A 63,764-nucleotide genomic window follows, 5' to 3' on the forward strand; every position below is an offset into this window, starting at 1 on the left:
GGGTTTGGAAACACGGCTCTAAGGGTATCCAAGGTTTCTTTGGTCCTTCTTGGCCGCGAAGATGAAGATCGAAGCGGCAGGGGATGTAGACGGGTGGATGTAAACTTGCGCAAGGGCCTTGCCAGCATACTCTATGGCCGTCTGTTCTGGGATGGAGAGCGGATATATCCTCTGGGCAATGGCGCACCCGACAGAAGGTCGATGGCACAATCCTATGGTCAGTGAGGGCATAATTGAGAGGCTATTTTGGGGCAGAAAACATGCAGGTATTGATGGTAGCAAGACAGGATTCCCATGGGGCTCTCTCTGGCTGGGCTGTCAATAGAAATTGAACCGATGATAATATGATGATCATTGGACTGAGACTGTTTCTCCACAGATTTGCAGCGTAGAACTGGACAAAGACCGTTTTGAAAGCAACCCTTACTCCACTTTAAAACTTCACCAGACTTCCATGAGATGATGTTCACACAGCCAGGGATGCCCCTGGATAATATCAGCTGTCGAAACCCTCCAGAACCATTAATGGAATATCCTTATAAATAGGTATAAATAACAGCAATGAGATTGAGTGGTTAGTTACAGTACTGATATGCACTTTCTCTTATAAATTGATAACATTCTTAAACCTAATCTAATTGATGTTTATTAAAAAACAAACAATTATATTGATGCATATTATGCCAACAACCCAGCCTTATTAAGGAGAAAAGAACGAGAGAGTGAAAAACAAGACGGGCCCGAGACAGAACCCTGATGAACGCCCTTGTATGCGACCATGATGTTGAAACGAAACGTACCTCAGGGGCGAGTGAGTGACGCCTCTGTATGGAGCTCATTGTTCGTACTCCAGTCATGAGAGCCGCCGAATCACATGGAGCAGCGGGATTCTCTCACAGATACCAGCACTACACCACTAAACAGTGTTTCCAGACACTGTGGAACACTGCCGTTGCAGAAATATACTTATTAGCCAAATGCAGATGACCCATATGAACATACGTACATTAAAAGAGCTTTTCAGGGTACAATCTCAAACCATTATCATATCACATCCATATGTGTTTTAAAATCTGATTTAAAATAATATACCGGTATTAAAATTATACCAATATTGAGCAAGTTACACACAAATTTAGCTTGCTAAGTTATTAATTACTCTAAAGAAAAAATCGCTATGTGGCTACTTATGCAACAAGCTAAATGGCAAAAGTATGCTACATTTAAGGTAGATGCAAATAACATGGTACTTCGACAATTTTAAATTAGTACCATATTAAAGTATGGTAATTTTATGGGTAAAAATCATGTTTCATGGTCATGTTTTTAAATATTCCCCTTTATCCAGCACTCTTTACGCATCCTGTGTTGTAAAGTATACTGTTATTGTAACGATCACCAGCTGGAGTGCCCTTGAGAGCCACCAGAGGGCACTCCACATAAGACTCTCCTATTCACTCACAAACTACAATTCCCATAACTCACTGCCTGGACTCATCATCACTTATCACTGATCACATTCACCTGTACCTCATTCACTGATTGTATTCACCTGTCTCATCCTGTTAGTCTGTCTATTTATACCATGTTCATTCATTCACTCACTGCGAAGTCTTGTTGTACTGTCAGTCTGCATTTCCGAGCGTTTATTCCGTGTTTGTTTTCTGTTTTGACCCTGGACTGTTGATTGGACTCTGTTTATTGCCGCCTGCCTTGACCACTGCCTGTTTACTGGTTTACGAATTTGGATTACCCTTATTTAATAAAGCTGCATTTGGATCGATCTTCTTGTCTCTGAGCATTCATGACAGAAGACTTCGCCACACCCAGATCCAGCAGCTATGACCTCCAGGAATCCAGCAGTACAGATCTCGCCTGATCTTCCCAGCATGAGCCGGGAGTTCGCTGGACAGATCGCAGCTTTGGCCCTGGATAGCCTCGATCTGTTCCAGTACACCTGGGGGTTTGTTCCTCTCGCTGCCTCTTGCTCTCTGGGTGACGAGGCAATTAAGTTGTGTTACAGGCTGGGGGCTAAGGAGGTTGACCCGAGGGAGCTCCCCGATCTCTCCGGTCTGGATTGGAGAGAGGCACTCTCCAGATGTCTGGAGAGCTTCCTTCCGTGGCACACCATGTCACCGTCTGCACTTCACGCCAGTCCAGCCGAGCCTGCACTTCACGCCAGTCCAGCCGAGCCCGCAACTCACGCCAAATCTGCCGAAGCCAAGGCAGTATGCGTCATGCCCGCCGCCCCTGAGACTGAGAGCGTCATGTCCGCCGCGCCTGAGACAGCAAGCGACATGCCCGCCAAGCTAGAGCCTTCACCGCTGGTCCCGTCCAGCACAGAGCTCTCTTCACCGCTGGTCCCGTCCAGCACAGAGCCCTCTTCACCGCTGGTCCCGTCCAGCACAGAGCCCTCTTCACCGCTGGTCCCGTCCAGCACAGAGCCCTCTTCACCGCTGGTCTCGTCCAGCCCAGAGCCCTCTTCGCCGTTGGTCCTGTCCAGTTCAGAGTCCTCTTCGCCGCTGGTCCTACCCAGCTCAAAGCCCTCGCTGACGCTGGTCGCGTCAAGCTCAGAGCGCGCTGATCCTGATCCAGAGACTGAGCTTCACGTCGCTTCTGCCGATCCAGAGACTGAGCTTCACGTCGCTTCTGCCGATCCAGAGACTGAGCTTCACGTCACGTCCGCCCGTCAAGAGTCTCGTCCCGCCGAGACTGAAACTGTTCCTGAGCCTGAATCTGTTCCTTTTTCTACACCTGTGTCTTCGGACAAGATGGCCGAATCCACGCCTGTGTCTTCGGACAAGATGGCCGAATCCACGCCTGTGTCTTCGGACAAGATGGCCGAATCCACGCCTGTGTCTTCGGACAAGATGGCCGACTCCACGCCTGTGTCTTTGGACAAGATGGCCGACTCCACGCCTGTGTCTTCGGACAAGATGGCCGACTCCACGCCTGTGTCTTCGGACAAGATGGCCGACTCCACGCCTGTGTCTTCGGACAAGATGGCCACCGCCGAGCCAGTGTCTCAGGACAAGATGGTCTCCGCCGAACCAGTGTCTCGGGACAAGATGGTCTCCGCCGAGCCAGTGTCCTCAGCAGAGTTACCCTCAGCAGAGATGGCTGCCGACATGCCTTTCCCTGAGCCGGTGTCTGTTCCAGATCCAGAGCCGGAGCCAGTGTCTGTGTCTGTTCCAGTTCCTGAGCCGGAGCCAGTGTCTGTGTCTGTGTCTGTTCCTGTTCCTGAGCCAGTGGTGCCAGTTCCAGTGCCAGTTCCGGTGGTACCAGTTCCAGTGCCAGTTCCGGTGGTGCCAGTTCCAGTTCCTGAGCCGTTGGTGTCTGTTCCTGAGCCAGTGGTGCCAGTGGTGCCAGTTCCAGTGCCAGTTCCGGTGGTACCAGTTCCAGTGCCAGTTCCGGTGGTGCCAGTTCCAGTTCCCGAGCCGTTGGTGTCTGTTCCAGTTCCTCCGCCGTGGCCGCCCGAGGGGTCTTCACCGCCGTGGCCGCCCGAGGGGTCTTCACCGCCGTGGCCGCCCGAGGGGTCTTCACCGCCGTGGCCGCCCGAGGGAAAGTCTCCGCCCAGGCCGCCTGAATGGTCGTCTCCTCCCTGGCCGCCTGAAGGGTTGTCTCCGCCCTGGTCGCCTGCACAGCCTGCTCCGCCCTGGTCGCCTGCCCAGCCTGCGCCGCCCTGGTCGCCTGCACACCCTGCTCCACCCTGGTCACCTGCACACCCTGCTCCACCCTGGTCACCTGCACAGCCTGATCCGCCCTGGCCTCCCATCCTGCTGCAGTATCCAGGTCCTCTGCCGCTCCACGGGCCTGGCCCTCCATCCCGCCCCCGGGTCCGCCTCCGCTCCACCTCCCTCCTGGACAGTTTAGGAGCGTCTGGAATCCGCTCCTTAAAGGGGGGGCTATGTAACGATCACCAGCTGGAGTGCCCTTGAGAGCCACCAGAGGGCACTCCACATAAGACTCTCCTATTCACTCACAAACTACAATTCCCATAACTCACTGCCTGGACTCATCATCACTTATCACTGATCACATTCACCTGTACCTCATTCACTGATTGTATTCACCTGTCTCATCCTGTTAGTCTGTCTATTTATACCATGTTCATTCATTCACTCACTGCGAAGTCTTGTTGTACTGTCAGTCTGCATTTCCGAGCGTTTATTCCGTGTTTGTTTTCTGTTTTGACCCTGGACTGTTGATTGGACTCTGTTTATTGCCGCCTGCCTTGACCACTGCCTGTTTACTGGTTTACGAATTTGGATTACCCTTATTTAATAAAGCTGCATTTGGATCGATCTTCTTGTCTCTGAGCATTCATGACAGTTATTATTGTACAGAGAATATGCTCCAAACATTTTAGAGAATAAGCAATGTAATAATTCACACTGTGTGAAGATAATGCTTCAAGACAGCTAAGAGAACATGTTGAAAACAACTTGAATGCTTTTAATATTATCAGGAAAACTCAACCTGCTTGACATGTGGACATATATAATTTGTCCCTATGACTTAGCTAACAAATTATTAAGTCATGGGAACAAATTCTTAATTCTTGGCCACAATATATATTTTTCCTCCACATGCCATGTGAAGGGTTCTGTACTTTTCCCCAAACCAAATGGCATTCATTATTAGGTATGTGGCAATACAATTATTTATTGTGATTTTTTTTCCTCACGATATTGCACCAAATTGATGTACATTAAAGTACATTATGCAAACTAGTGATGATGTGGTATTACCAGAGAAAAATCTGCCTGCACTGCACCTTCTCACATCCGGCTCAGCGCAGGTCACTAGAAAGACTCTGTCTCTTTTCCTTCATCCTCCCCCACTGCCAGATGTGACCTATCACATGCCCCATCTGCTCAGAAAATCTGCATCATCGCTGCCATCTCTACAGCACAATCCAGAATACTGCTCTCTGAAGACTTACACTTCACAGACTACAGACACACATGCTCACCAAAGTGGAGATGTTTAGAGGTATTCTGATCTGCATATGTTTATGATGCCTCTTTGGATTAAAATGTATCTAATAAATGATTTTGAGTCATCCATTAATCAATAATAGGATATTCCACATGGTACCCAATGCTATATCCTGCAAATATATACAAATATGCTTTACATTGCACACACATTTATAAAAATATATATAAATCCTATAATAATATATAAGTGATTTAAAATGGAAGTTTAAATAAGAACAAATTCATTTCTGCAGAAATTCACCCATTTTCATAATGATCAATTGTATCTTTCCTGTAATGATAAAGGACTACTCTTTATTTTTCAGTAATGCATTTAAAGTTACTGCTCACATAAAATATTTTTTTATGAAATCGACGATAGAGATTTAATAATTAAATGTAACTGGCAACTCCCCGTGCGGAGACGGAGAGACGACGGAACCCCACAACATTAAAGGTTGCCGAAGGACTAAGACGGATCCGGTGGGACTGAGGTCCAAGGCGGAGCCCGTTGCCGGAGGACTAAGACGGATCCGGTGGGACTGAGGACCAAGGCGGAGCCCGTTGCCGGAGGACTAAGACGGATCCGGTGGGACTGAGGTCCAAGGCGGAGCCCGTTGCCGGAGGACTAAGACGGATCCGGTGGGACTGAGGTCCAAGGCGGAGCCCGTTGCCGGAGGACTAAGACGGATCCGGTGGGACTGAGGTCCAAGGCGGAGCCCGTTGCCGAAGGACTAAGACGGATCCGGTGGGACTGAGGACCAAGGCGGAGCCCGTTGCCGGAGGACTAAGACGGATCCGGTGGGACTGAGGTCCAAGGCGGAGCCCGTTGCCGGAGGACTAAGACGGATCCGGTGAGACTGAGGACCAAGGCGGAGCCCGACGGAGCCGTAGGGGTGGAGGGTCGAGGCACAGCTGGAGATCCGGAAGTCCATGGTGTAGGAGAGCGACGTCTGACCAAGGTGGAGCCGGACGGACGAGAGAGCCCGTTGTGGACGTAGGGACGATGGTCCCATGTGGAGCCGAGGGATGGAGGAGGCACGGTGAAGCCGACTGGTCGGCGAGCCAAGGTGGAGTGATGGGCTCTGTGACTGGAGCCAGGGGATCGGGTTTCAGGAAATAGTCTTTAATTATTAAATCCAACAGGAAAACTCAGGGGAAAGATTATACAACCACGAACAACTCAAATATAAACAATACCGGACAAAGGAACAAAGGAAACTGAGGGCTTAAATATAAGGGAGAGGAATCAACGGAAACAGAAACAGGTGTAGAGCTAATTAATAACCAAGGAAACTAACTAGGGAACAGAACTCAAGCAAAGCAGAAACAGAACAGGGAACAGAATGAAAACACAATGAAACCAAACAGACATCTACACGTTACACAAATATTGATTTGATCAAAAATACTTGCTCCCTTTCTGTTGCACTCTGTTAGTTTGAAGTGCAAGTGTAAAGTCAATGAAGAATTTGAAGTATTGAAGTAGGTGTTTCAAACTGTCAAGCTAAACATTTTGGGAACTGAACCCATGTTGTTAGCTTCAGGCTTTGCCATTTGATCTACAGGGGACTTGCAGCCGACAAAACATTAAAAATACATTTCCCACATTTTCCATTAGAGAAATACTCTTTATTTTCAATATTTGTTGGGTGAATGATCTATATCCTGATATTCATCATATCAAATGGACAGTTCTTCTGTTCCTCGCACCTCATTTTATTTTGCATTAAATTAAAAAAAGGCATCTACTAAAGTCTAGTCTAGAAGATATAACCGCTCTAACCTTAGCTCTAGTTTAAAATGGACTGTCACATAAGAAGCGTATTGATGTTTTGTCTTTCTGCTTACATCTCAGCTACCCCCTGAAGTCTGTATGCTGCTGCCATGCCACGTTTCTGTTGCCATGGCAAGCAAATGGGGACGACACTCGAACACACTCCCAGTGATCTGACCTTGTGGAGCGAGCAACCAGCTGTGGAACAATGTTTCTGAATGTGACGCCATTGGATGATGAATCACATGGAGGTCATCGCCATAAACACACACCATGTTGTCATTGTAATTATTGCTTTAGTAGTAACCTTAAGCACATCTAATGCATTATTGATGAATCAGAATAAAGGAAGAACAGCTAATGGGTCAATGATGTATAAGAGTGTCCTGTCCAGGATAAAAACGTTTTTTCACGAATTTCATAATGAGGCTTATTTATTCATTAGTTGTGTTGATAAAACTAAGGTACTGACCTTTTCCAGGGATAAAAAAGTAGTCATATTTTGATGGTCAGCTGATCCTGCCTATAAAAATAAAACTGCTATCCTCCTGTTAGGGTAATGTTCCTACAATCTTGACATATTACCCCAGCAGGGATGGTTGCCAGAGACAAAACTGGCCTGTTGTTGAGGACGACGGCAATCTTTTGAGTGCTGTTTTCAAACTGGGTTTGGGGAGTGTTGAATGTGATAAGTTTCTGAATTTTATAGTTCTTTTTTTATCAGGAGAAGTGTTTCAGGGTCTATTGGGATCTACAACTTTGAAACATAGCCTTCAGGAAAGAGGTGCTTTGTATTTCTAAGATGTGAAGAGTTCTCAGGGTTTCTAGGACAGAATTGGGGACAGGGCTTTAAGGATGATTACTTTTGCAGGAAGTGGCTATAGGGCCTTAACACTGTTCCTGTTGGATGGCTATTTAGGGCAGGCCCCCATGGTGCATCTTGGGTGATGACTTTCTCCTGGTGTGGTGCAAGCAGTCACATTTCTTGTCTGAGACACCAGTGATTTCAGAAATATTGACTGTAATAGAGTGCCGGAGCAATTTTCCACAAGTATAGAATAATGTACCGTTATCAACCTGAAAAACACCACAGCAGTAGTAAGTGAAAAAAAAAAAAAATGCTATTCCAGTAAACACTCCATCTCTAATGTACTAGCATTGGGCTTAGGTTTAGCATTCTATGCTAGCACCACACACACACAGTGGCTGCATCCAAAATCACATACTCTTTAGTAGTAAGTACTTAGTTGAAATATACATTTATGTATTTGGCATACGCTTTTATCCAAAGCGATTTACATTGCATTTCAGGGTATACATTCTTATCAGTTCTTGCTTTCCCTGGGAATCGAACCCATGACCTTGGCGTTGCAAGCGCCAACGCTCTACTGTTTAAGCTACGTACTACGCAACCATGTCTGTGTCCAAAAACCTAAAAATGTTCCCTTCGGAGGAAGGTAGGAAGGCATCAAGGCACGTCTAAATCCAATTTTAGCTTCACTTCATATCTCCTGATGTCCCTTCATCTGATCCATTTTTGAAGGCAGCATTGATATATCTTTCACTGCCTTTGATATCCCACAATCCTGTGCTTTCCATTTTGTGACAGTTGAGCCAAAAAATAAAGATGGCGTCTGAAAGTTGCGGCTGATGGTCAACGTTTTCCACTTCTCTAGCGAGAAATTATATTGTATAAATTAAATATTCGCTTAGTTATCACCAAAGCTCACTCTGTTCTACTGTACATACTACTTCCGCCATGTCACGTGACCTACCAGTGTCAGTTGCGTTGCTTTACTACCATTCACAAATCCACTCCCTTATCCTTGGCCTTATCCATGCTGGGAGATGAGCCAAGTCCAGGAAACCATCTTAGGCTGGTTTAAGCAGGTTTTTCAGCATGCATTTGAAATGGCTCGATTATACTTAATGAGTGGAAACAATATTTTGATGCTGGCTAGCTGGTCTTTGATGGTTTTAGATGGATTTTGGGAACATTTCAGCTGGTCAAGCTGGGAAAACATATGGCTGGCAGACCAGCAAACAACCTTAGGTTGTTTTATGCTGTTTTGTTTTTCAGCAGGGAAGATACTCCTCATAAAATCTGAAGTATATAGCATAACACTCCTCTTTCCTACTAACTGCCTACACAATTACATTGGCACTGTGATTCGTCGACTCTTTAGAAACTTTTTCATGACCTGATCTAGCACTTGCACCGTTTTGGTACTGTTTGCCATTGTGTTCTTCTTCATTGTGTATTTTTAGCTATCTGTTCTGGTAATTGCCACTTATGCAATATGTGCAAAGCCACTTTGGTTAAAAAGCATCTGCTAAGAGCGTAAATGATTTCTGCAGGTCTTTGAGCCAAATATTTTAGAGAAAATAACACACTTAACAGAAGATTTATTTGACTATATTTAGAGCTTTTTTCATGAAGTGAACTGGATTTGGATATCAGCACTAATTCGAGACACTAGTACAGAGAGAACACAACACTTTTTTCTTTTTGTGTGGATGTGGCATTGAGCAGCATTAGCCATGTTAGCATAACATATGACAACAATGTGGAGGACTTTTTTGACTGTAGCTGGACTGGCCGTGTGCCGGTTGCCGTTGCTTTGAGCACAGGAGCTGAACTAATTACCCTCTGTCAGGAATTTGATTACGGTGCATTTGCCGGGCATCCGTTTGACGTGATAAGAGCCGTACTTTGGAAAAAACCAGTAACCCTTGGTAACGCAAGCCTTTTGTCATAGAAATGGATCCCTGAAGCTCACGTTTCTCCTCATCCATTTTTCCTCTGTGCAATGTCAATGAGCATAGTTTTATAAAAGGTCACAAGATAGATTATGTTTAAAATAACATTTCATGTTCCTGAAAATGATTCAGATCTGCACTTCCTGCCTTTTGTAACTGCGTGTTAATCAGATGTTTGGTGATTCATAATGATTATATTCACAGAATGCAACTGGGTCAATCTTGTATGCAGTAACTTTAAAACCTAATATGTTTGTTGTAATTTAAAGAAGCACATGAATACCAGAATTTCAGAAATATGCTCAAGCACTTACTAAATAAAAAGGCTAATGTTAGCCATTGCTCAATGTGATTGAAAGTTAGCTTACATGAGGGTGTCAACATGCAATTTATTTAATATATTTTTAACAGTCGTTTGAAATGTGTGATATCACACTGATTGCTGTCTTTCTATCAAACAAAATGGAATGATTTAGAGTCAGACAAACCAACTGATATCACAAAACATCACACACTTAATAAATCCCATTGCTAATAGTCATGATATATTGGATTTTATATTTTAGCATTTTATATTTTAAGCTATATAGAGACATATGATGGGAAATGAATGCAGTTATACTGCATGTGATTTAGATTTTATCTAACAGAATGGAAAATGAGCGACACAAACAAACACATTCATTACAGATTTTATGAATCCCATGGGAGCAATGTCACTTCCTGGAGGATGGTGTTAAAAAAAAACTAATAGTCTAAATGAATCGGAAGCTGCAATATAGTCTTTTCTTCCCTATATTGTGACGTATATCTGAGTAAAACAGCTTCTCAAACAGGAAAAAAATGTAGGGCGGTATTTGATTTTGTCTATGGCGAATTGATTGGTTGTGGTTTGCAATTGGTCGATCTCATGTGAGTGACAGGTTGCCCCGCCCTCACGCCAGTAAACACATCATCGGGGAAGTGAAAGATTATGAGGGAACATGAATACAAAAAACGGTGGTGATTTTAAGGAACCAGTAGCAACAATCCTAAGTTAAGTTAAGAAAACCCATAGTGATAATTGATTGTAACTAGTGTTTTCATAGCTTAGGGGGTTTATTGCATCTGGGCCCTGGCTTTTGTTAATGGTACGGTATATTACCGCATTACGTACTGAAAATGTAGGAATGACATGATGATTGTGTTTAAATCTGAAGGTGCAGTGTGGAAATAAATACAATACAAAACATGGCAATAAGAAAAGGGTAAAAAAAATACAATACAATGTGTATGAGACAGCACTTTTCTACAACAGGGCAACGGTTACATATAATGCTGGGTCACCCAGTCCCGAAAATGTTTTATGTAAGAATAACGTTAGTAGGCTAGCAATTGTACCTGCAAACTTTTGCGTGGTGTTTTTCGCTGTCAGTTTGCACTACTGTATTTAGATTTACAGTAACTGATAATTTCCCAGAATGCACTGAAAATCTACATACTGTCAACTGTGTGCACAGTACATAACTGTTGAGAATACAATATAATACTGTGAAAACAACAAAATCTACAGTAACATACTGTACATAGGTTATACAGCAAGAAACTGTTGAGAAAAACAGTATAATACTGTGAAAACAACAAAATCTACAGTAACATACTGTACATAGGTTATAAAGCAAGAAACTGTTGAGAAAAACAGTATAATACTGTGAAAACAACAAAATCTACAGTAACATACTGTACATAGGTTATACAGCAAGAAACTGTTGAAAACAGTATAATACTGTGAAAACATCAAAATCTACAGTAACATACTGTACATGGGTTATAAAGCAAGAAACTGTTGAGAAAAACAGTATAATACTGTGCAAACAACAAAATCTACAGTAACATACTGTACATAGGTTATACAGCAAGAAACTGTTGAGAAAAACAGTATAATACTGTGAAAACAACAAAATCTACAGTAACATACTGTACATAGGTTATACAGCAAGAAACTGTTGAGAAAAACAGTATAATACTGTGAAAACAACAAAATCTACAGTAACATACTGTACATAGGTTATAAAGCAAGAAACTGTTGAGAAAAACAGTATAATACTGTGAAAACAACAAAATCTACAGTAACATACTGTACATAGGTTATACAGCAAGAAAATGTTGAAAACAGTATAATACTGTGAAAACATCAAAATCTACAGTAACATACTGTACATGGGTTATAAAGCAAGAAACTGTTGAGAAAAACAGTATAATACTGTGCAAACAACAAAATCTACAGTAACATACTGTACATAGGTTATACAGCAAGAAACTGTTGAGAAAAACAGTATAATACTGTGAAAACAACAAAATCTACAGTAACATACTGTACATGGGTTATAAAGCAAGAAACTGTTGAGAAAAACAGTATAATACTGTGCAAACAACAAAATCTACAGTAACATACTGTACATAGGTTATACAGCAAGAAACTGTTGAGAAAAACAGTATAATACTGTGAAAACAACATAAATCATTTACAGTGTAGCTATAGCATAATTATCTAGATTCTGTCGAGTCACTCATCCACAAGCAGTCGGACTGGCCTTATTTCAGATCAGCGTCGTGTGTGTCTGCAGAAGGCCCAGGGGACGAGGCCGTGTGTTCACGCTGCGGCTCTGGGCTGTGTGTGTGAACGGCGAACGACACACACACGGACCGCGGACCTCGCTGCATCCCACGCCTCACTCCCACTGGAGACAGCATGCTTAACCAACACGGGCATTTATCACTATAGTCGTTCCCTTATTCTGAATGGAATGCATTCGCATATTAATAAAACGATTCAGAAAAGACGACATTTTAAGCATACTAATGAATGGATTACAATGTATGACCATTGTAATGTGGAAATGTCACTGCATTAGTATGCGGTTGGAAATTATGCAGTCTGATAATTAATGCTTTAAAATTTAGGCAGGGTGTAGATATGGTTTTACTATCTTGAAAAGAAAGTGATGGACCTTTATATATTGGCTGATATTTGACCATTTTGAGATTATTGGCATCAGCTAATTGATTGTTGCTCTTAGAAAAAACTAAAACTATTAAAAATCATTTTTTGTCATTAAAATAAAGCAAAAAAAAAAAAAAACTTAAACATTAAAAAGACTACTAAAACTACAAAAATTACAAAAAATTATTTTTTTTTATGCTTTTGAAAAGGCTGCATTTATTTAATCAAAAATACAGTAAAAACAGTTATAATGTAAACTATTATTACAATTTAAAAGAACCATTTTCTATTTGAATATATTTTAAGGCGTAGTTTATTCCTGTGATCAAAGCTGACTTTTCAGCATCTTTACTCCAGTCTTCAGTGTCACATGATCCTTCAGAAATCATTCTAATATGATGGTTTGATGAAGAAACATTTATTATTATTATTATTATTATCAATGGTGAAAAAATTCTTGCCTTGTTGATGAATAGAGCATGTTTTATTTGCAGACATTTTTTGTGAATTTTATATTAATATTGTTTAAATCAAATAAATATAAAAACGTGGTTGTGTACAAGAGGTAAAACCGATATAAATACTGTTTGTTTTCTCACACAAACCGCTCGTTTCGTGTCTTAGGCCATCAATGTGTACTTACGATGGGGAATTGTTTAATTTGGACTTCTCTGTGCATGCTCTTTGAGGTGGTGACCATAGACCTGCATTATATGACTGACAGACAAGAACGGTTTGACCTAAAAATATCAAAATTGAAACTACTGCGGAAACAAAGACACCTGCATCTTGGATGCCCTTGAGGTAAGCTAAAACATACCAACATTATATTTCAAAGTGAACTATCCCTTTAAGGAGTCAATTAAAGATTTTAGGAAATGACACCAAGAGAAGCTCAGTCGTTTCTCTTAGCATCACAAATATCTTGACAAGCGCAAATTCGACTGTAGATCATATAGACCGGCTGATCCATACAATCTATCTATTGACTCATGACTATATCCGTTAATTTGATTGGACCACGTGTTGTCGGATTGCTAGACGGCCTCTGAATGACCCATTCAGGACAGATCCCACATGGGGGAGTCTTGAAACACTGCACCACTGAGCTTCCCGGGAGCTTTTTCAGGAGCTGAGGCTGGGGGAGGGGAGAATCCACTGAAATCCAGAGGACTGGGATAAACAGTGCACTTTACTAGGATAAATGTGAGTAAATGTCCCCATAAAGATGGCAATATCCGAAATCCTAGTCGGGATGCTTTTGGTCCCCATGAGGAAACCGGCTTATAAATCATATGTTTTGAAAATGTAAAAATGCAGAAAGTTATACAGTTTGTACAGTATAAAAACCATTATGTCTATGGAAAGTGCCCATAAAACATGAAACCCCAACGCATGTGTGTGTGTGTGTTCTGCTAAGGGAGGTGAAGATGTGTAAATGTTTGATGGGAGTGCAGATTGCTTCTCTGATATATGGCGTCACACCATCTGTCTGTTGCCGAGGCCTACAATTTATAGAGAGAAAAATGGTGTGTAAGGTGGAATGAGAATAGCATTGAACACAACACTTATTTTACTGTGTGGACATGTATTAAAGCACAGAATATTTTAGTAGTCATTTTCTTTTCTTTCAGTGTTGCACTAATGCCTGTTCTCCCAAACCTTTTTAAATAATTGTGCCTCTATAATAAACTGAATACATTTACATTTAGAAACGGAAAAAGAAAGCATATCAATAAATATGTACCTAAAAGCACCATTAAGTTTTGGACATATGCAATGGTAATACCATGGTTCCATTGTATTATTTTACATACCTCTGAACACCATGTAAATACAAGAATATGATAATCTGACCATCACTATTAAACAGCCACAGTTCTTTCTTGTAAGGGCATATTTTGAGATGATTAACTACTAGTGAGTTATGGTTAGATCCCTGCAAAAAGCAGAACATAAAATCATTTTTAAAAACAATAGATTGGTTTAAAGTGTTTAGGAGAGATAAAGCTCTTCATTCTTTCTGTAAACAAACACACAAGAATGGCCAACAAGGTAGCATTGCAAAAATCCATTTTCATGGCAAAGCCTCCAAATGTGAGTCTTGTTGAGTTCCTCTAGCATGCTAGTCTCTCAGATATATTATGGCGCTGAATGCACTACTAAAGCTGATTCATGACCCGTGTCCCATATCTGAGCCAGTCCAGCTAACCATCATGTCCTCATCGTGAACCCTGTGAACTGAGGCCTATTTGAACATAGCCGGGTGGAAAATCAATCTCGTAACCCAAGCCCTGATGACAATGAAAAGGTCACACTCGATGATCAATAAATTGGAATGGGGATATGAAAAATACATTATATAGGATTAATACATTTATCAAAATCAATGACATTTATCAAAAGTGAAAGCACAAAGATTTACATTGTAACAAAGAAATATCTTTTTCTTTTTGGCATCGATGGTTTCATGAAGAACCTTTAACACCGATGGAACGTTTCCAGTCCACAAAGGGTTCTTTATAGTGGAAAAAGGTTCCTTAGAGTTTTAAAATGTTCTTCACGCTAAGAATAAAAGGTTATTTTAAGAACTGATCACTGAAACGTTCTTTAGGGAGTCAAAAATGGTTCTTCAAAAAAAAAAAAAAAACTTTTATTTTTATAGTGCATGGAATGTTTCCAGTCCACAAAAGGTTTTTATAGTGAAAAAAATTGTATTTTAGAGTTTTAAAATGTTCTTTACACTAAGAATAAAAGGTTATTTTAAGAACTGATCGCTGAAAGGTACTTTAGAAGCAAAGAACCATGGCATCGCCGTGAAAACCCCCTCTTGAAACCTTCATTTTTAAAGGGTTAGTTCACCCAAAAATTGTTAATTCTGTCATTCATTTCTCAGCCTCATGCCGTTCCAAACCTGTAAGACTTCCTTTCACCTTCGGACCACAAATGAAGATCTTTTTGATGAAATCTGAGAGATTTCTGTCCCTCCGTTGACAGCTACGCAACTACCACTTTGACGCTTTAAAAAAAAAAAGAGATCGTAAAACTAATCCAAATGAATTGAACGATTCAGTCCAAATTTTCTAAAGAGACTTGATCGCCGCCATTACAATAAAATACATTAAAAAATAAACAATTTAACAGTAAATTGCAATCAGGTATGGTAGTTATTGTAGATGAACATCTCACCATCTCGACGGTATTTAATGCTATTTACTGCATTCAAAGCAGACACAGTCAGGAACACCCATGTTTAAGTAGGGCAGCAACAAACTTGTGAAGGAAATTAGGCTGTATTAAGCCCGGGGAAACCACCTTGTTTTGCAGCTTTTATACGACAACGTCGAGGTGGGAACATCTGGAGCAACACTAACTTACATGATAGGAGTTTATTGATATTACGTGGCTGAATAACAGTTTTAATTATTCCAATCCCAAAATGGCCAACAGCGCACATCAGCCGTCTGTTGAAGCCCACATGCGTTATTTCACCTTCGCTGACACCCGGCTGATACTGAAGCTACTGCAGTGTGTGGTGAGCTTCACGACCTGAGCTCCGGCTGAGCGAACGGTTCATTATTGATGAGCATCTCTGCTGTGGAGGAGGATGGTGCAGGCCAGGCTGACTCAGCATTTTACAGCCGTCACTCAGATGATCAGCCGTGTCAGCGTTTCACGGGGTTGGGAGCGCTTTAGAGGGAGGGAAAGAATGAGTTATCTCAGTTCGGAGGCCAGCCCCTGTAATTGCTATTGTGTTTTTTTGACATGCAGACACATGCACGTTTGTGTGTTGAACGTGCATTTTAATGGATTAGATCACTCAGAAATGACATTTCTTCCAGTATTATTTGGTCAACGTCACATCATGCTTTTGTGAAACACAAAAGTAAACATTTTGAAGATTTTACAGGTCGCTCTTTTCCATATGATTGAAGAATGAGGCTTTTTGAGCACAGAAAAGGACTCCAAAGCACCATAAAAGTAGCATAAGTTGTCTGTATGACTATGACTTATTGCAATATTTCAAGTCTTCTTGACAGGGTTATTACCGTTAACTAAAACTAAAACTAAAGCATTCATTAAAAAATTCATTACTTGAAAATAAAATAATGCATAAAAAAAAATAAAGATTTTATTTCAGCTAGTTGCCAAGGCCTGATTTTTGTTTAGTTCAAGTTGAAGTACTAACATTTGACTTATTGTCAAGTGTTTCCTATTTTGACCCATTTCTCATACAAAGCTATCGTATGATTTCAGAAGACTTGGAAAATAGCGCACAAGTTGTGTGGAGAACTTTTGTGACTCTTTTATTGCGCTTTTTGATCCTTTTTGAATCATAAAATCCTCAATCCCATTCACTGTAACTGCACTGAAAACAGTGACCAGCTTTAGGGGCCGTTCACACGACACCGTATATTACCAAAAACTGAGAACTTTTCATGAGTTTTAGCAATTATTTTTACAAAAAAAAAAAAAAAACGGGTTTCAAAGTGCACGTTTTTGAAAACAATACCGCTATCGCCTCTGTGCAAACTACAAAAACGTTAACTTGTGAAAACGGTGACGGCATGCGCATCCACAATATGTGTTTAGTCTACAGCCACGTCGTTTTTCTTTACAAAGTGACATCGCCAACTACTGGTCCTGCAGCAGAATACAGCGTTTTTAGTCATTTTCAAGGATCCGTGTGAACGGGGATCGGTTTGACAATGTTGTCGTCTGTATGCGTGAAGGGTTTTGTATATCGTTCACATAAACGTACCCTTCGAATTTCTTCTTTGGTGTTCCATTAAGAAATAAAGTCATACAGGTTTGGATGATATCTGGGATGTCTGAGGTGAGTTTACATCATAATCACATGACAATGCATAAATGCAAATCTGTCAGTCAATGCACACTTTTTTTTTGTCTCCCTCTCGTACATATGCACACACTCATATATGCTGAGCTTCTCGTCTATAATTTATTCCTCTCAGGACCCAGAGGAGTAATGAAATGGCAAATGCTTTTCTGACGTGAACGCCCACCTAGCCGCATTCCTTCCCACAAGCAGGGCTGATGTGCTACTGACTGCTTCAGCCTCTTCAGCTTAATTAGGATTTTATCCCTCAGGGATCCCAGCAAGAACAAATAGATGGCGAGCAATATGCACAAGCTCTTTTTTTGCACAAGCTCTCTGTCTGTTTTAATACAGTTGGATCATTCCTGTTAAAATCTGTATAGTTCTGTAGCAGACATTCAGAAACATGCCCTAGTCAAGCTCAGGCACTTAAACTATAAATGATAACTTGATTATCTGATGAATACATACACAATTTTAACTTACACAAGGCAGTTCATTTGTATACTAAATTTACAAATTTTTATGCATACATTTAATACATTTTCTTTTTATATAACAGGTATGGTTATATAAAATAACAGATATATAACATGTATCTCTGTGTGGACTCTTATGTTGTTTTTCCTTTGGTTCCCTTGTTTTCTTCCTGTGTTTATTTCCAATTCCATTTGATCCTGTTGCTAGTTGGTTTCTATGGTTACTCATTGATTATGTTCACCTGAGTCTGTTTTGATCCCTCATTTAGCCATGTATTTAAGCATTTTGGTTCTTCTCTTTGTCCTATTATTATCTTTACATAAGTGAAGTGGTTGCGCTGATTCTTTTTTGGACACAGCCAATGACTGTGTTCGCTCTATATTCTGTTTTCGTACATTGCTGTCATGTAGAATCTCCCGCTCCTCTTCCCTTGCCTGCACTTTGACAACAATATTTTAATATGAGATAGACAAACTTATATGACAAAACATTAGGGGTGTAACGCTACATGTATTCATCCCGAACCGTCATGGTATGGACGTCACAGTTCAGTGCATACAGTCAAACGACGAATACAGTAAGTTACAGGCGATCCACACTCGAATCCAGAAGGGGACGCGCTTGGTAATGCAACGCTGTTTGCTAACCGCCACTATAGGAAAAAGAGTAGAAGAAGAAGAGACGATCTATGCACTATCCCAAAACAAGAATGGCGACTCGTCATTGGCGAGATGGCACACAACAGCTTGCTAGTCGCCTATACGCTGAGTTTCGATAAATTTTTGTGACGCACTACACTAATTCACGGAAAGGAAACCGGGACTGCAGAAAGCGGCATCCTGTTTGTTTTCTTTATTTTACAATAGCACAATGCTTTGTTTTTATTGTGAGTGTACAGTATACACTATATACAATACACTGTATGCAATATTGTTTCTCTTATCTGTATGACCATAAATAATATAAGTATTGTAAGTTGTTTCCGCTGTTATAATGAGACAAAATCATTTGGCATTGTGCCGATTTGTGTCATGGAAGTCTCACTACTGTCCAGTGATGAAATATGAAATGTTCTCCTTCTCGCTACATCTTTCAGTGATTTCTTGAAAAAGCTTAATAATGAACTTTGTGCATTTTGTACTTTTATAACACAAGAGATTCTTTTCAGTTTTGTAGCGGATTGTAACCAAATAGTCTACCTTTTGTTTTTTATCAGCCTACAAAAAAATGTGATGCAAGAGTGCATTTTTTACTGCTTAGTGCTTAATACTCTATAGGAGGCTGTACTGTACCAACTACCTCAGGGGGACTAAATACCTCGAGGTGGAACAACTTGTACTTTCCACTACTGTCTGTTCAAAATAAATAAAAAGAAACCTAGCATTGGGGATTCGTTGATTTTTCCTTTTGTACCGAAATTCCCATCGAATCCTGACCCCAAAACCGAGGTACGTCCAGAACCGTGACTTCTGTGCACCGTTACACCCCTACAAAACATCATCAAATTCTTCAAATCTCTGGCTAATACTTTCCCACAAAAATAAGTCACTTCCTAGAGGACGATGCCATTCAGGAACTCGCAAGTGATATTGCGAACATGGAAAGAAACTACAAATTGATTACAAATTTATCCGATTTCCCGATATTGTAATAAAAGAAAACTAAATGATATGAGTTCCATCTTGTGAGTTCATCCATATTTTATAATAGTATATATATATATATATATATATATATATAATTTATTATATACATATTTATTTTTAATACATGATGATATATACTGCATAACCAGGATGATCCAGTCGCTTGCTGCTCCGACTGAGAATACGATCCCAGTTGCGTGTTCAGCTTACAACGCTTTGTTTAGGCATGTGTACACTAGCTAAATATTTCATGGCACACAAAATAAGCAGTATTACACAATACAATGCATCTTCGTTACAACTTCATTCTCCTCTCCTGAAGAACGTATTGTGCCAATTATGCCTTAGGTAGGGGTGATAAATTTTTTAATGGATTCAATGTTTTATTCATAGTCGAGCTGGCTCTTTGGCGAATGAAACCGGAGACCGAACCAGGGTCGCGTTTGCAGTGGCTGAATCTTAACAGCGAGACGCAAGAGCACATCTGCTTGTTCAAATGCACCAACCTCATTCAAATTGCCTTTATACACGTAAATTCGCTTGACTGCCTGCATCATTTTGCATGGAGGTCATTTGAGCTGTGCTGCAAAGGTGTGTTTCCATTAAAGCCAGTCTGACTGGTTTTGTCTCTGCCTTCTAATCTGTCTACCAACATGCTGGCATCTCCATTCCACATTAAGAGAGAAGTGTCATCACACTGAACTACTGAACATCTGAGACTGTGTTGGCAGACACTGTAATGGAGAGGAAATCGGAGATTTAGGGATTAGGTGTACAGCAACGATTTGGCAAATGAACAATTTCACTGGGGTTACTATTAAACTTTCGGAATTAATGTTAGATGAGTGAGTAAAGGTGCTGTAAGTTATTTTTTAATCTGTACTAAAGCACAAAAATACCATATAGCAGAGATTTAAGAAACATGCTAAGTTCACATACTTGTTTCTCTGAAAAACAATGCCACAGCCAGTTATTCTACTTTGAAATGTGTGATCCGGGTCGTAATGTCTGTTTTTGTTTTGGTCTGTGTGACTCTGCCAGTTCACCCAATAGTATTTTGACCTCAGGATCGCCACTTGGCGGAAAACAGCGAATCGTAGCCACGGAAGCTAACAATAAACTAGGTCAGAGATTGCAGATTCAACCCGACTATCCTTCTAAAAAGCTCTATGTCCAGAGGCATATTAAAGCAGCATTATGCAACTTTGCCGATTTCTTCGCTGTTTTCTCGCTTTTTGCTTGCGGGTTTCTCTATAGAGCTCCCCCTGCAGCTTCGGAATAGATATTTGACAACACTGTTGTCAAAACTCGTTGGCGACTCGCCCCCCTCCCATCTTCTCCCGCTGGTCATGTGCATTTGTTTTCAAAGAAGCCGGCGAACGCACAGAGCCATGTCCACTGAGGTGTGTATGATACACAGAAGGCTAGCATATAAATGTTTAGATAGTGTATGTGTGCAGTGCCGTAAAGCAATTTGTTACATCGCGAGCCGAGACCTGATATCACGCGATACTTCCTGGCGACCCGCCGGCCCAAAGTTGCAAGGGTGGTTTTTCGTCTCACAGGCGCTCGAGGGGTGCGAGACGACCACCATTGAACCCAAAAACAGTCATATAACCATTCCAATGACTCCGAAGCTGTTCGGTTAAGATAAAAAAGTTACTTAGTTCACCCTTTAAAACAAGCATAAATCAACTCATCAACTTACAGTGTAAGGCTCGTCGCCTTCAATTGTCAGTTGCGCTCGCTCCTGTTGCGTGTCCTCAATCTGGAAACCCGCGTGAGCGTCGAGTCTGAGGAGGAGGGGGAGGGGGAAACAACTCGCTCCGATATTTTGAATTTGGACTGCAGTACCCATTTCAACCGCTAGTTGTCAATATTACATACTCCACCTTTAATGAATTAGTTTAATTAGATGCCCTAATCACCTGCGCTATATAGAGTGCACACACTCCCTCAGTCATTGGCTGTGTCCAAAAGCTTAAAGGCCCCCTGAAATAAAAATGTACGTTTTTTAAGCTGGTGTGTTACAAAACAATTATTCACATTTAGTAGATATAAGCATTCAAAAGTTACAGTCTCTCACTTCTGCTAAAATGGATCACAGATTTTTATGACCTCACCGCAGACTTCAGCTTCTCATCCAATCAAATGCTCTCTAGAATTTAAAGCTCCGCCCCCTATGCTATAAATACCACCTGGCCAAAGCGACCGTTGACACGTCACGAAACAATATGGGTTGGAGACATGTGTTCAGTTGCTCAAACGCTCCAGTTTTATTCCCTTTTCCAACTGTACATTGGTTAAGAATGAAATGGCTAGAATGTATTCCGAGCTCTACTATTTAATCCATTGTATCATCAGCGCTCGGATTCGCTTCCACGGTGCTGTCAAGTACGACTAGCAGTCTGTGAGGTAAACTAAATGCTATTGGCTTGTTGATAAGGGGGAGGGGCCATTCAATATGTCCCGCCTCAGTTGATGTAAGTGGAAATTACATCAACGCATCATACAAAGCTGCGTGTACAAAGGCACTTCAGAACGCTGCCTTCAGAGGACGCATTCAAAGGTATGAAAGCATCAAGGCACGTCCGAATCCAATGTTAGCTTCACTTCCCGTCTTCTGAGATTCCTTAATCTGATCGATTTTTGAAGGCAGCATAGATGTATCCTTCACTGCCTTTGATGTCCCACAATCCTGCGCTTTCCATTCTGTGACAGTTGAGCTGAAAAATAAAGATGCCGTCTGAAAGTTGCGGTTGATGGTCCGTCTTTTGACCAACGTTTTCCACTTATGATGTAATTTCTAGTGATAAATTACTATTATAGTAATTATTAAATATTCACTTAGTTTTCACCAAAGCTCGCTCTATTTTGCTGTAGATCATTAAACCGTTACGCTGCCTCAGAAGTCTGAAATCGGTGTTGTGAGGTGCCATCGAGCGCAAACTAAGTTTATGTTCCTGACTACCTTGCTAGCTACTGCGGTTTACCTCAACCAAGTCGATCACCAGTCATTCAAGTCGTCTTCCAGTCATCCCTCATCTCAGTGTGGATTCTCGTGTGTGTGTGTGTGTGTGTGTGTTCTCCAACGATTCTGTAAGACAAAGAAGTCCATCTTATCTGCTAGCGGTGTCAAGTACAGTATCGTCACTTACCTGTTTGTGCACTGTGTTCCTGCCATACAGTATCTGTAAATAAACCTGTTTAAGCTTTACCCTAATTCTGGTTCAAGCCTGAGTGTGACAGTAGAAATAGAAGAAACAATCAGAAGTTTTGTGCCTTTCGTTCATAATATCAGAGGACTGCTAGCTAAGGCAAAGACTATAAATAGTTATAGAGCACTGCAATGATGACGTATTTTTGTAGGTCAACCCGGAAGTTTGCATCACCCTGGTTCCCTCGACAAAAACCCAATAGGATTTTCCATTGGCTTTTGGATTACTGCAGAAAATAAGCTCTGCGACCGACAAAAGTTTATGATTCTTATGTGTTTTGTTCATCATGATCATCTTGAAGCTTACACTCAATCATCAGAAGTAAAAAGCTAAATGTACGATTGATTAATGAGCTACACCACGGTTGAATAACTTCACCACAACTAAGCTTCCAACAACTCTTTCTTTAAAAACAAAAACTTTTTTAAACCCAGTGAGGCTGTAAAAGCAAAGTAGTGTATAGATATATGAGTTTACCTGTTCGGCATGATGACGCTCAAAGTCCCATTTAGCAACTTATTAGCAACAACAGCTTTGGTCAAGACAAGGAAAATCTTTAAAAAACAAAAAAACAGAAGGGGCATTACTGATGTATTTTATGTCCGAATAAAATGTGAAATTATCTTCAGCTTGTATTCACCACAGACCTTATTTCAGGCGTTTAACCAAAAAACAATAAAAAAAAAAACTATTGACTTCAGGACGATGGAACCGGACATGCTAAAATGCTAACTCGTTTCCAGGTTTTGGCCGACTAAAAGCAGAACGATTTTGGCCAATTGGATTTTAGTGTGGGCGGAGCTTCCCAATGTGGCTCCATAGAAAAAAAACACTAGGCTTGTTCGACTTGAACCGGCGCTGCACAGACCGATCGCTGAATGACATCAAAGTACCGCGAGAGCCATTAGAGAGCAGACGGCTCTCATGCTTTTGAATCACTCTCGCGGTACTTTGATGTCATAAACACCAAAGCCGTTTGAAATGGCTGCCGTTTCTGACGTCACAAACCTTGTTACCAATCAGATCAACGTGTGATCGTCAACGAGTGGATCTCTGAGCTGCTGTGAGTGAGTGGAGGCGGGGCTCATTTGCATATTCATAGAACTGCATATACTAAATGAGGCAAGGGTGTAGAGTTACATTCAAGCTATTTTAAGGCATGACAGTTTTTTTCAAGAAAAAAAAGTTTAAATGTAATTTTGGTGATTAAAGATGAGTTTTAAGGGATACAATTATTGACTACAGGGGGACTTTAAAATAGGCCTGATATTTCTTGTCGATCCCTTCACTGTCTCCTTCTTCTAACATGATAAAATAATTTCAGTTAATCAATCAATATTTCATGTCTATTTGTTGTAGTTGTAAGCAGAATAATTGTACAGCTAGTCGGTCGTTATTGCAAGATTAGTAATGCAACCTCCTGATTATTCTGTCTAGGTTTAGAAAAATCTGGTTTACTATGTGTGTGGCGACTTTCTACAGACGTAATGGTTTTTATACAGTACAAACTGTATACTCTCTTCCCTTACACTAACCCTAACCCCTAAACCTACCCATCACACAAAACTTTCTGCATTTTTTTATAAAAAACAAAACAAAAAACTCTGAATGATTTATAAACTTGTTTCCTCATGAGGACCTTAATTTAGTCTCATAATGAGTCGGTGTGCATTCAGGTTGAAGAATCCACCGGGATGTACACACACACACTGTGTTGTCTCGTACCTAAGATCTCATTGTTCTGCATTGTTGGTCCAAATGTGAAAGTGAAAACAGCAGCAGATCTTAATGAGACCTCTGTCTAAGGGCACAGATGACATATTCAGACCCTCTCTCTCCTCCCTGCTCTCTGACCCATCCGTTTGCCGGAACACGGGTAATGAGATTGATCCGGGTCACTTAAAACAGGGAAGAAGGGTGCAAGCAGGTGTCATCGCAGCAGAGAAAAGCTCACCCCTGCTGATTCAATTCCTACCAGTGACTTAAGAAAGGGGACACACACATTTGCACAAGCTACAGTATTCTGACACCAGGGGGACAGGAGAAATCATGAGGATACTTGCATTTAAACATATTGCAGATGGTGATGCAAATACATACAAATACACAAAATAATCCCTAATAGGCTTATTGACCTTATAGGGCGGAGATTTCGAGGCATAGGCTATGACCTTAAAGGGAAGACACATATTTATGAATCGCATTCAAATGAGGAAAAAGTGGGCGGGAATAACTTGCGTTCTGACCAATTAAATTCCTTGTTCTCAACCGGCGTGGGCGGAACAGACGGCTTGTGAGGTTCCCGTGGGCGTGGTCTGACGCAATGGAGGCGGGGCTTTAGCCGGAAGTGTGTGTGGACTGGGTCTCCTTGTCATTTGGCTTCAGTAGATTGGAGAGGAAAAGGACAGCAGCGGCAGCACAGCGAAGGGAATAGAAGTGCGCTGGTGGAAAAAAAAAAAAATTACAAAAAATAATACAGAGAAACAAAAATCCAACAATGAAAAGGACGCATGAACGCTTTGTAGTTCACCAGTAACTAAACTAGTCTTTGTATATTGAAGTCAATGACGTAGAATCGTCTACGCAAGTGATTTAAAGGTTAGCAGCTGGCTAAAGCGAGACAGGGATGTGTCATTGAGAAGGCAGGACACGTCAAGACGAGGAAGGGAGAAAACACATAGACACTCTTGACGGATTATAAATATCATAATATCAGGTCACCGGTGTATTCGAGCTTCTGCGTTAAGTTTGCGTTGTGATATCTGGAACGAGTCCTCAGTCATCGCTCGGATCAGCCACCAAGGTGAAAAATGAATTTATTTATTGTCTTTGTGAACGTATTTATGATCAATCCCTAATATTACATGTGTGTTGTGGCTTTATATGTGTTAAATCGTGCAGTATTGTGCGTATTGTAGCTCGCGAGCAGAAGACGTCATCATTTTTCTGATCGAGCGTTCGTTCGTTAAAAAGGGAAGAACCTTTTTTTCCCTCAGATGATATTTAATTTATAATAACAGATGAGGTGATTTGTCGTGTAAGCTACCTGACTGTGTTATTTTTGCGTCAGAAAAACACGGTCGAGTCGGCCTTTCGCTTGATATGAAGCCTTTTAGCAGTTCCTGTTGAATAAGCCGGTAGCCTGTTAGCTGTTAGCTGAAGATGAGACGTCACGAATCTATAATTAGAGCCCGAGAGACCTTTATAACTTGTGTTATAGCCAGTATGGCATACACCGTCAACATCGTCGAGGAATTAATGATATGACACGATCATCAAATATACCTTTACTGTCAGTACTTGTGGCAGAGTGCCACATAGTCTCTCACCAAAGGGTGTCCTCAGTGTTTCCACACTATTATAAATAAAGACCCTTTAACATCCATGCAACGTTTCCATCCATTCCACAAAAAGGTTCTTTATAGTGGACAAAGGTTCTTAAGATTATATAAAGTGTTCTTCACACTAAGAAAATGATGGTTAATAACTGTTCTCTGAATGGTTCTTTTGGGAACCAAATATGGTTCTTCAATGGCATCACTGTGAAAACCCCCTTTGGAGACTTTGGGTGTGTTCACACTTCTTGGCATGTTTGTTTCGGTTAAAACACGAACCCTGATGCAATAGTGCGGTTCATTTGAATCAGTGTGCCATCCGAACCCCGGTGCGCACCAAACAAGTGGACCGAGACCCCTGAAAAGATGGGTCTCCCAAACGAACTCTGGTGCGGTTCGAATGATATATGAATGCAACATGGACCAAAGACATGTAAACGAACCAATAAGGGACGTGATGCCACAAGATGCGACCCTAAACCGGTGTGTTCTCATCATATTCATGATGTTGCCCATCACAGTTGGGTTCAGGCATCAGAACCCCGTCTCCTCGCAGCAGATCTTCGTTTGGGTGTGACGGAGGGATTCCTCCCACTATTTTGACTACTTTACACATTTTATAAGCTGTTCACGAGTTAACCGAGCTGGTTAAAATACCACCATATGTAGGCTACACATACTACACTTACAACGAGTGCACACAAAACATTGTTTTGGACGTTCGGTAAGTTCAGTCGCGAAATATAGGCTATGTCATAAAAGCCGGCCAATTAGGTTGTAAACGTATCCATATGCCTTTAGGCTCAGTATCTTTAGCTTCGGTGTTAAAAATGCCGCCAAAAATGAACGCTAAGCGGACCAGAACTACATTTTTTTTTTTGGTCCGGACCAAACGTACCAAGTGAAGTGTGAACACACCCTTTATTTTTGCCAATAAACACACCCTTTATTAGTGTGTCATGAATTATGTTGTACAACTTGCGTCATGGAGTATTTTAACCATGGATATGCATTTTTTTTTTTAGGGCATAGGAAGCAAGAATAACTGTTGGAGCCAGGTTGAACTGGAGAACATAAATGGGGGATTACGGGTTTGGAGTCTTAGTGCAGAACAACACTGGCAACAAGTCTGCTTTCCCAGTACGAATCCACCCTCACCTGCAACCCCCACACCACCACCAAAATGCGACCGCCAGCCCTGCCGCTTTCATAAACAGCACCCCGGCTGGGAACGGCACCAACACCGGTTCGACATGGCTATTCCCGGCAGCCGGCGCTCACAGCAACATGCAAGATGAAATCCTGGGCTCGGAAAAGCCCAAAGTCCAGCAGCAGGAGCTGCAAGAGACCCAAGAGAAACAACAACAGCTCTCGCCCGGACACCAGGAGAGTGGCATCATCTCCGAGCTGGAAAAGGCTCGCGCTGAAGAGATTAAGGTGGAGAGTGGGTCATCCGACGGGACCAACGGCAAGGAGAAGCTTCGTTTGGATTCCCCCGTGTTGACGCCCTTTGACTATCAGGAGCCTTCGGGACTGGGAACGGCTGCCCAATCCAGCACCTCCTCCTCCCTGACCAGTTTCAACAACTGGTCAGCTGCTATCCCCCCCACTCCTTCCACCATCATCAATGAGGACATCAGCTTCTTCAACCCGGCGGCCTCCGCCAACAACGGCCCGCTGCTGTTCCAGAATTTCTCCCACCATGTTAGCCCGGGCTTCGGAGGCAACTTCTCCCCTCAGATCGGTCCAATCTCCCAGCACCACCCCCCCCACCCCCACTTCCAGCACCCCCACAGCCAGCACCAGCAGCATCGGCGTTCCCCGGCCAGTCCTCACCAGCCCCCGTTCCCGCACCGCAACGCCCCCTTCGGCCAGCTGCCGCATCTCTCCAACAGCCTGAGCAAGCCTCCCTCCCCGTGGGGCAGCTACCAGAGCCCCTCGCCCTCTCCCTCCTCCACCTCCTGGAGCCCGGGTGGGGGTTACGGCGGGTGGGGGGGGTCCCAGGGACGCGAGTATCGCAGAGGCCTGAATGGAGGCATGACGCCTCTCAACTCCATCTCCCCGCTGAAGAAGACCTTCCCCAACAACCACATGCCCCAGCAGAAGTACTCCCGCACCAGTCCTGGATTCAACCCTAAGTCCTGGATGGATGACAGCAGGAGCGAGAACATCTTCCCTTTCCAGGTGTGTGTAATATTGACATGATAATGATGATGATGATGATGATGATATGCCTCAAAAATAGGTATATAACCGATATATTGGCCTGGCTGATAAAGGCCCCGTTCAGCAGTCAACATTTGAAGTGGATCAAAAAAGGTCATCAAAGTTGTCCTAAGACAAGAAGTCATGTATAACTTTGAAAGATTTTGATCCACTTCAAATGTTGACCGCTGTATAACAATACATTATTCTTCATTCAGTTCTGTGCATTAGACTCGTTATATTTTGACTAGTTATCAATGGCCGATCGTTTTCGGCGGCCGATATTTCGGTGCTTCCCTATCAAAAAGGTAGGGAAACTCCAACATGATGAACTGTACTCGATCTGTCTATCTGTGAGCTGGATACAAGAACGTGCAAGTACAACCTGTAGTTTTCAGGAAAGCCCTAGAGCTGACAAAATACCACCTTTTCTGACAAACTCAAGATGTCTTGGTTCAGGTAACGTAAAGACAGAGTACACATTGTTCATTTACATGCACTACTGACATTGCAACAATACAAAGCTGGTTGTACATCGGAAATTTCAGCAAAATTTTACATGCGAAAATAGGTCATTTGTCAATAGCATCACGGCACTTTCAAACCGAGCAGCTGTTTGTTGGTCAAAGCGGCGAATTTGCATGACCAGCTTGAACATGAGCGAAACGTCACGTTCACGTGGATTCTGGCTGTATTTTGCATTGTATCGAGCAACATTAAATGTGACCAGGGAAATCCACACCACAACTATACCGATAATAACGACAAAGAGGAACGACGTAGTTCAGATCGCTTTCAGAAGGATTTTTTTTTTTTTCAATAAAAACACTGACAGCCAATCAGAATCCACACGACTTTAAAGAGCTCGAACATTTAAAGTGGCAGACCGCACACATTTAAATTAAGCAGTGTTATCATCCGTTGGGTGTGGACACTAATAAAGTTATCGTTCTTGGTGTGAACAGGCCTTAACTGTGCCATAATACTTAATTACAGCTATATAATGCGGATAACTCGTGTATATATAAGATGTTTATATCAAGCTTTACTCTCTATATGAAAGGTGTTGTATGTCTCTGCACTCCCGTTTTGCACACAACGTGTCGCAACTGCTCATTTGCACAAGCTCAGCTCAACTCTCTCACGTTGCCAACAGTCTCTGTTGCTCTTGTTGTCAGAAATCGGCAGTTTACATTGAAAATGAATGATGCCTGGTGGCTTCAAAGCTGCGGTGTCTGTCAGCGCGAACCCCACAAACACATGGATCGTTTTGTGCATTTGCACAGCTCTAATTTGCCTGTTTCTGCTCTCTCATGGCACATTGTGACAAATTCTGCTTGAGTTGGGCCCAAAGCAATATGTGCCAGAGGCTTGGATGACTAACTTTGCTCTGCCTGTTTTGTTTTCCAAACAGCTCTGTGAGATTTTAGTTGCTGACAACAGCTCGAAAATGAAGCGCTGCCTACCGTGACACTGTCTGGGTTAGATTATCATCTTACAAAACGAATAATTGTAATGTACACATTGTCTTTTTGACCCGTTTGATTACATTTGCATAAGCCATTACGTTAATCATAGCACTACGGATTTTAAAATGTCGGCCGACCTGTTTTATTCCTGGTAGTATATTTTTGGCCTTGTGTCATACTTAACTGGAGCTAGATACACGGATGCTATCTCAACAGATCTTAAGATGGGTCAAGGTGGCATACAATACATTAAATATAAAGTTCAATTAATTTATGCTGCAGCAGCTGTAGTACGACGTACTCGTAAGTGTCTATAAGCTGTACTAGAACCACTCCTGTTTATTTAGTGTGTGTGTGTGAAAAGATCCTGGATTTCTATAATTATTTTTTTGTTTCAAACAGAGATTCTCCCACAGTTCTCAACAGACAACTAAACGAAATAACATGTAATTTACTAGAGCTTCTGACAAAATATTAATTGCTGCAGTCTGTTTAAAATGTTTAATTAATCAGAATTAATTATTTTATTTGAGTCAATGAATGACTTGCTCGTTAATACTTCACTTGTTTCAGTACTGGATGAATCAGCGTTTTTGATCAAATCTCTTGAGCGATTCAATGACAAATACATCTAAGAGTCACTTGTCGCCACCTACTGGCGTAACGATGCAATCGCTACAATCGTTATTCGAAGCACTAAGTTACTCTCAAAAGGTGATTTTGATCTACTTTGATCACTTCCATTGACGTGTTTATATCTGAACTATAAACTTTTATTCTAGTACTTCTGTGATTATGAATATTTGTAACAGAGAAATAAGACATAGATAATAGACGGAGAATGAGGGGAATGAGATTGTGTGGGTGTTTGAATCAAGATTGCAATCTTTTAACGATTAATCATGCAGCTCTAATACTTTGGCATAGAGCTGGCTTATATGGTTAACTATATTTGAAACCATTTTTTAGTTTACCTAGGTGTTAACAATAAGATTTTGTGGTTTGTACAATCAATTAACACTGTTTTTTGTCATTTTTTACAAGATGGACAAAATTTGTCACCAAAAAAGTCATTGGGTTTAACCACTGGTTTGAAAGTTAAAAACTGATTTGACATTAATGTTGAGATAGTATATAGTGTGTACCACAGAAGAAATATTAAATACAATTATCACTGATCTCATAAATGTAATCATTTATTGGACTACTCCAACATATTCAAGTAAAACATTGCACAGGGAAAGGAGAAAAAGAGCCTTATCTGCTTTATATTTGTATTATTGTAGTTCCTTTTAGTTATTAAAAACAATATTATTCCATTTAAATATTTACTATATCGGTTTTACCGAATGACCTTTTGACACTTCAAAATCTTTAAAATACCTTTATATGTAGTAAAATATAATTAAAACCTTTTGGATTCAGTAAAAGAGATCAAGTTGTACTATCTTACATACTTTGGATGTTATATATTTGTTTTTTTTATTATTATTAAGGCCTTTGGACAAAAAAAATGTCACGTCACGTCATTGACCCATATATATGTATGTGTACATACATACATACATACATACATACATATAAATAAACATACATACATGCATACATATAAACATACATGCATATAAATATAGTCATTGCTAAAGGGTGTTGTTAGGCATTGCCTTTATTAAAAGGTAAATTCTCAATTGTCTGAAAGTATACATATCTTTTTTTTTCCTTTTCTTTTTTTAAAGCATAATTATATCAAGCAAATTAATAGTGTCATCCTTCCCCTAAAAGATATAGTCCCTGTGGATTGAGTCCTGAGCCTGTTCCCCTCTCTGCTGTCTTGTCACTTTCTGTCTCTATTGAACAAAAATAAATGAATAATAAAAAATTAAAAAGATATAACAAATTTGCTATGCAAAAAAATATAAGCAAAACTTGTTAATTGGTTTAAAATGGCAAGTTCCCTTACTATATCCGGTGACAAACTGTAATGGATCTAATGGGACATTAAGTCATTTTACAGTAGAATACTGTTAAACGCACAGACTTTGGAAGTAAAAATGAAGTCATCTTCTAATTTACAGTGAAAAAATGTAAACTGATTTTCCCAAAGATTTCTTAAGTGAGACTTTCCATATGATGCCATTTTGTTAAAACAAATATGTTTCTTGTTATTTTTTGTTTATCATTTATTTACATTATCTTATGTTGTTTAATTAATGTGCATTGCATTATTTTAGTGAATAACTACAGAGCGGTTATTAATGTAGCCTATTATACAGAATACTAGTGTGTAATGATGTTACAATATCAGTGAATGAAACATTTTTTTTTTTTACCGTGAAAGTGAGTTAAAACCTAAAATGTTGTAGTGGTGAAAATGATTGAAGATATCAGAATTCTGTTAAATTTGAGCATGTTGTTGTAATTTTCACGTGACCTGGGCTAGTCCTTGTATCTTCTGCTGCATTCACGTCCTCCTGGGAAGCTCTTAATTATGAGAGGGGAAGCTGTAATTACGACATTGTGCGTTCAAATCACTTTGGTCTGAACTATGCACCTTTTCTACAATAAATACAGCAAGATTTTTAACTCTACTTTCTAACAAAATGATTTCTAAAGAATGCACATCAAGAGTGTCTGCATTTAATTTATGAATCCATTTACTTTGTGGTGGCATTCATGTGCATTCAACTCGTAAATTCGATCTTTCTTGAGCGCATCAGTGCCTCTTGAGTTTCATTTCATATTTAGTGTTATAGTAAGCAGTAGCTATGTTTCCATAAACCTATTTTTATGTGCATTTTGGGATATTGCATAAAAACCTCTGGATGAAAACACCAAGATGCGCATAAATAAATAAAAAAACTCTCGAAAAACTGCTGGGTTGTTTCAACCCATGTTTGGGTCACATATGGACAACCAACCATTTATTTAATTTTAAGTAAATTTTTAAACCCAATGCTTGGCAATTATATATATATATTTTTTTACATTTTTAAATCCAACGGTTGGTTTATTTATTTATTTATTTATTTAATTTTTTAAACCCAATGGTTTGTTTAATTTAGCAAAATTTTAAAACCCAATGGTTGGGTTTGTCCATATGTGACCCAAACATATGTGGTTGAAACAACCCAGCATTTTTCTATAGTGCATACGTTAAATTGAGTCTGATAATTATTTTTATTTTTTTCTATTTGTCCAATAAGAAAACATGCTCATAAACTATGATGGAAACACATGCCAGAACTGTCTTACATGACGGCGTTCCCAAACAGCAGGCATTCGAATGCAAGATAACATGATCGTGTTTCGTGTCATTTATTATACGAAAATGAATATATTAGGGCCGTCACTTTACATTCAAAAATCGATTGCACAATCAACCAACACAAGTTTCGAAAACGAAAATAGGGAATCGATTTTAACGGCTTCTCTCGGAGCGCGTCCAGCTCGTCACGATACGCCCACAGCGAACGCGCGTCACACAGCGACTGCAGGCTCTGACAAACACACACTCGAGAATGTTGCACTCCTGTTTGTCATTGTGCACGAAACTTCACGCCAATAAATCATCAGAAATATTGCTGACTTGTGCGCGTCTCAAGCGCCGTCTTCACGTTCGTCCTAATGCCTGTTAGTTGTCCGTGGATTTGCCTATATTTGGCATTTAAAATGGAAACGTCTTTAGACATGGAAAATCAATTTACAATCGATTCAATGAACACTTATGTCTCAAAAATCGAACAGGATTTTTTCACAAAAGTGACGGCCCTAGAATATATACAATGGCTTCTCCTACTGCAACTTCCATTTTTCGAATTGATATGCAACAAATTATCAGGAAGTGACGATTTTGTTCTCTTCGGCTCGCTGGATGGTGCTTTATTCGCAAATGTTTTATGCGATATTCCCATTTTGCGCGTTAATTGATGATGTTGCGAGTTAAAGGAGCCGTATGTAAGATTGTGGCCAAAACTGGTAATGCAATCACTTTCAAATGACTATAGAGCGGTGTATCAACCCCCCCCCTGACTCGAGGTTGCCAGATAGGCTGCAGGATCCAGCAGGAACGTAGGCTGCTACGTAGCTGTGGTAACTAGAGCAGAGCTGGCAACCCCGATGCCGAAACACTACTGACTTCGTGATTGGTAGATAGGTGGAGGGTGGGACTTCAGGCCAAAACACAAGATATCAACATCAGTTGAGGGCTGCAACTTCACTTTTTAAATGACAATATCCTGGCCGGACTACCGTTGTCAGTGATGTAAGTATTTGAAATGAACATGATTTCTTAATGTCTAGTGACATATCAGGGCCATTTTATGATTAATTGAAATACATTTCTTACATACAGCTCCTTTAAATTCGCAAATTTGGATGGAAACATGGCCACTGTCAATTCTCTGGGCCATCAGTCCTCATTTGTGTCAGTGCATCCTCATTTTCGCTTGATTCCCGGGAACAGGTGCCTTCCAGATCCTCTTATCGAGGTGTTTGTGCGCAGAGCTCATCCTCTGGTGTAGAGACTCGGGTCAGGCTGCAGTTTGGTGATCTAGATGTGTTCTGTTCTTTGTAAAACCAACAAACTAAAGGTATTCGATAGCACTTGGAACCTGTGGCTTCCACCGCTGAGAACAGGCAGCTCTTATTCGCAGCTATTTGCTCCAGCTGGTTGAGGACGTGATGTGATTCCCAGCACTGCATAATGTCGCTGGAAGTTTCCACAGGCACTGTGTACTCTCAGCCAAGAATATCTGATGTTTGGTGTGAAAGCAAAGGCTGTCTCCGGAGGGGGGTCAGGACACACACACACACACACACACACACACACTGACAGACTCACACATGAACAGGCGCTGCCGAGATGTGTAATTAAGCAGTTACTCTGAGAGAAAATGAGAAATGGGACATGCAATGCATGATGGTGGAGATGGATATTGTGACAAGGTTAGATGATTGAAGACACTGTAAAGAAAACAGAAAAACAAATATGGCTGTTCGTTGGAAAGTGTGTCTTTTTTTTTTTAATCCAATTGGGCTGTTATATTCCCAAGGCTCAATTAGCGATCAAGCTGACATGGAGACATTCTAAAGCTGTTTGTTTTATTTGCAAGGCCAGCTTCTGATTGGCTATTGTCATGGGGCGCAGGTGCCCACGGCAAATACTCATCTGTCGCTCGGCTAGGGTTAGTCAAGGATTTGACTGTGCGGTCGCCTAATGTGACACACTTTACATTTTACACTCCATGCAAATCATTCTCACATAGCCTACTTTTTTATCGCGTTTTTGCCTTTCTAGCTTAATTCTGTCACATTAGATGCAGATTTGTGTTACAGTAATACGTATGGTGTGTTTGTTAGGGCACTATGCAATGGGTCAGCCAGGTCTTTTGCTTTGTGTGTTCTAGCCATCATCTTAACTCTCTGTAATCTTCTTTAAAGTCTCCTATGATTGTGTTGGGCTTCAGGCTAGCCTCAGCACGGACATCCGCTCCACAGTTCATGAAACCGCCTCTGTTCTTGGTGGTCTTTGTGGTGTGATACTAAGAAAGTGTTTTTTGGTTTTAGACGCGGTTAAATGGTTAGCTCACCCAAAAATTTAAATTCTGTCATTCAGAATCTGTTCAACCAGAACTCGTTTTTGCATTGCTTTTCCATTGTTTTTCTATGTAAACCTGCACAAGATGGACGCCATATGATTGGAGTGCTATATTCCCTGGTCAATGTATGTGCTTTCGTTGAAGGATCAATACCAGCGGGACGTTTTATTTTGCATTGAACTGGAAAAAAAGTAGTGCATTTGAAATTTTTTATAAATTGGAAGAGTAACCTTAAAACAGAGTTAATTTGATCAGTCAAGCAATATGTTACATGGCATATGTATTATTATTATTTTTCTCAGTTCAACAGGGCTCTAGACTTACGTTTGAGAGCAGTAGCACCAGTGCCACCAAGTTATACAGATGGTGGCACCAGCACCTGACTTGGTAGCACCAAAAATAATTATTAATTATTAATTATATAAAATGTAAGTATTACATGTTTGTTTGTTTGTTGGAAATGCACATTTGACAGTTGCAGTATCTTGAGCTTGAGATGCGGATGTACATTTATTTTTATTAACAAAAACCTTAAAAATTAATAGCCTAAATTGTTTAGGATAAAATCGAAATATTCTTTTAGAATTCTACTCTTATTAAAATTGGTCTTCCATCATATCATGCATTTGTAGATCATAACCACACATAGCATCTCACTACCATGATAGCTTAAACACATTTAGTATGATTTATATATCTTATATACAAAAAACTGTGATTACATTCCATTGCTACTTAAATACATGTCTATGTTATCATTTTGATATTATACAATTAATTATGGTTATCCCACATTTCTGCCACAAAACCATGGTTACAGTTAGTGTTACTACAGTAAATTCATGGTAAATGTTGGTGATTTGTGGATTTTGTTCAATACGATACACTTGTGTCACGGTTCGGTACGTTTTCGATACAGCAAAAAGAAAGAAATGCCAGAGAATTTTTCTTTTTTCTTTTTTTTTTATTAAAACTAACATAATAAAGTGTGATTTTGTTTATTTATTTTTTACTTTGAGCAATGATGGAGCTATAATAGACTCTTCTTAGGAGCATATAAAACAGCTCCTTGGAAAAAATGAAATTTAGCCTAATATTGTAGTAGTTATAAACAAAGGTCTATTTTTAGTTCAGATTAACATTTGAGGGCAGCAATTTTATTCATAATGTCAAAATAAAACCAAAGTAATGTTACTTGAAAGCATTATAGCCTACTATTCCTGCCAAACTTCCATGGTTGCAGTTAGTGTTACTACAGTAAATCCATGGTAAATGTTGCAGATCTGTGGACACTGGATAGTTCATTCATGGCACAATGTTTCTTCCTCGCTTCCACGCGCTGTTTGATCCGTTACTAACTGAGAAATGTGAATGTTTCTCACTAGATCTCGCAGCGATGTTATTACTTAAGTGGCGAATTCAAATGATTTCTTTACTGGATCTCTTAGCGCTGTGATCAAGATCGGCTCGCGCTGCTTTGGTCCAAACTGATAAACGGTCCGTCAACCACACAATAACGAGTAGCTCAGTTTCGTTCCGCTTACATTACGTTTGCCATTTGATGTTGGACAATGTTGTGGTCGCGCCAGCGTCTCTTACTTTATGAGCGCGCTTGCCACGCGCGACCCGCCTACATTTGAAATAACTAAATTTTGGTCGGCAGGAAAAATAGTCCAACGAACCGTTCGGTTTGAAAATGCGTACCGAACACCGAACCGAAAGCCTCGTACCGAACGGTTCAATACGAATACGTGTACCATTACACCCCTAGTCTTGACACAATGTTTCCCCTGTTTTCAGCATCCGTGTTGTTAAAGTCAGCAGTGTTTCATCTGGCTTTAGTGGAGCAGAGACATTACTGGTGTGATTAGGAGAACTCGAATGCTTCTCACTGGATCTCACAGCACTGTTCAGTGATCGAGACCGGTCAGCAAGTGAACGCATTCGCTCTAGCTCATCTAGTCTTTTGAGCCGAGCTGATGAACGGTCCGTGTGGCACGGTTCAATTCGTGTAGCGCTGTTTCGTTTGGTGAAAAAAGGTCACAAATGAGACCATTTAGTCGCAGTCTAGAGCCCTGTACAAATAAATAGGCTTCTGTTGATGGCCTATGGTTTTAGACTAAACTGCTTTAAAGGACAACTAACAATTACATCTGTCATCGTTTACTCAGTCACGTTGTTCCAAAACCAATAATGTTTTCTTAATTTTCAAAACTCAAACCTGAGAGATTTCTGTCCTTTCAATGAAATTCCAGGTAAACCAACCTGGGATTTCTTTGCTTTATATGATGAACAGATTTAATTTAGGCTTATATATATATAGCCTATATGTCGATCATGGTTTAGATCTTAATAAAAGCTTAGCCTAAATTTAATCTGCTAATCTTAAGTGATCGAATGTCTTCACAAGACTTGGATGAAGCTGCTTGATTCATATGGATTTGTTATACGACACGTTTTATGACCTTTTTGGATCTTCTAAGTTTTGGTTACCTGGACTTTAGGTGGAGGGAAATAAACCTCGGGTTTCATTAAAATATCTTAATTTATGTTTTGTGGGTTTAGAACAACATGAGGGCGGGTAAATGACTGAATTTTCATTCTTGGCTGAACTATCCCTTTAATTTTTCATATTTACCTTCAACTCTGAGTTCTGAAATTGTATGTATTTATTTATTTATTTATTGGAATGCTGCTGTAGTCATTTCTCCAAAGTTCTCCAATGGGAAAAGGTCTACGATTGGGATATGACCATGACGCTCATGGTTATATGACCATCTATCTGACCGAGAGCTCTTTCTACACTTTAATTACTTTATCAGCGGAGTCAGTTGCGCTCCCCTGTGGAAAGTTTCCATACCCCCTGCCTTCCCAACCGTGCGGAAAGGCCGGATTAATAGGCTTTAGAGTGATTTGATGTGGAAGGCTTTGAAATACCTTTTGCTGCAACATAAAAAACAATGTCAAGCCTTTGCCGCTCACTCTCCCCGTCTCCCCTTTTCATTAGTTTAGCCGTGACATTTCAGATTAATGTCGTTCCTAAAATCACCCGTAACATGCCACACTTAATCACTCACATCAGGGCGTTCCATCAAGGTCCCTTTCTGAAAAGCTCACAGCAGACTTTTTCCATATCGCTTGAACTATGATGACCTGAAAACATGCCCCTGGTGGGTAAAGGCCTTTGAGTCAGCAAGCCCTGTGCACAGTCTAATTATAGTTAAACCCGAAATAGCTCTCGCGTTAAGGAGTGGGACGTGCTTATTAACACCCTTTTAATAAGACATGGTGTATAGAATGCAGTTTTTTTTTTTTTTTTTTTCAATGGCGGCTTCAATGGGGTTGGTTCTTCATCAAAGGGCTCTCAGCAGAATGCACTGTGCAGTTATTCTGAATTCGGCCTTTGGCCCGCTCTCGTGTTCAGCATCAGCGCGTTAGTGGCATAAGTGCCCTGCGTGAGCACACGGGCTCTCTAAGCTGAGGGGGATGAGTGGTGCTCTGAAGGTCCCAGCGGTTGCCAGATCTGACTGAGCACGAGCAGATTGTGCCGTTAATCACGGCACCAGCCAGTTCAGATGGAAGCTGCGTTATGTTGGAGATCAGGTACAACACGTTGGCTATTTATATAAATAGCCGGCTGAACCCGGTGGCATTGTATATGTAGCAGTGAGCAGGTTTCTTGTGTTTAAAACGTTGATAAAGGTGTTAAAGCCAACAACAGCAGTTTTGAAAACCTTACTGTATTATTATTTTACAGTAAAATACCGTTAAATTTACAGTTTTTGGATGCCAAAAAGAACAAATCATTGAATAATTTACAGTGAAAAAACGTAAATTGACATTCCCACAATTCCCTGCTTCACAGGGAAGATTTTGCTTCACATTTGATGTATTTTTGTTGAAATAACTATTTTTCTTCATAGTTTTTTTTTTATCTGTTATGTACATTACTGTTTTATGTTACACTTAATTTTGTTAAATTAATGTTTATTGCATTTCATGCGTGTTACCATGATGGTGTTTAGTGTTTGTATGAATGACACTGCAGTTTCTATATATTATCATTAACTTTCTCGGCTCGTGGAAAAGCTGCTTGTGATGAGCTTTGATTCATCATGTGACTCTAATCACCACTGTGGTTGTCAGTGTATTACAATGGTACAAAACCGATATTAGTACTTCAATACGTCGGTAAATTAACATTATATCAGATTATGAAATTGTTTTTTTTTACTGTAAATTTAAGTTGAGTCTGTAAAACCTAAAATGTTGCTACCGTATTTTTTACGGTAAATTTATGACAACCACAGCTGCCGTTATTTTACTGTAAATTTAGCAGATTTTTTTTTTTTTTTTTTTTTTACAGTGTTGAATTCTAAATGGGCTATGGGTTGTTTTAGACCTGAATCACACTATGCAAGAATGGGAATACAAAGCATGATTCCACATATAATGCTGGCATTCATAGCAACTGCAGCTTCCGTTGTGGACATTAACATGTAGTGGACTTTGTGGAGAATAACATCGAAAGGCTGGAATAGGCTTTTAAAATCTGGACTGGTTTTAAAGCACTATGCGTCATATACTCGCCGACTTTGTTAATGGTTATAGAGGAAAAACTTGACATCATACACTAAACGACTGAGGATTACTCACTACCAGACCTTCAAGTCATCACGAACACAACAAACTCGCGTAGAAACATGTACCTCTTTGCATGACAATGTGATTTTAAAATTGAAATCAAAATATATATCTTTTTTTGTTGTCCTCCAACTGAATAAAATCATAGTCTGAAGCAAAACAAATTTTGAAAGTTTGTGGCGTGCCCATTATAGACTTTTGGCAACTATAGTCGACACGTCCAGACTGCAGATCGGGGCAAAAACCTGGGCTAAAGTGAAGTCATAGAGTGTTGTGTATAGGAGCTTTAAGGGACCCTTCACACAGAAAAGGTTTCTGCATTCAACTATGCTTTTTTTAAATAGTTTTTCTATATTTACATTGAAGGATGTGTCAGAGTCTCGTGTGTGACACAGTGATCTAAAAATGCAGCGCTCCCATTAAAGTAGTTCCATCTTTTTCTAAAAACACGTCTAGACCTTGTTTTTTTCCCCATTCCACTGCCCTGCCCTGGGGAACTTCTCGTTCAAATGGATAGTTCACAAAAACTGAAGATTCTGTCATTTTACCCTCATGTCATGTGAAACCGGTTTGGAAAAGTCTGTTTTTGAAGCCCCGTTTGACTTTCATTGAAAGGACAAAATTGTCTTTAACAGCAGAAAGTGAGTCATGCAGATTTTGAACCATATGAGTGTGAGTAATTGATGACAGAATCTTCAGTTTTGAGTGATTTATTCCATTATTGGCGCTAGGGATGCTAACGATTAATCGAGCGTAATCAACGTAATAATTGAATCAATAAAACTTCTCAATCGTCGATTAAGCAAGGTCATGCACGTGTGTGCTGCTCAACCACGAAACACGAAAAACGTGTGTTTGGGACCATTAGAGTTGCACCTTTATTGACTAGGCCTATATGTTTGCGTACATTCACAACCTTTTGTTTTGTGCAAATGTAAGTTGTAATATGGTGTTAATTTTGTGTAGGCCTATATTTATCTGATTTACTTCCTATAGGATGCATTTGGTTAAGAATTAACGAGGCATAAAGCATGTCAATAACTATGATTGGGAGTGTCGTATTACATAACATTTATAAAGAAAACAATATTGTAAAAATTCGTTGTGAATCCTTTTCAGCGTGTTGCTCCAGGAAGAGCACGCAACTAGTTCAAGTTCACTTGTGCATTCGCGTCATTTTGTGCTGTAACCATTTTTAATATTATGTTTATTTTGTATATGTCTGATAAATCTCATATAGAATGCGTTTCGTTGAGTTAAATAACCCGCTAGCAAAGGGCTTCAGTTTACCGGTGTACATTCAGCGCTTCAGCATTCGCAGCTCGAACAGCAATGCATGACCAATAATAACTAAGATTGGGACTGTCATATTACATATCATTATAAAGAGAGCACTATTGCAATAAATCGTTGTGAATTCATTGGGTTTAGTTGCAGTGTTTCTGCGTGTTGCTCCAGGAAAAGCACGTCCACAACAAGGGTTACACATTCTGACTAGCACGCATTTGAGGCGGCATTGGTGACACGTATTAGTCGTTATATTTGATTATTAAATAATGAAATGATCAAACACATCGAATCATTTTACAATCGTACTAGCCCTTTATTTAGACTTTCAACCCTTTTTGCTTGCTTAAATCATGCTGTTGGCTATATGCCACTGCAGTGTTAAGGCTAACGATTAATTGATTAATGGGAATTTGTGTAAATTGGCATCCCTAATTGGCCGTAGACATTTGAAGGGAACTCTGTCACCCCTTTACGTGCGGAGGTTTGTTACTCTAATGCTTTGGTCATGCGTTTGCGTCTGTGTTGACGTAGTTGCATAGAATTGTCTTTCTGACCTTCAAAAAACAGGAAGACCTAGATTCTGTTATTGTTTGCTTTTGGTGGACAATAGAAAGACAAATCTTGAGTCTGAGGTGTGTTTAATATAAGTCTCGGTTTTGAGACCTCTGATCCCAGTTTAAGACGCATGATTGTGCTGAATCATGAGGTAAATCCATTTAAAGTCATCGTTGATTTACCTTGTTCAACAGGCTAATGTCAGATGCAACTGGCTATTTTGATCTAGGTAAGAATATTCCTGAACCTGTGTTTTTTTTTTTTTAGGTTCTGTATGAGCCATTTGTCATGTAAATAGCTAATCCCAGGCTTTATCTCTTTGTTAAAGATGGCTTTCTCCCTTTTAAATATGATTGTGCGCATGGTTTGAGTTGTTAACATTGTCTGTCGGTCATTGTAACCCAACCTTATAAACCCAGAGGAACCGTCAAGTGGAATCTTCTTTGCTAGTGTTTTTTTTTTTTATCAAGCCGCTGTGCTTTCTCAGCCAGTTTTTCAACCTTTGTGTTTATAAGTCATGTCAATCATTAGACTTGCCGTACAGACATTAGCCACATGATCTAGGGGTCAAGTGAGTAGTGAGCACCAAATTGGATTTATACTTTGGTCTAGAGCCTCTGTTGAGCCTTTTTCTTTGTGACTTGCTTTCAACAGGATATAGTTCTTTGAGAGGAACAAAAGCACAACAGCTTGAACTCTATTGTAGATGAAAGGGATACTCCCGCAGAGCTGAGGGATATGAGAAATGCCATCGTAGTTGTGTGTGTGTTTTTCTTGATACCCATCCTCCTTTTCTCCCCTCACAGGATCGTCCCCGTTCATTCGATGGCTTTAACATGCATTCTCTGGAGAACTCTCTGATTGACATCATGAGGGCTGAGCAAGACACTCTGAAAGGTAAGATAAGAGTCCACGAAAGGAGATTGTGTGTCAAAGTACCGTATTGATGTCCAAAAACCTTTGTCCTGCTCACGTGGTTTAAGTTGCATTGCTCTCTCTGTACTCAAATGGAAGCTGTAGCTGGCTTGTCCTCCAGTGAGGGGTCGTTCACACAGTTGGGTTTCTGCTTTTCTTTTTCTATGCAAACATGCACTAAACAAATGTTTGCCCCATTGTGGTCGCATAGTACTTCTTTTGAAGACTTGCGCAAAATGACATAGCTTTCAAGAAACGTTCAACTTTTTACTCAGTAAAAAGTTGTAGTCGGGCGTAGTCAGTCTTCCAGCGGGAAAGTTGCGCCGGCGCATCGAAACCGGAAGCTGACGAAACCATTGTCTAGTGTGAATAGGTGTTCGTGTGTGTATTTAAATGCAAAGATTATGTGTTAAGTGAATGGATTATCTGTTTATTATTAATAGATATGTATATATATGGGAATGGATTATTATTGATTATCAAATAGATGAAGTATTTGTAGTAAATGTTATATGTTCCGGAAAATGGTGTGGCCCAAAAAGGGGGCGGGTTTAAGACGAGGCCAAACCTGAAGTCAGGACTTGTTTACCAAGTCGATGCAAAAGTGCTACGGTAGTGCCTCGAGCAAATACCAAACCCTTTAGTGTACTGTGGATACCTGTTTTTGCCTGTATATCGTTTTGTTGGAGTATTTTCTGGTTTATTTTTCCCTTTTGTTGTTTCTTTGGTACTTTGTGATTTTTTTTTGTTGTTGTTGTTGTTTTGTTATTTTTGTGGGCACTTGTGTATATATATATTCTCCACTGTGGACAAACCTCTCTGACACTGCTTATAAATTCCACCTTGTGCGAGTGCGCCATCATTTCTACATCCATTTCTCCCCGAAGGCAAGCTGGTGGGCTCGTCTTCATCACAATCCGCAAACGTTCAGCCGCATATAGATCAAAACTGCCGAACGTCACAGAGAAATACGTCAAAACGGTGGAAGCTTTAGGGGTTTTGAAGGATCATCGTTCTGAATCCGATTCTGGCAAAGTCTTTGACGAAAACATTATTTTCTCAGCTTTTTGTTGGAAATCATATGTTGATTTGATGGAGCTCCAGTTCTGTGACCAGTGTTCCATTTTATTTATTTATTCATTTGGTTATTGCATCATTTATTCATTTGGTTATTGCATCACTTTCATATTCTTCTTTTACGGCAGCGGAAAACGGATCGCAAAGCAGTCCTGGAGGCTTCACCTTTGATATCAGTTGTAAATGCATTCAAACAGCAGTTAATGAGCCCATGACGTTATTCCAAGCGTGTATTAGAGCATGTTCTGGAGCAGACAGTGGATCTAATCTTTTTTTATGGTCACTGCTGGCTTCAGCCGCTTGTTATTTCCCAATTGAGCAGAATGGGATTACAATGAAAAAAAATAATAAGCGAACGGGCATTAAAACGTTTCCTTTTTGTCTTTGGAGACTTGTTACCTTTGTGCTCTGCAGTGGCATTTTCTACCCTGTGTTTTCTTGCGTACTTAGGTAGATTTCTTTACCAACAGATGTGGTGATAAATTTTTTGGTGTGAAGAGTGAGCAGCTGTAAAAAGCAGCCCATTAGTGCTGAATCATTGCACGCCCACATACGCACGCACATACACACAAACAGAGCAAAAAGAGAGATAAAGCTCTGTGTTGACCTGCAAACAGTGTGTGTGTGTAACGCTGAAGCTGCACTGTTCTTCATAAACACATCAGCCTGCTTTCAGGACATGGGGAGTTTGTGAATTGTAAACTTGTACATCGTTGGCGGTATTTTGAAGGGAACTGTTACATTTTGGTTTATTTTTACGTGCAGTTTTTTTCCTTTTTTTTCTTTTCATAAATGGTAATAAGAACACCTGCAATAACGTGAAATCAAATGTGACCCCATTTTCTTTCTTATTTAACATCACTGGTCTGATTGTGTATGTGCACGCTATTCTGTAAATGAAAATATGAAAAACAAGGACTATTTTAAGTCTTTATATTTAACTGCACATTGTCATATGAACCGTCAGTCTGTAATTTTCCTAATTAAAGTTTCGCAGCTCTGAGAGTTCAGTAAGTGAGTCAGATGTTGATTCAGAAACTGCTCTGACGGGTTCAGCGAGTTCATTCAGTGAACAATTCATCAGGCTGATTTAACACATGATGAGTTTGTGGGTGCCGTCGAATGATTCACCGTAGAAATCGACTCATAAAAATCATTTGATTGTGAATCAGATTGTTCTTTTTGCTTGTTTTTGCCTACAGCCTTCAAGGACAACTTGGTTCGGTTGTTTTCTTCCCATTTCAGTCAGTCTCTTTTGTCTCATCACATTCGGCTCAGACTGTAAGCTCGCAGCTCAGGTCAAATATAATTTAGTTTGTTGTGGCACTGCAGATTCATGGTGTTTCAGGATTGACCTCCACAATCAACTTGAATTCAGGCCTGCTTCTGTTCTGGTGGTTTCCATCAAATTCTTGATGCATAAAGTCCTCTGCCATTTTTATTTTTCTCATTGAAGATCACAACAAATCATGTTACTGAAGTAAAAATTGGATGCAAATGCCATTTCATGACTTTAAACGGGAGCATTTGATGTCATATTTTGTATTTTTACACTTTTTGACCATGCTTAATGCTACCCCCCCCCAAATGCAGTTAACACACTGTGGATAGGGTGACCACCATCAAACACACCAAATGTGGGACGATTACTAAGTTTGTGTGGGACAATGTGGGACATGTTACCAACACCAAAACATTACCTGAAACGGTTATATAATGTCTATCTAACTTAATAAAAACATTTATATTCTGCCTTTCAGCTGATAAAAGTTCTTTGTTCTTTAGTCCCTTCCAGAAAACACCATCACATCACATGTCTTTATTTTACATGTCATTTAAATTCAACATCACCGAGCCCAAAGGCAGCGGCATCATGCAGATAACTGTTTTTGAAACCGTTCTGACCTTCAAAATAAACAATGAACAAATAAAATATAAAACAACATGAAATTAGATCATTGACAGTCTTATATATTAAGAATATATTAAACCAAAAACTCATATTTTTAGAAAGGATGTGAATTAAAACAACCAGAGCAGGCAACAAGTTGATCAATTCTGTTAAATTACAATTTTTAATTGACTGAATTATCCATTTATTGTTTTCTGACAGGGAACCTCCACATTTTGATTGACAGCCGTCACAACCTACTAGTGTCTGTGTTTACTCCTTTCTTATCAACCATTGGATAGGATTTAAAAAACGGCTGTTGTACTTGTACTTCTGACGAAGCGCTGTTAAATATAGGTGAAAAACTACGCTGCAAAAATAAATAAATAAAATGCTTTCTTAAAAAGGCAAAAGAACACATGCACGTTTTCTTAATATGATAATTACAAACCAACAGACTGATGAAAATGCGGGACATTTTCTCAATATGCGACGTGCGGTACAGCGCAAAGCGGGACGGGTGGTCACCCTAACTGTGGATTTTTTTTAACACACACAATGAAATCTCTGTTGGATGGTTTCTTGAATCAAAACTGCTCTCTCTCTCATAAATTGTAATTTAATAACCAAATGAGTACAAGCCTCAGGGTCAGCGTCTCTCTAGAAGAGCGTAACTGCCCCCTCAGACCCAGAAGAGTGACCCCGCAGACACCAGCCCAGTGTGGCAGAGATGACAAACAAGAGACGGGGGAACAGAAGTAGTCCAGTGTACAAGTTGCTTTGAATGGCTTCCAGCATTGTCCTTTGCTTGTAAAAGAGCTCTCTGTTCTTGCTAAAGCAACAAAATGGTGTGCTGGCCCTGTCCACCAGACTGCTCTCGCAGTGAACAACAGGAGGAGGGGGCGGCCAGAGCCATGTTAACACCACTGAGAGACGCAAACCGTGATGTTTCCTCTCATTCTTCTGCGAGAGGCGGTTCGCCATGAGAATGAAAGTGATCTCGATCCAGGAAGAGAATTGTGAGACACCCGGAATACGTTCTGACTTGTAGTGATGAACGGTCATACCAAAAAAAAGAAAAAAAGGCGCTTTGGATGATGAAATGTAACACCCGAAAGCCTATAAACACACCTTCTGATGACCGTTTTCATCAGTTATTCCTGTGAGGAGTAGAATGGCGTTTTTAGGGATGTGCACCTTCAACACTGTGAACTCTTCACGTTCAGATGAGTCCTGTGAACCATGTCAGTGAGTTAGTACCTCAACCCTGCTTGTAAATTTGCGTATGAATCAGTCGTCGTTAATGAGTTCACAAGTGAGACTCACTGAACCACATACACACCTGCAAACCCGAGGTTTTTCGGCGAGGTTTGCTGTTTTGACATTGAAATAGGAAATAGGCACTTGATTTGTGCAAATCTGGGTCAAGCCGGAGTGTATTTATTTGAGGGTTTGGGTGGGTTCATAAGCCTTCCTATTTTTGTCAAAGCTTGTATTACTGTAAAGTTGTTTGAATCATATTTTTTGTGGTCATTTTTATGGCTAGGGGTGTTACTTTAGACATTGGTGTTGTTTCAACACAGCGTTGCTACCTAAATATGTTGTTCTATTCTGATATCAGAATTTTCTGAAACGATTTCAACATCTGAATCCAAGAAACTTTTTACATTTTTCTTTTGTATAGCATGTGGATTGTGGACTGTAGATTAATGAGACTTACATCAGTCTAATTACTGGACGGGTGTTTTTATGACAGTGTGTAAATCAGTTTTGTTGTGCAAACTAAATTTTAAGCATTTCAATTTTGAAGAAAAATATTATTAGTTATGGTGTAACACAAAGTCCAGTTGTGTGGTTGGATCAACTTTGTTTAGGTGACGTTTCACTTTTGCTTCTGAACAGCCACCTTTACCAAGTGACAAATAACGCACATTCAAGTGTGAAACTAGAGACCTGTTACTCTCATGTGTATTAATACAAATGTGCTGTGTGTCATTTCAAACATGCGGCTTATCTATACCCTCCTCTCTCTCGAAGGTCGCCTCGGATTCACCCATCCCGGAGGAGACAGCCCCTTGCCCATAAATGGTATGTACATGTATTATACTGGTTTAGTGTGCTTGTGGCTCAAGCTGAAGGGTGGGCTGGACAGACCCAACAAGCTGTTGTTAAAATAGTCTGCATGTTTCTGTCAAGGAAGCACTAAAATACGTTTAGTTTGGAGCACTTTGTCTTACTAGTTCACTGGTCGTTTGATTTGCTGATAGGACTTGCCCTTTTAGCAGTAATGCAAATATTTATAGTTTGCCATTTTCAGCCCAATTGAGACAAATGAAGGATATTGGTATGTATCATATTATATAAGAGTGTATTATCTTGTATAGTTGTGCAAAAATCTCAATCAAGCCTGTTTTGGGGATTTATGAACATATCTTGATTTAATTAATATGAGATACCATCATTTCAACTAGGCCAAGTAAATTCGAATTGTTTCTCTTAATGAAACTGAAGGAGGTATTATATTATTTAAATATTACATTTATATGCACCAATATAATATATTAAGTAGCAATAAATGTCAGTATCTACAATATGTTTTTTACAATAATATAAAATGGCATGCAGAGATTTCTATCAACATTTGTGGATTGTTTGACCCGTTTCGCTTGAGTATTACTTCCCACTGAAGTTTAAATCAGAAATGCTAATAAACGTGCCAATACTCACTAAATTGTGTCTCTGGTGAATAGCCATTTGGTTATCGGCAGGAGATGGGCTGAACCACACGTGCTTCCTTAAAACAATACATGCAGCCAGTCTTCTGAGTCACTGGGCCAAGACAATCTAGACAGTTTAGTTTGAGTCTTGTTTGAGCACTTGGCCAACAAACTGTGTAAATTGATTTATAATCCTCCAGATTAGTCGGCTAACTGAGCTAAACTGGCACATACTTTTCAACACAATAGTTTAAAACGTCAAATTGATTCAGTCAGGTTTGGTATAACCACATAGTTCCACTGTTCATTTTTCTGGTTTAGTCAGAAAGTTCACTTTTTTTGATTGGGGATGTGTTACTTCACGTGTGATCATTTTATTTTACATGCAGCAAGGAATTATGGGAGGCGACGAGGTAAAGAAAACTTTTAACAACTCCAAAATGAGCAAAAGACTTTGAAACTATCATAATTATCGGTGGAATAATCCAGCATCTGCATGACATGTTTTTGGGGCGTTGTTAATTGTTTGCATGAACACTTGCAACCTTCATTTCCATTTGTGTATCGATTGTGTGCCTCTTTCCTGCTGTACTCAGAAGATTTTTTTATTTTTATTTTTGGTGAAGAGTTAATTTGATTGGCTTTTCTGTGTTCTGTACAACCAACACACACCCATCCAGGCCACAGTTGTGACTAAGTCCCTTACATAAGTCTTGTAAAGCAGCTCAGGCCGCTGTTGTGTCACGTCAGGAGGAAATCTGCTGGAGTGGCTTGAGCCAGTGAACTAATACTACATCCTCCAGCACTCGGCCTGTTACTGACGGCTCATTCTGTGTCCACTCAACCAGAGGTCCCCGGATAAAAAAAAATACTTAATTTTAGATGGATCTTTTTTTTTTATGGCACTCAGACGGGTATATTCTACGCAATTGTGTCGATAGAAATAAAAACAAGATACATTTCTAGGTTCAACATTATTTGTGGTTTAGAAATTCCTCTTTAAAAGAAAAAAAAACAGTATCAGCTGTACGCAAAGTGACGCATATTTGGTTTTTAAATTTACCAGTTTACTCATGGAACTGCATTAAGATCTCCATATCTCTGGGATTTAACTTTATAGGGCATTTAAAATGAAGATACTAAGAGAAATGTTTGTTAAAAACCAAAATCTAAAAGGATATTAAGATATATTTAAAAACTTTTTGAGTTGCCTGCAAACTTGGGGTAAAAAAAAGTGCTTTTCCCCATTTTTGAAAGGTCACCGTTGGCATATAATGCAACAGAGATTGTTAAAGTCAACAGATTTCACTAATAGACCTACCAATCTCTGTGTAAAAATAAAATAATGATGCTGCCATCTTTATAAAGTCATTCTTACCCCTCTGAAATTCGGATCCATGACATTCATGAAATTTTATATTTTGGCTTTGATTTACCATTTGTGTTTGTCTTTCTTCAGAAAAAATACTATCAAAATCTAGCATTTTATCTGGGGAAGTTTCTGAAATTTGGTTGATTTGACACGGAATGACCCTGAAGCTTTAGTGCATGAACATGCGCTGGCCATTCACACTTTACATCAACAGATTTTGACCAAGTTTTCTCTTAATTGTAGAAATGCATTTCTACAATGCAGAGTACCTAAATCTGTAATGCACAGCTTATTATTTTTGTATAAATTTGGCAAACAAAACATTTGCACAAATGTTTCAAATATACATTTGTTTTCAGTTCAGGAATCTAGTTTGTTCATAAGCATAACTGATATAGTATAAAGTGTGTACATTTTAACTTAAAATGTTAATTTGATTTAATTTAATTCCGTTCAAAATTTGGGGTCAGTAAGATTTTTAAAAGAAATGAATACTTTCATGTAGCAAGGATTCATTAAGTCTGTAAAGACATTTATATTGTTATAAACGATTGCCTTTTCAAATAAGTGCTGTTCTTTTGGACTTTCAATTCATCAAAGAATCCTGAAAAAAAAAAAACGAATAATAATATTGAATGATTTGAGCACAAAATCATGACACTGAAGACTGGAGTAAAGGCTGCTGAAAATTGCAGGAATACATTTCATTAAAAAGTTCATATGAAAATAGATAATTAACTTAAACTTGTAGTAATGTTTCACAATATCACTGTTTTTACTGTGTTTTTTTTTTTTTTATAAAAAAAATGCATCCTTGGAAACCATGAAAAATCTTACCAACTCCAAACATTTGAACACTAGTGTACACACATCCTTCCTTTAACACAACTCTCTGTGCAGAAAATGACCTGCATTATCATTGGACTGATATATAGATTGGAGCCATAACTCAGAAATCCCTACGCTTTTCAAAATTGCACGACCAAGATGATGCAATTGTCTGTCTCAGTGTTTCTCGGGCTCCGAATAATCCGTCAGTGGAATTAATTTCCCTGTGTGGTGCACAGATATTGTAACACAGATAATAGTTCCTGCTCTCTCTCTATCTCTCTCTTCAGGACACTCGTCCCTGTTCCCGATGGAAGATGGCTTCCCAGATGAGGAGCGAGCGGATCAGAGCCTGCCTGGCCTGGGTTCCCCACACTGCTTCCCTCACCAGAACGGAGAGCGGGTCGAGCGCTACTCTCGCAAAGTCTTCGTGGGTGGCCTCCCTCCGGACATCGACGAAGGTATCGCACGTGTTTCGGGTGACCTCTACTCTCATGCTTATGAAAACAAAAACAGGTTTCAAGGTTCTTTGTTAGCTTTGGAACTCTTTCCACGAAAGCTGCTTGCTCTTATCTGCTGTATTATCTTTTCCAGATGAGATAACCGCTAGTTTTCGCCGCTTTGGGCACCTGTTTGTGGACTGGCCTCACAAAGCAGAGAGCAAGTCGTACTTCCCCCCGAAAGGTGAGCTGAGGGAGAGATGGGACCCTTTTAAAGGCTTTCGAGAAACAGTCATTAATAGTAACCAACGGTTTAGTTTCTGCAGGATTGATCACATGACAGCACTTTGGTACTTATTAAAGGGATGGTTCACTCAAAAAGGAAAATTCTCGTCATCAGTTACTCACCCTAATGTCGTTAGACTTTAGTTTGAAACACAAGTAAAGATATTTTTAATAGGGCTGGGCATTGACACAAACTTCACAATTCGATTTCAATTTGATATTGATTCATTGGATCTTATAAGGTTCAGTACATGGCAAATTTCCTCAAGGCAAATTTTTTTTATCTCTCAACTAATGCTGTAATCCATACAGCGAACGCCAGTTGGTACATCACTATAATATTAAAGGTTACAATTAGGGTTGCAAAGTTTCAAACTTTTCAGGATTTTTTGGAAATTTTTCAGGATTATTTGGAAATTTTCTGGAACTTTTAGAAAGTTTCTGGAAATTTACCAGAAATATTCAGCCTCTTTGCAACCCTAGTTACAATTAACTGATTTGTACGCTACTTCCATTTTAAATTACACACAAGGATTTTTTTTTTTTTATAATAACATTTTTAATGACATAATAGTTTCTACTCATTTTAAAAAACATTTAAACGGTGGTTGTCATAAAAACATGAAGGATTTAGAATGGATTTAGAATAAGGATTCAAACACACATTTAACTTTAAAAGTACAAATCTGGCAATATATTGCATATATTTATCAAAATGCTCCTCTCTTGAAGTTGAATGGCTTTTCTGAGGTAAATGTGACGTTACGTGAATTTCGCAAAAACTCCCATTTATCGCAAAACAGTTTTTCCGCTCGCATGAGGAGGTTTTTCAGGCAATTCGAAAAATAAATATTTCGCGAAACTGCAATGTAAACAGTTTTTGCGCATTTACAGATCACCTGACGTAGATGGCGCGGTGTGTTTGGACAGTATACGAGACCAGCTCTTTATTAAATTCATATAAGACAAAAGAATTACAGGAATAATGGATTCTAAACCTCAAATAAATGCCACAATCAAGACCTCGAAGCAGAAATGAGGGAGAAACACCCAGAAACTCCTCATATGAGCCGCTCACAAGTATAATAAGGGTCGTTCCTTACCATTAATGCTTTGAAAACACACATACGTCTCCTTCCATTAATAATAATGGCTAATGCAGTGGCTGGGATATAGTACATAAACCTACCAACGTCCGTTGCCATGGTTTTTGTAATGATTTTACTTATCGCGAGAGGAAAAAATGATGTTTTAGTCGCATAACATCCGTTAATGGAAACGGCGTCATTTCAAAATAGTTTTTTGTCGACATTTCGCAAATCTGTAATGGAAACGCGCCTATTGTTAACAAGCTGTTTTATTGACGTCTTTCTGCGTTTGAGACCCTGATTGAGCGATTGCATGAGACATGATATGGGTTTTGGCCAGTTGTTCTGCATCTTTCAACATACTTCTGATGTTCATTCATGTTTATTTCGTGCTGTAACTAGTAGTAAAGGAGAAGAGATGAACGTTTCACGTGCCGCTTCTCTTGAACTGAGGCGCTACAGCGATCTGTAACATTAAAGAGCGCCCAACCTGTATTTATTGTTAGAATTTTGTAATAAAATTGACAGAATTTGAAATCTGAGATTTTGTTTCATATCAGAAGTAACAAAGCACAAAGCTTATTGCGGTTTGTTGGTTTGGGAGGCGTGATACAAAGCTTATTTCATCAACTGAAAACATAGACTGAAAGAAATCGGTTCTTCAAAATGAGAATATATATATATATATATATATATATATATATATCTTTTTTTTTTTTTTTTTTTACCCAGACATAATTTTTAAGGAAGCCTGCGAGGTTTCTGTCCCTGCACTAATCGTCCATTCCACTTGCAAATGCAGTCCAGATCTCATATGAGCGGTGACGTTTTTTGAAGAGACACAATCACTTAATATGATGGACAGTGAATATATGAATTATATGTGAATAAATAAAATAAAACAATCATGTCTCTTCAGAAGACTTGGATTAAACCGCTTGATTCGTATGGATTATTTTTTACAATGTCTTTGGTGTAATGGACTTTCAATACAAGGACAGATATATCTCACATTAAAACGATCTTAATGTTTCAAAGATGAATGAATGTACGTTATGAACGACATGAAGGGTGAGTGATTGATGTCACAATTTAGATTTTTGTGCTACGGATAATGTTGTTTTGGTATCATATCCTTTTTTTTTATTTATTCTTTTAATGTCAAATGTAGTACTTCTGCCTTTCCTGCAGCTTTCTAACTCTAAAATGTGTTTCCCCAAAGGTTACGCATTCCTCTTGTTTCAAGATGAGAGCTCAGTTCAAGCCCTTATTGACGCCTGCATCGAGGAGGACGGAAAACTCTACCTGTGTGTTTCCAGCCCCACCATTAAAGACAAACCTGTAAGGATGCACTTTTAAACCAGGCGTTAGACTGCCCTTATTCGTCCTCATAAAACCTGAGATTCGTTTCTCAGTGGATTTGAACTCGTAAAAACTAGATACATTTTTTCAATGTATTGTTTTGTAACAGGTCCAGATTCGCCCGTGGAATCTCAATGACAGTGACTTCGTGATGGATGGATCCCAGCCTCTAGACCCGAGGAAGACCATATTTGTGGGTGGAGTGCCACGTCCACTGCGTGCAGGTGTGAGGCGGCGGCTTCTTTCTGTGTGACATTAAATACATAATCACTCGTACGCTCTGTTTGATTTAATTTGTGCCAGGATGAACCAATCCAGCTCCCCTAGAATTGAATCCAGTGACTGTTTTAGTGGCTCCCTCAACATTATTTACCTTTGAAAATATGTGCTTTTTTTTTAACACGAGTTATACCTGTAAATATTGACCCAAAGAATTGGTTATCGCACAGGGTGGGATCTTCCTTGTTTGCAAGATCTCTTTAATGTACTTCATTAGGAAATGAATAGTTATCAGGAAACTCACCACTGGTGTAGAAATACTTAGTTTACTAATCAACACTGCAAGCAAATGACACGTTTGCTTTATATTAACGTTATACAGGGACAATTATTATTGAATTATTGAAATATAAATTATGATAAAAAGTATTATTGTGTAATATTATTCAAATTTAAAAATTTTTTTTATAAATTTAACCTTAAATCCATAAAAAAGCAGAATTTTCAGCATCATTACTCCAGTCTTCAGTGTCACATGATCATTCTGATATGATGATTTGATGCTCAAGAAACATTTCTGAATTATTATCAATATTGAAACCAGTTGTGCTACTTCATATTTTTGTGTAAACCATAATATATCTTTAGTTTAGTGTAGCTAAACTCTCTCTTAACTGCTTGGCAATAGTATGCACACTTGTACAGTAGCTTCCCCAAAACTGCTAAACTTCCTGGGGAGTTGTGATTGTATTTGAGTATGTTTGTTTTATCTTGAACGTTTGTGTCTGTGGCAGTGGAGCTGGCGATGATCATGGACAGGCTGTATGGTGGCGTGTGTTACGCAGGCATCGACACAGACCCCGAGCTGAAGTACCCGAAGGGAGCGGGGCGGGTGGCCTTCTCTAATCAGCAGAGCTACATCGCTGCTATCAGTGCTCGTTTCGTACAACTGCAGCATGGGGAAATTGATAAACGGGTCAGTGCTGACTTCCACACAACACACACATGCACACTCCCCTTCCATGACCTGGCATTGATCCAGCGAGCCTCACAAACACTCAAACTCTAAGCCTAATTAAGACATTTCAATATATTTTTAGCTGATGAACGGGTTTTAGTTGAAATTTAAATGTGTTCCTTTTAGGGCTGGGCTTTGAGACACATTTCACGATTCGATTCGTTTTTGATTCGCAAGCTTTCATTTCGATCAAGTACAGTACGTGGCAAAATTCCTCAAGACAAAACATATCTCTCAACTAATGCGAACACCAGTTGGTACATCACTATAATATTAAAGGTTACAATTAACTGATTTGTAGGCTACTTGCAATTTGTTTTAAAAATAATAATAATGTTATTATAATTACACATTTGTTTCTGTCATAAAATCATGACAGATTTATTCCAAAAATACATTACATATTGAAGAATAGGTAAAGTAGAAATTCAATAAATATGCAATAAAGTGCATATATTTATTAAAATGCTCCTCTAAATGAGTTCTGAGGTAAACGTGATGTTACGTGAAATTGTTTACAAGCTGTTTTATTGATGTCTTTCTGCGGTTGAACTCGTTGAGCTATTACATGACACGTGATACATTTCAGTAAGTTGTTCTGTATCTTTCCACATCCCTTCTGATGTTCATTCATGTTTATTTCACTACTGTAACTAGTAAAGCAGAAGAGATGATCGGTTCACGTTACCTGAAGTGAGCGATCTGTCGCGCGACATTAATTAGCGCCAAAACGGTATTTATTGTTTGAGTTTCGTAATGAAATAGAAAGTTGAGACTTTGTTTTATATCAGACTTAATAAAGCGCAAAGATTATTGCGATTCATTGGATGGGGGATGCGCGGTGCTAAGTTTTGTTCATTCATCAACTGAAAACATCATAGACTAAGGCCGGCGACACACGCAGTGAACGTCTCACTTGCGTGGCGTGTCCGTTTTTATTTCGGTCCCATGTTAACAGGTTAGAGCTTGCACACGAGGCTTGAGCCGCGCGGAAAACGCGTGCATGCTAGAAATAGAACCGACACCTATTTTTCACGCGACACGCAAGCGTGTTGGAAGCATTTCCAGGCTAAATAGAATAGGAAAAGATGTTTATATGTCATTTTGACACGAATACATATTAATAAATGTCATTTTGATGTTTGAAAGTCTCTAGGTTTTGACATAAATGCAAATATAAATGTAATTGAAAAAAATATTATTGATTTTCATATACTGCACCTGTCAATACAGAACGAAATATTCTATAGCCTATTTTGCCGTCGACACTGCCGACTTTGCTATATATTTGTTTAACATGAAGAAGGCCTTCCACAACTCTCTCCCCATATGTCAAATATATCACCAATGAGGCTTATCATATGTTACCTAGCAGCAGCGCCGCGTCAGACACGTTTCTGGTGTGCAAAGACATAGAAAACGCCACGCAGCTGACACGCAACAGAAACGCCACGCTCATGCCAGTGTGTCGCCGGCCTAAAAGATCGATTCTTGAGATTTAAGAATCGAAATCAATTAAAATCATGAAATCGATATTGTTAACCCAGCCCTAATTTCTTTAATGCAGGACTTAAAAATAGGAAAGATGGGATTTTGAGACTGAAATGTTCAGGATATACTTATCTGATCAAATCCAATGAAACCTGAATAAAACATCAGAGAAAATATACACAAGAGAAAATATATTTTGCATTTAAATGTCATAAAACGTCAGTGGTTTCCCCTAATTCTCATTACAATTAATCAGTTTTGCATTTGTGGTCAGTGTTATTTTAGTATCAATTAGATACTATTACAGGTTTATTTTTTATTTTTTTATTGTCATTTTTACATAATTTTTATGTCTGTATAGACTTTTTTTTCTGTATAGAATTTGTATTTATGTTTTAGAAATGTAAGTACATTAAGTTAAACTAAATGAAAATGAGAAACTAGCTGAAGTTAAAAACAAAATTCCATTTTTATTTCAAGCATCAAAAAGGTTAGTTTTAATTTCGGTTGTTGGTATTTATACGTTCTGTTATTGTACTGCCTATTTTTTATTTTAGTTTTTACCATTTATCACAAAACAAAATAATAACAATTGAATAATCAATTGCAGAACAGATTAAACGAGCAAAACACATTTAAGAATGCCAGCATACACACACACACACAAAAAAAGTCCTTTATTTTTAACAATATAACAATTTTTGCTGTAGTGACAGTTAATATTAAGAATAATGGGGGATTACAAACTGCTTGGACTACAAACTGAATGGAAAATGCCAAAAAATCTAAACAATACATAAGTTGCAAGCGTTGGATATGAATGGCACACGTGTGTGTAACCGTCTGCTGATGTGTTCCCGCTCCAGGTGGAAGTGAAGCCATACGTCTTGGATGACCAGCTGTGTGATGAGTGTCAGGGGACTCGCTGCGGAGGAAAGTTCGCTCCGTTCTTCTGCGCTAACGTGACCTGTCTCCAGTATTACTGTGAATACTGCTGGGCGGCCATCCACTCGCGCGCCGGCCGCGAGTTTCACAAGCCCCTGGTGAAGGAAGGAGGAGACCGACCTCGCCACATCTCCTTCCGCTGGAACTGAAGCTGGTAGAGAGAGGTAGAGAGAGGGAGAGAGAGAGAGAGAGAGAGAGAGAGGAGTCGCAGAATCATCATCGAAATAAATGCACTTTTCTGTTGCTGGTTCCTTTTTAGTTTAACTTAAAAAAAAAAAAAAAGAAGAAAAAAAGACAAACAAAAAAATATATGATTTTAATTTGTCATTTAATATATTTAAAAAAATGGATGTGTATCCAAAAAAAAGATTCAGGAAGAAAAAGAAAATGTCTAATCCATCTCTCTATTTTTTTATAACTCCATTATATTTCATTTTTCGAGTGCACAGAGATGTGAATATATTGAGTATTAGTATAATTTGTCAGTAAGTATCTGCATGACTTTTAGAATTGGCTTTTTGTTAACATTGCGATTTGGAAGTATTACGTCCTATTTTAATTTAACGGAAAAGGCAAAAAGGAGCAAGGTGCGAAACGAAGCGGCGCGTCGAAGAGTGCACTTGTTTCTTCGCCAGCCAGAGTGTGCAGATGTGTGGTCTAAGATCTGAGTTGTTAACCAAAGCTTGGGATACGAAAACAGAAGAAGCGAATTCTCTCAACGCTCTGTTTTTTATTTAATTTTTAATTTTATACTTTGTACTTTAAGACCATGCTAATCTTTAATGTTTCCTGATGACAACAACTGATTCCACAACAGCTGTCTGGATCTGATCTCCATCGTGACATGCAAGAAAACTAATACCTCAAGCTTAGCTGCTAGTTTAAGTCGAATATATATAGAGAAAACAAAAAAATCAAAGCTCGTCTCTCACCCTTTCCCCCCCAGGACCACAGAAAAGGAAATGACATCAGCAAACGGCACATTGAGAAAATCTGCTCTGTCACTTCCTGTTTTGAATTGGAGATTCAGCAATCCTAGTGGGGAATGTATGTTGTTAAAGTTGCAGTAGTCTGCCTGCAAGCTGGTTCCAGTGCAAGGAACTCGATTTCGTTGCCGTCGTTCTCTCAGGCTTTTAGCGGCAAGCCTTTCGTTTTCATTCTTTAACTCGCAATATGTGTCTCGTGAGCCTTTCCCCAGCCCCCAGAAGCCCCGAGAAGAGGTGTACGTACAAGCAGAACAGCAGAAGAGAGGAAGCCCGACCCGACCCGCTCAGCCTGAGTGTAAAGCATAACTGAAGGTAGTCCACGCATATCTCCATCCCCCAACACAAGAGCTTTTACTTTTTTTTTCCGACATTAGGGAACCAAAGATGGCTGTGTAGTAGCTCGCAAACACCATGGACGTTTCCTTTCTTTCGCCCCTGCAGATTTGATTTCGTTTTTTTATTTGATTTTTCGGCCCCCCAAAACCCCAGTCATCGTCCCATTCAGTATAAAGACCAGATGGGCTCCAGCAAACCAAAGATTGGCCTTGACATCGATCAGCATGCAGTTAACGTCCTAGTAACACTAGTGAGAACCACCCACCCCACCCCACCCCGCTTTCCCAAAGGTCCAACGAAGGAGACGCGCGAGCAAATTCAAATCGATCGGAAACCGTAAAGCGCGAGAGTCAGGGAGTCAGTGACACACTAGTGATAAACGCGTCCCGATAGACCCGTTCAGCGCCGTCACGCGAGCCGCCGGCCGCGGCGCTCCAACATTTTCCAAGTTAAACACTTTTTGAAGAATTTGCCGTTAATAAGACGGCAAAAAAAAAAAAAAAAAGAGGGAAAAGATGATTATTTTATACATGGCCTGCTGATTTTTTGGTACAGTGTTTTCTAGCTAAATTATTTTGTCATGCACATATAAACATTTATTATGCACTACTTTTCTAAATACTTTTTTTTCAACAGTCATTTTAGGCACATTTTTCACAAATGGAAAAAAAAAAACTCCTTTTTGCAATACCTCAATTTTTCACATTGTGAAAGGTAGCTTTTGTACTTTTGTTACTGAGAGATGTGCATATATGGAAATTTTCATTTTAAGAGTTAAAACGAGTGAAATTTAATATATATTATTTTCAATTATGCTTTTTATACATTTCAGTGCTGAGGAATCTTTACAACTAAGGCACGCACTTGTGTTGACGCGACAAATCTGCAGAGGAGAGTTCAAGAAGTGCATTGCTTAAGGTCTCGGCTCTCGTACACTAGATTTTAACGGCAGCCCTACAGTAGATTTGGGAAAATGAGCTGACAGCAGCGCGCATGGTAAAGAACAACACGTTGTCGTTCATGTTCATATTGCGCGAAAATGGCTCCATAGCTGGAATATAAACTATAATAATAATAATAATAATAATATTATAAGGAGAATGCTAATCTGGTTCCTCGTATCACAAGAATGGATGTTTGATGTCTAGGTATTTTAACAGTTGAAAATATATATATATATATATATATTCTTGAACTGCCAACTAGTTCCTATTGTAATCCTTAGCATGCATGACGAGAAGAAGAAGAAAAAAAAAAAAAACGTAGCTATTGAAATTAATTGTTGTGGTTGTGCACCAGATGTTCCTAAAGCTTTCGTTTAAGGCCACCCCACACCCCCCCTGCACCCTTCTCCCCATGATATAATCCAGTCTCGATAGGACACACACACACACACACACACACAGAACTCTAAAACGATGAATTCGCAGTGCAGGACGAAAGCATCTTCTATAAGTACGCTGGTGAAAAGACTTGAGAAAACTTCATCCCCTCTGTCTGTTTGAAGTAAATCAAAACCCGTTTGGAGGAAGGGGAACTTAAGACTTGAATGTGGTAAATGTTGCAAGTTAACTTGGAGTTGTTATGTGCAATACTTTTTTTGAACTTTTTCCAGATAAAGACTCTTTGCAATGTAATTCTTTAATGCCATTTTTAATTGCCGACATTTAAAGAAGATGTTAATATGTTTTTCACAGTCATTTTCTACTGTTATTGTAATCCTTTTCATGCTGGTGTTTGTAAAAAAGAAAAGAAATCAAACTATTTGTACTAATATAAATAATTGAAGTTATTTTTAAAACATTAAAGGTTTTGTGCTCATTTGCTTATTTTGTTTATTTCAAGCTACTGTGATTGATTGCATTGTAATTATTAGGTCAACGATGTATCTAGCTGTTTATTGGTATATTTTTAATTGGAATGTATAATTAATTTTTATAATTTTGATCAGATTTTTGTTATATTTTTGAGGTGAAGCTTTTAATATGTTAAAGTGTCTAGTTTTTACTAATTGCTATATTGTGCTCCACAATATATGGTTCACATTTTCTGAAGGAAAATAAATATTTAAATATCTGTCTGTTAACGATGTTACTTAATGGCAAAATTTCAATAGTTTTTAACTGTGTATGGGAAGGTTGTTGTATTTATTAATAGCATTTTTTTTTTTATTTTTTTTTTTTACTTAAGATATCACCTTAATTTTTATTGTCATTTCACTTTATAAGTTCCTATTTTTGTATTTTTCTTTCTAATTAAGTTATGTTATACAAAATGTCCATATTCTAGGAGTTGGTCTGTAAGTGCTAGTGAAACAAAAAGAAAAATCTAATGTTATTTAATTGTTTGCAGCCAACTATTTATAACAATATGCATAATTTTTAAATATTTGTAATGTGAAATGTTGAATGAATAAAACTTAACTGTGACAAGACATGGGCTCTTTTGCGTTTCTTTCCTGAAATACTCGAGTTCATCTGTCGAGTGATATCATCCCGGATCGCGTCAGAGGATTACATGTTTGTTCGGAGCGTTTCGTTTTGTGATTACATTTGCATAAGCCATTACGTTAATCATAGCACTACAGATTTTAAAATGTCTTTTTTTTTTGCTTTTTTTTTTTTTATTAACATTTTAAGTGAACCTCAAGGAACATATTAATTTTTTTTTTTTTTTTTTTATCGTATAAATGTACAGTACCAGTCAAAAGTTTGGAAACACTACTATTTTTAATGCTTTTGAAAGAAGTCTCTTATGCTCATCAATATTATGAAATATTATTACAATTTAAAATAATGGTTCTCTTTTTTAATATACTTTAAAATGTAATTTATTTTTGTGATGCAAAGCTGAATTTTCATCAGCAAGTACTCCAGTCTTTGGTGTCTTATGATCCTTCAGAAATCATTCTAATATGATAATTTGATACTCAGTTATTATCAATAATGGAAACAGTTGTGCTGTTTAATATATTTTTTTGGAATACTTTTTTCAGGATTCATTGATGAGTAAAACGTTAACCGCATTTATTCATAAAAACAGCATTTATTCAAAATAAAAACATTTCTAACAATATAAATCGTTACCATCACCTTTTATCAATTTAACGCATCCTTGTTGAATTAAAGTACTAATTTCTTTAAAAAAAAAAAGTTATTGTTCCCAAACTTTTGAACGGTAGTGTATATTGTTACAAAATATTTCTATTCTAAATAAATACAGTTCTTTTAAACTTTTTATTCATCAAATAATCCTGAAAAAAGTATCTCAGGTTATAAAAAAATATTAAGCAGCACAACTGTTTCCAACATTGATCATAAATCAGCATATTAGAATGATTTCTGAAGGATCATAAGACACCAAAGACTGGAGTACTTGCTGATGAAAATTCAGCTTTGCATCACAAAAATAAATTACATTTTAAAGTATATTAAAAAAGAGAACCATTATTTTAAATTGTAATAATATTTCATAATATTACTGTTTTTTTTTTTTTTTTAACTGCAGGCTTGATGAGCATAAGAGACTTCTTTCAAAAGCATTAAAAATAGTAGTGTTTCCAAACTTTTGACTGGTACTGTATATTGCTTTAGAAATGTGGGTGTAGTTCTAAGAGCATCAGTAAACTATGTCTTTTGTTCTATTATTAGATTGTGTTGTAGTTCATCAGGTTCTCAGTGGCTCCCTCTGCTGTCTCTGCCGTCACCAGCACAGCTCTTTGTCTCTAGAACTTACAAGCTTTGTATTTGTCCTTAGTCTCTTTGTCTTAGTCATTTTCTTGAGTCCATTTTCATATTTACATAAAACATATTTGACACTCTTTGCCATTTTGCGTGTCTTATGTCTTCATTTATGTCAATTCTACAATATTCTCTAAACACACAGTGTCTTCTAGATGAGCCAAATAAATGATTAAACATGGTCAAAATAAAGACAAATCAAAAGCAAATGTCAAGCAGGAGGACATTTTTTTGATATTATTGATAATGATTGATTGATAATATTATTGATAATTAAACTATTGATAGCTCAAAATCTGTTTTTATTAACCATTATTTTAATTCTCAGCTTATTTCACCTCAATACTCCACAGGAGATCAAGTCTCTCAACGCTTTGTCATTTTACCAGTTTCAGTGAAGTTTCTTTGTCTAGGTTTCACGCAGGTTGTGCTGTCTCGCTGAGGCAATGAATATTCTGATCTGCTCTAATAAAACACTGAGCATGCCTCACTTGTTCCCTGATATCTATCCAGCGACAGGATCAGTGGAATAATAGAAAGAGTGAGATGAGATCACCCTCGTCTCTGGAACAGAGGTTAAGCACTGAGCGTAGTCGGGTCACAGTCGGATGATCTGCTCCCCGTGAGACTGTGGGACAGGAACCGAGAGGTTTCAATCACAGAACTCATTTGGAGTCATTTGGATGATAAACAGATTGATGATCCGTTGAACATGTGCATTAACGCCACACTCATTTGCAGGAGTTTCACTATGAATAAGGTTGCTTTTTTCTTTTTAGTCCCTTGTGAAAAAGAATTACACTTTTAGCATACTTTATAAAGAGTGCTTTAATTTCACACATGTCTAGTACAATTATGTGGTTTTGTTTTATTAATACAGTATATACTTTTTTCTTGATATACCCCGAAAGAATGGAAGTGAAATGTGACAACATGCCCCATAGGTGGGGTACATTGTAACATGACCATACTACAGCTTAAAATGCTATCTGATCTAATCAAACAAACATACAAGACAAACTAAAATATTTTCTCAATAAAATACAATCATTAACTTTTTCATATAATATAATGGCATTTTTTAATAAGTAAATATAAACTTATTTTTGAGTTTTGACTAGGAACACAGGAAAACACAGCTATACAACATAGTTCAAAACATATCAATAATTAGTAATTTCTGAACATTGACTCTCAGTCTTTATTCACCTTTTTCTCATGTTCTCTCAATAGAATTATAGAAAGTATAGAACAGAATAGCATATTTCTAATA

General features: G+C 39.1%; 1 protein-coding gene across 2 annotated transcripts; it reads left to right on the plus strand.

The window, feature by feature from the left end:
* The first annotated feature begins 25,063 nt into the window (after positions 1–25,063).
* cpeb4b (cytoplasmic polyadenylation element binding protein 4b) lies at positions 25,064–57,788 on the plus strand. Of its 2 annotated transcripts, XM_084387577.1 has the most exons (11): positions 25,064–25,489; positions 27,047–28,205; positions 42,588–42,678; positions 47,702–47,752; positions 48,771–48,794; positions 50,872–51,042; positions 51,176–51,265; positions 53,617–53,735; positions 53,866–53,980; positions 54,770–54,951; positions 57,351–57,788. In XM_084387577.1, exons 2-11 carry the CDS (start codon positions 27,099–27,101, stop codon positions 57,576–57,578), a joined length of 2,178 nt encoding a protein of 725 aa, XP_084243703.1. In that variant the 5' UTR covers positions 25,064–25,489; positions 27,047–27,098; the 3' UTR covers positions 57,579–57,788. The 2 variants fall into 2 exon arrangements, with proteins under 2 accessions (XP_084243703.1, XP_084243704.1); XM_084387578.1 differs by lacking the exon at positions 48,771–48,794 and having other exon boundaries at positions 57,351–57,706.
* Positions 57,789–63,764: the final 5,976 nt, after the last annotated feature.

This window comes from Rutilus rutilus (genome assembly GCF_951802725.1).
Source record: "Rutilus rutilus genome assembly, chromosome: 18".
Classification (NCBI taxonomy): domain Eukaryota; kingdom Metazoa; phylum Chordata; class Actinopteri; order Cypriniformes; family Leuciscidae; genus Rutilus; species Rutilus rutilus.

What these genes read in the sequence shown, in the direction of transcription:
- cpeb4b (XM_084387577.1), top strand. Translation starts at nt 27,099, where the DNA reads ATGGGGGATTACGGGTTTGGAGTCTTAGTGCAGAACAACACTGGCAAC. An exon ending in GCCACGTCCACTGCGTGCAG is followed by an intron (nt 53,981 to 54,769) that starts GTGTGAGGCGGC and finishes TGTCTGTGGCAG; the next exon opens with TGGAGCTGGCGATGATCATG. An exon ending in ATGGGGAAATTGATAAACGG is followed by an intron (nt 54,952 to 57,350) that starts GTCAGTGCTGAC and finishes TTCCCGCTCCAG; the next exon opens with GTGGAAGTGAAGCCATACGT.